This window comes from Protomyctophum parallelum (assembly GCF_964188405.1).
Source record: "Protomyctophum parallelum genome assembly, chromosome: 14".
Classification (NCBI taxonomy): domain Eukaryota; kingdom Metazoa; phylum Chordata; class Actinopteri; order Myctophiformes; family Myctophidae; genus Protomyctophum; species Protomyctophum parallelum.
The window spans coordinates 38,196,607-38,268,695 of NC_139709.1; the positions used below are offsets into that span (position 1 = coordinate 38,196,607).

Sequence of the window (72,089 nt, forward strand, 5' to 3'; positions counted from 1 at the left end):
TACGTAACTCGAGAACCGTTCACCCCGACTTCAAATTCGACACACGTGTTCCACACCACCACAGGGAGTGCAGTGCCCGGTGTCGAGTCTGTCGGACACGGATGTACTAACTGGGTGGGGCATGCATTTCCAACTTGCATCGTTCCAAGTAGGCCAGTGCCCAACGGGCACTGCTCTAGTCATTACTTGCGCGAGCAGAGTGAGCAAGTATTGTGGTCGGCTGGACCAAAAGTGATATGTATGTATGGTATGCATAACTCTAATTGGCTGTTGATGGTGGCGTAATTAAGATATGTTTCAATATTGGGTGGGTAAAAGGTGTATGTAAGAATCGTTGTCCCTTATTGGCTGTTGATGGTCACGTAACTAAGGTAGGCTTCAAGGTAGGTACAAGGTCAATAACGGGTCTAAAGGATTTAGAACAGCAGTTGTAATAGACATTAGTTAGTAGCGGTACTTGCACGCTCCGCTTGCTCTGCAAGGTGTAAGTTGGCACTCGACTGCAGTTCTAGTTACTTGCGCAAGCAGAGCGCACAAGTAATAGTTTTCGACCATGTCGCCGTTTGATGTGTATGCGCTGTGCCATCGTATGACGTAATGACTAATTGTGCTTGATATGGCAGTGGTGTCAGATTACATACATGTATACATAGCATTTCATTACCTTTAATCCTTCCGACACTAAAACATATCGTCATTATGTCACCATCAAAATCCAATTACGGTACACCCTGGCATTGGTCCTTTAATCCACGTCTTTATTACGTCATCATTGAGAGCTAGTTATACCAGTTATACCCTGACGTCATATGCTGCTACGATACATACGCATCAGACGGGGCGCAAAGTAACCACAGTATACCGCTAATCAACTTACAAATTACATATACATATACATAGAGGCATTTCCTTTCCACCTTTCACCTTTCCTTTAATCCACCCGACACTGATCGACATATACATCCCCATCGAAAGCCGATTAATCCACATCTTTATTACGTCATCATTGAGAGCTAGTTATACCAGTTATACCTGACGTCATATGCTGCTACGATACATACGCATCAAACGGTGCGCAGAGGGTTTATACTGCTAATCAACTTACAAATTACATATAGGACACTCTCATTGCATTGCGTCTCGGTGTCCCCTCGACCACGATACCCTTCTTCACAGCACTTTCACAACTCAATTGGACACGTGTGATACTTCTGAATACGGCTCTTTCCACCATTACAGGTAACTACAACTTGAGTGAGCGTGCATGCGTGCGTGTGTGTGATTGCTACATGCGTGTGTGTGTGTGTGTGTGTGTGTGTGTGTGTGATTGGTACACAATTCTGCATTTGTTGTCAATGCTGAACAAACAGCTGCTAATGCTATTATTAATAGCACAACAACTACATGAACAGCTGATAATGCTATTATTAATAGCATAATAACTACAAAAATAAGGGCTGGTAACAATTTTGCTGTTGCCAATTATGTTATTACTAGCATCATGACAATAACACTAAACAATACCAATAGCATTATTACAAGCAACAGAACACGCCGCCATGTCTCATGTCAAACAACTATTGCCACACAATTCTGTATTTATGTTGGCAATGTTGAAGATGATGATGATCAAACACATCACTGTCCTTTGTTTCACATCTGCCCTGGTGTTTCTCCCATTCTGCAGGCTCTACTGGCCAAATCTGTGCAACTTCATGGCACTGCAGCTTCTTTTACTACACATTCACTGTTAACATTATCATTCTTTCCTACAAATTCACTCAGACTCCATTAAAAATACACTGAGAACTACATTTTGAAATGTTGTGACTTTGTCTACCTTTGCTCCCACAATTTCCTTTCTCCGATGTGCGACACGCGCAGCGCTGGGATTCTAGTACTTAACAATACTACTTTTTTACCTCGATACTAGGTACGTAGCAAATAGCTAAACCTAATAATTCAATATTTCAAACGTTCTTTCACCGAGAAGCTGAGATTTGACAGTTTGTAGCAGTCGACAGTACTTGCACGCTCTGCTTGCACACTAGTAGGCCATTTATGGCCTACTTGTGTGCAACAAGCAAGTAGGCATTCGACAGAGTGCAGTTCTAGTTATAATTATAATTACTTGCGCAAGCAGAGAGCGCAAGTACTGCGATCGGCTGGGTATGTACCCATTCTTGGTGACTAAGGTACTTTTCAAGGTTGGTATAAGGTCTAAAGGGTCTAAAGGATTTAGAACAACAGTTGTAGTAGACATTATTATAGCACTCAAAGTAGAGAGGATTTAGACCAGCAGTTGTACCAGGTAGTAGACACTACCAGACACTACTTCAAAGTAGCTTATATAGAGAATCTATAGGGACTCTGAGCAGTAGTCTTACCCAGAAAGCAGAGAGCTCTAGGACTAGGCCATACATGGCCTACTTGTGTGTAAGACGCAAGTTGGCATCCCAAGAGAGTGCATTTCTAGTTTTAGGTTGTTTTAGGCATGTTCCAATCTAAGTAACAAAATAAAATATAGACCCCTTCAGTGAAGTGAGGGGCGCTAATATATTAAAGTCTAACTCATGTTGATTAGGTGATGTAATGGTGATGTAAAACAAACGGTGCAAACACAAACTAATTAAACGCCATTAACAAAGAGACAATATGACGTAAATGGCACATTATGACATTATGGCGTTTACAAAACAAACATTGAACTAAAGACAAACATTAAACCTGTGTATAGGAGGGGCTAGCTGCTGAACAGGCTACTACTCATAAAATACATACATAAAAAACAAGTTGGATTGATTGAATACTTTATTAGTAAAAATGTAAACGGTACAGTCAAACTCTTACAGTAGACTAAATGGACATCAATGAAAAAAGTCCTTGCGGTCTTGTTTCCATTCAGGTCCTGGGTATTCACCTATGGTACATTTCCTCTTCTGACTGCATGACTTGGTTAAAAAGATGTCAGGCTACAGTAAAGGGTAACAGTACTCTTAAATTCAAAAGATTAATTAAAACTGTTTTCAAATTTCTTTTTTTTTTATTGTCCTTCAGGATCGATATTCCGTATGCAGCTATTCGCATAAAGGTCCTTGCAAACTGGGAGCAATAAAACGTGCCTATAGTTAGTTTTCAATGAGACCTGCGTTTTTGCTCTGAGAAGTCGCGGTGCGACAACGCAAGCGTATTTACGTGAGCGTGGTCCTGTGAATTTGTTGCGCGCGTGCTCGTTTCGTGCACACGCGACTCACCAGACCTGGTGAACGGGAAGCTAATTACTATTAAAGTGAAGCCGAAAGTCCGACTGAAAAATTAAGATTCAAATATTACAGTAAAAAATTTCAGACCTGCCAACATGTGTTTTACATGCAGGCCTGCATGTTCACATCAAAGTATGCCAAATTAAACGCTGTTCATATAACGTTCTTTCTGTCACTCCCTCTCGCCGTACGAAACTGTGTGCTATGCCATACATGGGACAGAAAGCTTGTACTAAATTGAGAAAGCACACAATTGTAGTACTCAAAACATTTTCCCAATGTTGGCAAGTCTGAAAGTGTATTGGTAAATTAGGTTATTGCAGCAATAACAGATGCTTGATAAAGATGGACTCATGGATTGGACATTGAGCACTTATTTATAGCATAAGCTCCTCTAAACACAGAATTCACTGCATAGAAAAATGTAGTTCAAACATTCAATGACTTTATCTTATTGTATCTTTTCCCTAGACTTCCTGCACCCCCCTGTGAGTGAAGAGGATGTTTCCTCTGAACAGCTGGAGTGGAGCCCGAGTCTGGACCATGAGGAACCAGAGCCTCCACTGAGTAAAGGGGATCAGGAAGAGTTACTTCAAAGACCACAGGAGGCTGATGGATCAACAATGACATTACTAGAAATGATCTGTGAAGATGATAATGAAAATTCAGAGACGGAGCCTGTTGCCAGCACTTCAACTGAACACATGAAAACACAAGCTGATGTAGAGGACTGTGGACAATCGCAAACAACTAGTGGTGACCAGCTCCAATCGTCTGACTGTTCTGAATCTGATACTGTAGACAGTGATGAGTGGAAGCCCACGGAAGAATCTGACCCTGAAGACGGTGATGAGTGGAAGCCCACGGAAGAATCTGACCCTGAAGACAGTGATGAGTGTGAACCCAGGCAAGATCAGTCCGTTGAAAAGACACTGAAATCACCACACAAGACACTAAATGTGTCCCAGGACCTAACATCATCAAAGCAAACTAACTCCACAAGGATTCACGAAGGAAAGAAAAGCTTTAGCTGTACAGAATGTGGTAAAGGCTTTGATAGAAAAAGTTATTTTAACACACACATGATGATTCATACAGGGGAAAAGCCCCGTATTTGTACGGTTTGTGGCAAAGGATTCCGCGATAGAAGAAATCTTAAAAGACACATGATGACTCATACAGGTGAAAAGCCACATATTTGTAAAGTTTGTGGCAAAGGCTTTGGTCAAATGTGTTCGCTAAATGCTCACATGAGGAGACACATTCGAGAAAAGACATATATTTGTTCAGATTGTGGAAAAGGCTATAGTGACAGGTGTTCTTTAAAAAGACACACAAGGACGCATACCGGCGTAAAACCCTTTAGCTGTATAGTTTGTGGCAGAGCATTTGCTTATAAGCATCATCTAAAAAGACATGCAAGTATTCATAAAGGGGAAAAACTATTTCTTTGTACAATTTGTGGCAAAAGTTTCTGTCGGTTGGATACACTAAAAATACATTTGAGGATTCATACAAAGGAAAAACAAGTGAGGACTCGGAGTCATACAAGAGAAAAGCTCTTTACTTGTACAGTTTGTGGCAAAGGCTTTAAATTTAGTTTATCCTTTAAGAAACACATGGCGGATCATACAAGAGGAAAGCGCTTCATTTGTACAGTTTGTGGGAAAGGATTTAATGCAACGGAACAATTTGAAATTCACATGACGACACATACTGGTGAAAAGCCCTGTATTTGTACAGTTTGTGGCAAAGGCTTTGGTCACATGCGTGGGCTAAATTCTCACATGAAAACACATACAGAAGAAAAACCCTTTATTTGTACACTCTGTGGCAAAGGCTTTATCCGCAAAGCTGATCTTTTGAATAGACACATGGCGACTCATACAGGGGAAAAGACAGATATCTGTATAGTTTGTGGCAAAGGCTTTAGTAATATCGACAATCTAAGACGACACATGAGGACTCATACAGGGGAAAAGCCCTATGTCTGTGCAGTCTGTGGCAAAGCTTTTACTCAAAGTTTTGATATGAAAAGACATATGGTGAGACATACAGGGGGAGAGAACATCTGAAGCTAGTGATAAGTCCTACTCGGAAGAATCCGTTTCTTGAACAGAATAAATGTGTATTGCCCCAACAAAGACTTCTGATTTACTTTGCTTTACTCGATTTCTCAATTTATGGGACAGTTCACGTTATTGAACATTTCAATCCATAAATGTAAATATGGCAGATTTAGCCTGAAGCTAAGTTCCATCTGTGATTAAATTGTCACATATTTGAGATATTAAAATACTTTGACTGCGTAATCTCTGTCTTGATCTTTCCTCTTTCCGTTCAAAGCTGTGTGCTATCCCATACATGGCAGGGCTCCAGACTAACTTTTTTCACCACCGTCCCAGAACCGTCCCAAAATACAATTTGAACCGTCCCGAAGTAAATGTATTGCCCGGGGGCAAAAAAAAGTACAAAAAAGCACCACTCAAATTGGGAAATTAATAACTGTATTCCTATTGTAATAGAAATACAATTAAGCCAAACAAATAATGTACTGTATTGAATACATGCAGACAGTACATTATTTGTTTGGCTTCATGTTTCTTCTGTAGATACACTGATTTAGTCAAAATGCTCCCAGATGAAAAATAGGGCTTGGTTAAAAATGTTAATTGAATTAATCGGAGGCTTTGTAATTAATTAATCTAAATTAATCATATTTTAATCGCATGTCAATATTCGACCTGAGAACAGTGATATTTATTTTCAAATGGATTTTGTTATTTTGGTGTAGCCTACCAGTGAATCAATGAATAGTGACTACAGTAGCTTATAAAACTTTGGTGTAGGCTACTTGATCAAAGACCAACAGATAACGTGCAGCAATGCAGGTATATGAATACTCAAATGTCTATTACATGGTTGGCATGAGAAAACAAATAAAAACAACTTTATTAGGGGGAATACTAAGACGAAGGATGAATAAATAATAATAAATACAATCAATAAAAACTGTGGAATGAGAGCGTTTTGGGGTGTGCATTCCACCGTGTTGGGGCAGCAATATTCCAGAACAATCTGAGCATTAGAAAACATCTGTTGCTTCAGAGGATATATACCAACATATTATTTAATGTCGATGCCAGCTAGCAAGCCTAGCATGGAAGCTAACGTTAAATGTTGCTGTAGTGTAGCCCCATGTCCATATGGAACCTTTCTGTGGCACACAACCATGGTTTTATCCAGGCTTCCAACCGATAGTTTTTCAATCTAAATGTCCCATCCACGGGGCAAAAGCAATATAATTCCTATGATTCCTTTGGGTGAATGTAGTGTGCGTTGTTGTTGTCAACTGTCTGACTCTGACGGCACGGCAAATGATCATGCTGCTCATCGCTGCACACGAAATGCGCATTTTCAGTGTAATAACTCCTCTTGTCCCGAAACCGTCCCGAATGAGATACATTTACGTCCCAAATAGATATTTTACAGTCCCCGGGACGTCGGGACGCCGTTAATCTCGAGCCCTGATACATGGGACAGAAAGGTTGTACTAGATTGAGAAAGCACAATAGTGTGGTACTCAAAAACATTTTCCCAATTGTTGGTAAGTCTAGATTATTGCTGCCAATTACAGATAATATAAGTTGATAATTAAAGTTAAAGACTAATGGATTGGACATTGAGCACTTAGTTATAGCATAAGCTCCTCTAAACACCACAGCTATGAAACAGAATACACTGCATAGAAAATGTAGTTCAAACATTCAATTACTTTCTCTTATGGGTGCTTTTTGATTCCGCCTTTAAATTCGACAAACAAATTAACACCAGTCAAAACCAGTTTTTTCCACCTCCGCTCCATCACCAAAATTAAGCCATTTCTCTCCACACACAACCTCAAAACTGTCATCCATGCACTCATAACATCCCGTCTAGATTATTGCAACTCCCTCTACACCGGAATCGCCCAGTCATCCCTATCCCGTCTCCCAACTGGTGCAAAACGCGGCTGCCAGACTCTTGACTGGCACCAGGAGATGAGAACATATCACCCCTGTCCTTGCCTCTCTCCACTGGTTGCTGGTCCGGTTCAGAATTCAATTCAAAACCCTTCTCTTCACATACAAAGCACTAAACGGACTGGCCCCTCTTACATCTCTGACCTCCTTTCATATTCCTCCTCCATCAGGACCCTCAGGTCAGCAGACAGACGACTCCTAGAAGTCCCAGCGACAAGGAAGAGGCTCAGGGGCGACCGAGCCTTTGCTGTCGCAGCCCCTCTAATTTGGAACAGCATCCCACTCTCTGTTAGATCTGCCCCCTCCACTGAGAGTTTTAAGTCTAGGCTCAAAACGTTCCTCTACTCTCAAGCCTTCCAGTCCCCCTAATACTCTTGCACTTTATAGGATACGTTTTCCATACTGCCTTTTAACTGCTCTCTTGTCTCTTGTCTACTGTACCATAACTATGCATTTTTTTAATTTTTATTGTTTCACTGATGTATTGTATTGTCATTTTTAAATGTGCTATACAAATAAAATTGATTTGATATCGTATCTTTTCCATAGACTTCCTGCACCCCCCTTTGTGTGAAGAGGATGTTTCCTCTGAGCAGCTGGAGAGGAGCCCCAGTCTAGTCCAGGAGGAACCAGAGCCTCCACTGAGTAAAGGGGATCAGGAAGAGCTACTTCAAAGACCAGAGAAGGCTGATGGATCGACAATGACATTACTAGAAATGATCTGTGAAGATGATAATGAAAATTCAGAGACCGAGCCTGTTGCCAGCACTTCAACTGAACACATGAAAACACAAGCTAATTTAGAGGACTGTGGACAATCACAAACAACTAGTGGTGAACAGCTCCAATCGTCTGACTGTTCTGAATCTGATACGGTAGACAGTGATGAGTGGGAGCCCACGGAAGAATCTGACCCTGAAGACAGTGATGAGTGGGAGCCCACGGAAGAATCTGACGCTGAAGACCGTGATGAGTGGGAACCCAGGCAAGATCGGTCCGTTGAAAAAACATCATCAAAGCAAACTAACTCCATGAGGATTCACGAAGGAAAGAAAAGCTTTAGCTGTACAGAATGTGGTAAAGTCTTTGATAGAAAAAGTTATTTTAACACACACATGATGATTCATACAGTGGAAAAGCCCCTTATTTGTACAGTTTGTGGCAAAGGATTCCGCGATAGAAAAAATCTTAAAAGTCACATGATGACTCATACAGGTGAAAAGCCACATATTTGTAAAGTTTGTGGCAAAGGCTTTGGTCAAATGGGTGCGCTAAATGCTCACATGAGGAGACACACTGGAGAAAAGACATATACTTGTTCAGATTGTGGAAAAAGCTATAGTGACGGGAGTGCTTTAAAAAGACACATGATGACGCATACAGGTGAAAAACCCTTTAGCTGTATAGTTTGTGGCAGAGCATTTAATAATAAGGATCATCTAAAAAGACATGTGAGGATTCATACAGGAGAAAAAACATTTATCTGTACAGTTTGTGGTAAAGGATTAAGTCGGATGGATCAGTTCAAAAGACACATGTTGATTCATACAAAGGAAAAACAAGTGAGTCATACAAGAGAAAAGCCCTTTACTTGTACAGTTTGTGGCAAAGGCTTTACTCTTAGTTTATACTTAAACAGACACATGGCTGGTCATACAGGGGTAAAGCGCTTTATTTGTACAGTTTGTGGAAAAGGATTTAATGCAACTGGTGAATTTAAACTTCACTTGACAACACATACTGGTGAAAAGCCCTGTATTTGTACAGTTTGTGGCAAAGGCTTTGGTCACGTGCATGGGTTAAAGGGTCACATGATGATTCATACAGGGGAAAAACACTTTATTTGTACAGTTTGTGGCAAAGGCTTTAATCGCAAATATGATCTTTTGAACAGACACATGCTGATTCATACAGGGGAAAAGACAAATATTTGCATAGTTTGTGGCAAAGGCTTTAGTGCTATTTATAAATTAAGACAACACATGAGGACTCACACAGGGGAAAAGCCCTACGTCTGTGCAGTCTGTGGCAAAGCCTTTACTCAAAGTGGTGATATGAAAAGACATATGGGGAGACATACAGGGGGAGAGAACATCTGAAGGTGATAATTCCTACTCGGACAAATCAATGTATTGAACAGCAAAAATGTTTTATTGCCCCAATAAAGACTTCTGATTTACTTTGCTTTACTTTCTGGGACAGTTTACATTATTAAACATTTCAGTCCATAAACATGATTTCATGTAAATATACCAGATTTAGCTAGAAGGTAATCTGTAATCAAATTGTCACATATTTGAGACAATTTAAGTTGTGGTGTGCTACTGCCGCTCCTTCGCCCTGAGGGCCCCATTAGGTCATATGACTCAGTAATGTAAATAGGTTTTCAATGTAATGAGTCCCGGGATGCAGGGATGGTCTTCTAGATGAGTCCCAGGGACATTCCCACTTAAACAACGTTATGAGTCATATTTTTTACAAATTGCAGCATTAACTCCCATTTCATTTTATATGGTTATAATGTGGTTATATCCATGTAGAAAACAGGAGAAATTATTATAACCAAATCTAGCAAAATTAATTAGAATAAAATAAATGCTCTACATATTTCATATTATTTTGGCTATATGAAATTTAAAATAATTCTGCCAGTTAATAAATCTGTATGTTTTCATTTTACATTACACAAAAAAAACAAAAAAAAAACTATAAAAAAAAAAAAACTAATGCTGCAAAACTAACCTGGAGATTAAGTAGAAGCAGTCATGGAGGAGGTAGGCTGTGCACTCATCATTAGCAGATGATTTGGGTTTAGGTTTAGAAAATGGGTTTGCTAATATTTTCTGTTGTCCTGCAGTTGGCTTTGGCACTTTTTTACGGGGGCATTTTAATTTGTGTGGCACCGTTCCACAACATACAACAGTGTCAGCGTTTGTTACACAATGTGTGTTTCCCATTCAATCGGGTCTACTCTGCTTGTCATGCTCAAAAATGTTCCCGTCTTTCTGTCAGAGGCAGCGCCGTTTAGATGAGTGTTGCGACAACTCTGCTCACTGTTTATTCATTGGGCTGCATGAGTCACTGAACGGTATGTTGTCGTCACTCTCTCTCTAAATGGCTCTGGTGTCCAGGCTGCGCTCTGCTTACCGCATGTCACCGCTCAGCGCTCGTCTCTGAGCAAGATGGCAGTGCCCGTCAGACTTATTATTACAAACTAGTGGTTCTACAACGATTCCTACATGGATTTCATTGTTTATAACATAGGATAAGGTTGGATGTGGCCATGGAAAATGTCTGTGGATTATTGTTTTACAGCAATTCTTTTTTCACAATTTATTTTTTCACGTGCATTATTACTGTACATGCTGAGTACAGTAGTGCATCCCGTGGACGCAGAGGTTGTTAGTGTAATGCATCCCATAACTATAAACTGCGCTTTGGGACGTAAAACGCACCCTATTTTAATCTCTGTAATTTAAAACTAATTTCCTGCCTTTGACGTGTTTTGATGTTTTCTGGATACAGACTAGCCTTGCTTCCGCTACGGTGAGCGATTTCAATCCGACTTCCATCTCACAATCTGCAAACTTGTATAGGCCTATCTGTGAATTACACTGGATACAGCCTCGCTAGGGGTCTAGCTGCAGTATTCAATTATAATTTTAGGTGCAGACTAGTAAAAACAGACCACTTCTCCAGCTTTGATGGCGCAAGTTATTAGTAGTAGGACTGTAAGCCCACTTTTAATTGCACTCACATATGACCACTAAAGTATCACAAGGACTTATTTAGTTCAATTTTCTGCATTCCTCACTAACACCACAACTAACTGCGACCAAGCTCTGATTCTGAGCGATGTGAATGTTCACGTATGCTGCCCTACTAAACCCCTTGTTATTGGTTTGATACATTTAATTTAATATTTTAATCTCACACTTTTGAACACTAGTCCCACACATAGGCTGGGCCATAGATATTGTTTTATCTGTTGAACTCAAGATACCCATGTACCTGTCTAAATACTTCTTTAATGTCAACTAAGTCCACACCCAAACACCAGCTAGAGGGAGTTCAACAAACCATGTGCAACCCAGAGTCGGCAATTCGAACAAGGGACTGTGCTGTAATCCATGTTCACAGCACAACAATCCAACAAAACAAACGCCCTCTAAATAAAATTATTGTGACTGAAGGTCGCAGTTAACTATGGAATTGCGCATTTATAACGGTTTTATCGCGCATTTCCCGTCAGTGTGTCACACCCCAGGTGAGAGGGCATGTGACATTACGTGGCATCATCAGGGATGGAGCATGTGATATCAGGGATGGAGATCCCATCCCTGATGTCATCAATATTAAGCCCATATATGGAGATTATGTTACGCACCTTCGTCTAAGGTGAAGGTAAACAACATAATGTGAGAGGAGACAGGGTTGAAAAAGAACTTTAGTTTATTGTTGTAGCTCTTTTCTTTGTCCACAGAGACAATGGATTCAAATTAATTGTGCTTGTCAGCTTTTCAGTTCACAAATAAGTATTGGCTTCAGGGTGCGGTTTACATAGCAAAAGTATCTATCTAGAAAATAAAGGTTTACCCCTAACTCAATCCCTAACCAAGAACAAAAATACAATACTAAACCCTAACTAACCTAACTAACAGAATTACAATAAGGAGAAAAACAAAAAGGGACCTAACACCCTTACAAAAGGACAGAAACAAAGATAGAATAATAATAATAACAAACTAGGGTTTTACTCTTAAAGGGAACAAACAGATTACAAAAGGAGCTAAGACAAAACTTACAGAACAGAACGGAATCGAAGTCAAAGAAACTAAAACAAACGAAAGGGCAGGCAAAGGGTGGAGGACCAGAGGGACCGAGTCTCTGCTGCAAACTGCTGTCGTCCTCTCCAGAGCAAAAGTTCAACTGAGCTTTTATAGGCAACAGCCAACTAGGCACAGCCAACTGGGATTAGGGTGTGGGCGAAGACACCCAATCAGGAAGGAGGGGCAGGTCCGAACATGGACCTGTCAATCTCACAGGCAAGTCTGCATTCAATCATTCACTGCCAGCCATCAGCCTTTCTCACTCTCCAACATACTCCATTCAGCTCCATTCAATACCTTACATGAAACACAGAAACAAATTATAATACAAGCCATCCACAGAAGACCAACATTTCCATACTATAAATATTATTCACAGCTCAACTAATTATCATCATAACAATTAACCATCACAACATCAATAACAAATACTCAGAAGGACCATGGTCCGTAACAAGATCACTGATGTCATCAATATTGGCCAGCATCTGACCTCAAACCCTTAGATCTCCATATATGGAGCTAGCCTGTTCTGACATTCCATATGTTGATCCTCCCCACCCGTCCTTCCTCTTCGATGTTCCCTTTTGACTGATACCTGTCTATTTAAACTCTAGACTGGCCTGTCGCAAAGTTCTTAGTGCAGCTGCGCCCGGCAGCCGGCGAAAACTAGAGTTCATAACAGGCCCGAAAATTAAGATCTTAAGATCCATGCCAAAGCGACAGCGCTCGGCTAGTAGTCTGCTGTCACCCAGGCGGATACGTGCACGTGACCTCGTCCTTTAGGCCGAGGTCACTTCTCGCCCTCATAAACCCTATATTTGGAGACGCACGTCTTTGATCTGTGACGCACCGTTCCTAATCTCTCATTCTCTCAGTGGATAAGAGGAAATAAAGCAAAGAATTTATAAAGGAGGTATGGACACAGCATTGAGCATGTGTGAGAGACTCAATGAAGTGAATGTATGACTCATGTGGCTATTCCATCTATATCCATTCCAAACACTGTCTATGCAAAACAAAACATTTTAATATACGTAGATACAGTATACGATCTCGGTTGGAGCCACTATGGCAAAATGAACTATAAAACCTACAAATGGTCTCCTAAGTAGGTATGGTTTGCTTCTCCAGCGATAGATTGCTGGTGACAGAATCCCAAATGCAGTGAACATATAGAACATACCAGAATATAGTCATACATACAGTCTAAGGTTCCATTTAGAATTGAAATACATTTACCTATTAGCTCAACACCAACACTTGTTTGTTGATATACAGCAAGTTCTGAAAGGCTGAGTGGACTATTTTCAAGATGATATTACTTTTAGTGACATGCTTTACATTCCTCTGAATGTGTTGGAACTTTGATTTATGAACTAAATATCCTGTAGTTCTAAGCCCGAAGGTCACCTTCATTTAATTTCCTGATACAAACAGTTTCAACCAAAAAATCATATTTTGTTCATTTAACTTGAATACAACTCAAGAATAGCTGCGATGTTTACCACTATGCCACCCAATCGCCTACAATGCAATATAGGCCTACATATTTAGGCAATACAAACATCTCCTTTCACTAGTTAAAACAGACATATTTCTACGCTGCGTCTGTGGTTGATGGATGACTGACTTTAGACAGATCAGCAAACGACACCGTCGCTGATCCTCTCCCTGCAGGTTTGGCCTGTGACTCGTGAGGCTTCCAGCCAATCATGTAGAGGATCTCAAACGTAGCGGGAACAGAGCCATCCTTGTTTCCATAAAGCTCTTTGTAAACAGCGGCGGCAGCTAGGACAGTGTCTCTGCACAACATGGAGCGTCGGTTCCAAGCACAGTTACTCTCCCCCATCCCTTGCAGGTCCGTCATGACCTCAAAGATTCCGGGATAGTGGACCTGTATGTCATCGACGTCAACAGTGAGCATGTTGAAGCCGGCCCGGCCCAGCAGCATGCCCACGTCGGCGACTGCGACGTATGGGGACACGTGAGGGGAGAAGCCCCCCTCCCGCTCTGTCTCGGCCAGCTGCAGGGAGCAGCGTAGCTCGTGCAGCGTGTCTCCTCCCGCCATTGCCCCGATGAACACACCGTCGGGCTTCAGCACTTGATGGACCTGCCTCAGAGCTCCTGGTAGGTTGTTGGTCCAGTGCAGGCTCAGGCTGCTCACAACCAAGTCAAACGTGTTGTCTTCGAAGGGTAGGAGGAGCTCCTCGTCAGCAAGAACACACTGGATGGGAACCTCACACGGCCTACTCTGTTTCAACGCGTTTTCTGACATATCTGTTAGGATGAGACGCTGCACGATATCCTTGCCCAGATGCTCTGCAATGTGGCTTTTCCCGCATCCAACGTCCAACGCCAAAGGAAAGGTCTTCGCTATGTCATGCACTCTGTCTGCCACTCGACTGCCAACCTCGTCTCTCAGATAGTCGTATATGTGGCTGTCCTGTAGAGATGAAGCCCATTCTTTCTGCTTCCTCTTCATGGTTCTGTCAAACACGTTCATGGGACCCCTGCCGGACATCTGTCTGCGAGGGGACATGTGGAAAGAGTTCAGTATCCGAGGACACATCTGCAAAGCTCTACGACACACACAGCTTCTACTTAATAAGCATTGAGCCGGTACAATATTCATGATCATACTTTTAATTAAGTAAACAAAAATGTGGGTACAAAAGGTACACTGACAACAGGAACACCAGGTAGGCCTATGTTCATTATAGTGCTTGGAGGCCAGACTGCAGCCATGTGGAACTCCATATTTGGGCAAGAATGACATACTTATGTCATATTGATGATGTCAGTGTGGAACTCTATGGGTGCATTTGGATATACACTGAGCACACGGCAATACAGATTAATATGTTGGCACTGGACGCACTCCCGGTGCACATATCCAAACGTGCCCAAAATTCACAGGGGCAGGTTATACATACAATGTTTTCCCTATCCGATCTGTAATGAGGACACAGACGTATCAGCGTCGCAAGAGAAATCCACGGTAAGATGACACATATGGTTGGTAAAATGTTATATTAACTCTTTCAACGCTAGGTGGTGGTAGATGCGGTAGGTAGCAGGTTCCAATCGAATTTGCAACATGAGAAGAAGAGGCCTTGTTCTTTTGGCTGAAAGTAAAACTCAAGCCCCCGGCCTGAGTTGTAGCCCCAACAAGGCCTACTAGCGATGCGATCAGTGTTTTGATTAGTGGGAGGTTGAATTCATGTTTTATTAGGCGCCGATCATGCCTATTTCATCTCATAATGAGCCATATAATGTCAATAAAGACTTTGGCTGTTTCTTACGTGGACGCACGCTCGATTAACGCCAATTAATCATATCTCGTTATCTCGGGCATGGCGACCTGTGCAAAGGTAGATTCATCTTGTTATCTCGGGCATGGCATGCCATTGAGGTTGGGTCTTTAATGCGTTATAACTACATTTATAATGCATTATAATACACTCCTCTACTTCAAAGCCAAAGGTGCCGACGCAAATTTCATCAGCAACAAGGAGTGATGAGGAAAAGAAAGTCCTCAAGCCTGAGTGGTGGGCAAGATGCAAAAATGTGCCAAGAGGCCTGTGTGTGTGTGTGTGTGTGTGTGTGTGCCTACCCACCCTTAATTCCATCTGTGGCTGTGTGTGAGCGCTCTCTCTCTCTTCCTTCACTGCCTCTCTTCTCTCTCCCTCCCTGTCTTTCTCCACCTTTCTCATATCAGTCACACTCCTTAATCACTCTGTGCCACTCTGTGTGCTTGTGTTTTTGAGGCAATTAATTCTCCCCTATTTTGGGGCAAATGCCAAATAAATTATACATATTTGCACCAAGTGATTTGGTCATTTAGCTTAATCTTTATTTTCAAAGTAGATCAGCCATTTTTAATGAGACAGAGGGAAACAGGACTGGTCCGACTCCTATATGTGGCCGGTTGGAATTGAGCCTCAGGGGCCACCATAGTGACAGTCCACTTCCTCATTGACAATCAGGTGACTATTTAAAGGCCCTATCATCTGTCAAATATCAGATGTTTGGTGAACACTGCTGAGGGTCTCGAGACCTGGTTCTGCTGCTGGGTATTTATAGTAACATGTCTCAGGACTGTTTTAATCATGATCATTCTGCATCTAAGTGTATCTATTATCATTCAGGTTGATGTTAATTCATTATGAAGCTAAATGTATCTGTCATCATTCAGGTTGATAAGTCATGTGCCCTAGCTGTAGGCTACTGACCTCTTTCATGTGGCAGGAGGGAATGTGTGAGCACACATGGACATTTCAAGGTATATAGTATACAATCAATTTGTTACAATTATTTATTTTGTTTATATTTATATTGTGTACTAAATGTATGTTCCCACTCCTTTAGATCTAGCCACTGCTGCTTTGTTTATGTTAATTTTATATTTGATACTGATTATTTGAGCATTTATTTTACTGTGTGAATTCAAGTTTTGTCTCTTTGTTTCCCCCCAATATTGAGCCAGTATTTGTAGTTTTGACTTTCTTTGTTCCACTAATACATTAATGTATTTGGGGGAAGTTCATGTCTCATTGTGCGTACTTGTTTGTGGGGAACCCAATTTACAGAGTAGGCTATTCACTTATCCATTCTATTCCTTGATACCTCAAGGGGGCGTAGTCATGCAATTTTAATGTTTATGAACAAATGCCTTGCCGAGTTGCCGCACCTGTCCTGGTTACATAATAGTAGAGTTTTGGGGACACTGAACTGTCCTGGTACAAGCCACCCTGATATGGGCCATGAATGGTACGCTATACGTTTTTCCCTTTTTACAATAATGATTTCACATTTGTTTTGTATATTTGTTGTTTTGTATATTTGTAGGCCTACGTCTAAATATTCTGATGAATTGAAACTAGTGTGAGTTGTGCTTTTGTTTGAAATGTAGGCCTGCCGCCTACCTATTCTGCATACAATCAAACAAACAACCAAACCAGTGAGGAGATCATAGTTGTTTGGTTGACTATTTTGATTACGTTGGTGGCCATGAATGCATTTTATCAGATATCAAAGATTTGACTCCAGTCTAGGCTCCGAGTGTGTGTATAGTTACAGTTACGCCAGGGCTGCACTGGGCGCGTTGGGGCGCGTTGCGTCACGCGTGCGTGCGTCAAAAAACGAACCGGTTCAATTTTATGGTGACGGAGACGCGACGCAGACGCGACGCAGACGCGCCCAGTGGAGCCCTGGCGTCACACACCTCCTCTCCACCAGGCGGCAAAATGCGGTGGCGTGCCCAGATCTCAGTGCGAGATGCTCACTTTAACCAGCTTCCTTGACTTTAACACGGAAGTGTGCGTGTTTTCTTCGCCGTGAGAAACAGCGCGCGGTGTGAAACACTCATGTCTGATCCTCATGAAGGAGGACGTACAATGTGTCAAATAGAGACTGTACGGCTGTCGATAAATGAACACCTGACGTCGGTGGGAGAGGAGTTATTGTGTCTTTTGGAAAAACAGCGTGGTGTTGATGAATGTTGTGTGAAGCTCGTCAGAGTGTTTGTCAGTGAGCGTCTCAGTTTGGCTGCAGAGATCATATTCAACCTCTTCCAGAGAGAGATAGAGACACTAGAAACTCTGCTGGAGAGACAAAACAAACAGCTGGACCTAATTTTACAGCCACACATCAAACTACACAGAACAGGTTGGTTGAGCTGCATTATTTGAACCACTGTGATATTAGGTCTTGTCTTCATATTTCATAACCCAAGATGTGACCACTCAATATCGTCGTCTACTCAGTTAACAGTCTTTGTATTAAATATTTCAATCAATCAAACCAGAAACCACGTGTGCCACGGGTCAGGCTATACATTTGCTAGTACAGCGTTTAGCACGGCTGCATTCCGCGTTGTTTAATAGGCATTTTTATCCGAGCTCCCCGGATATTTTGCATTGATTCACAAGTTTGTGAAACGACGAGTGATTCGGAGTCACGTTAGGTGGCTCCGGCTGTTGCTGTGTTGCAACTAAGTCCCTGAACTACACGTTTAGCGGTTCTCTCATCTAAACGGGGTCCTTGAGCAACATTTAAATGAAGAACATTTAAATAAACACAATCTTGCATTGGGGTCCCTGGCACTGTGCCAGTGGCACATATTTTCATTTCTGTTACATTTGGTCATTTTGAGTTATTTTATTTGTGTCAATACCTGACAAGTGACAAATACCATTGATGTTGATAAGATACAATGCATTTGCATGCATGTGTGACTTTAATATGGTCCGAAATTACATTATGATAGGTAGGAGATGTAGTTGGCCCTTGGGTGTTTTCATATTTTCTAATTTTGTCCCCCTTGGAAAAAAGGCATTTCATTATGCACGGTAGTAGGGCTCATTTAAATTGAACCCTTTTAAATAATTGATGTGTGTTTGTGTGTGAGAGAAGAGGTTATCCCTGGACATGCAGAGAGGAGCCCACATCTGGTCAAGGAGGAACCACAACCTCTGCAGATTAAAGAGGAAGAGGAGGCTGATGTGTCAACAATACATCCGGAGGAGAGGTGCAGAACTCTTTTAGGTAAAATAAAAAAGACTTAAAGATGGAGTGCCACAAATGTATTTTTCCTGTTTTGTGACAGTACTTCATTAGACACCCTGGGTCGATCTTTGTGCAATGGTGTATTCCCTTTTAGTACAGTCGCTGGAGGGGGGGTCTCCTGCACCCCCCAGAAATTTCTATTCAGTGTTTTCTTATTGGAAGAAATGTGCTGAAAATGATGAGCTATGATAAAAAGTTGTCAAAATGTCCCACCTACCTCAAAACCCCCTTTTTGGTATATGGCTCTGGCAAAATTGTGTAAAGGCAAATATTAATTCACTAAAATTACATAAATAGACATGGTAGTCTGAAATTGCTCATGAAGTATCTTGACACATAGGGGTAAGTAGCAGAACAGGATTTGGGGGGTTGCTACCATTATATTCTTAAATATGACCCACATCATCCTCAAAAACACAAAAGAATAGTGTGTCCGCTTGACTAATGACAAAGATGGTTATTTTCCAACACATTATGGTGAGTATCACTGCCTCACTTGTATATAGAAAGCTTCCCATATCCCTAAGCTTCAATTTGAGCCCAAGATAACCTTTCTATCTTGTAAATTACTCTTTCTGTAGCCAAGATTCTGAACTTACCTCAAATCGGTGAAAATTGTATATTTAGTCAGTATCAGCTATACATTTGGAATAAATGAATGAATGACTGAGTTTGAACTGACTCCACATCATGGAATATTTCTTACTTGAATAAGCTATGTTAAAAAGTTAGCAAAGTGTCCCATCTACCATTTTTATGCAAATGAGTGCCTCCATTATCAAAATAATCGATTTTCACTATATCTCAGCCAATATTGCACTTAAATGAACAAATAAGGTGTCTAGACCTATGTTTTGAGGGTCAAGGATCTCAGTGAAACTATTTTTAAAGTGACCACATGTGCCCGTGGCATGCTGGTGTACAAATCAGTGCCGATTAAATATCTATCTCGTCGGCTTCTTGTCCATGCTCTCCAGACAGTGTCAAGGAGATCAACCAGTGAGGTTGGTTGGACTGCACCGCAGGACACACTGGATTAAAAAACTCAACCACCCCTGTCCTTCATCATAGGGTTTGGTTTTTCCAAAAAAGCTTCATCAGCTCGCTTGGTGGTTCTCTTCAGAGCAGAGTAGCATGGAGAAAGACGAGCCAGGTCAACTTTAGATTTAGAAATGAGTTTGTCATCTTCCCCCACCACTCTTTCACTGAAGACTCACAATTCAAATAGCTCTATAGCTCTAGCCAAGCCATGTGGCTCATAGGGCAGGAACCTAACAAGTACACTCCCTGGCATGACTAGTATGTACCAAAGGGACCCTTTGGTATATACTATACCTCAAATCGGTGAAAATTGTATATTCAGTCAGTATCAGCTATACATTTTGAATGAATAACTGAGTTTGAACTGACTCCACATTATGGAATATTTCTTACTTGAATAAGCTACGTTATAAAGTTGGCAAAGTGTCCAATCTACAATTTTTATGCAAATGAGTGTCACCATTATCAAGACAATCGATTTTCACTATATCTATATCGCACTTAAATGAACAAATAAGGTGTCTAGACCAGGGGGGCAGTCAGCCAGATATTTCGTGAAGCCTCATTTGAAATCGGTAGTTCATATAATGGCCTGTTGTGGCGCTGGACTGGACCCAAAAAGCCCCATAGCTCCATAGAGGCCCATGTATTTTGGCCCAACTTCACCTAGACTGTATTACCTTAATAAACATGGTCATGAATACTTTCTTCTTCCAGTCACTAGTTTAAAGTCTCATTTCTAATGTCATAATATTCTTTTTGGAAAATTATGGTCCCATTAATTAAAAAAAATGACCATAAAGTCGCGTATGTTCTGAGGGGCGTGGCTACCGTTACAGTCTATGATCGGGATTCCCCTCCCACTCAAGAGTCTTCTCCTCCCACTCGAGTCAAAATAAAAACCAACGGAGAAGAAGGGGGGAAGTCCCGCCTCGTTGTCTGGGCAGCCAATGACCAGCTGGTCCAAAACGGATCTAGAAAGATGGCGACTTACATCAGGAATTAGCATATTATTACAGGCTTCATTTTACGTTCATGTTAGACCCGGGGAACGCTTTGTCCATATTTTTTACAGTCTATGGTCTAGACCTATGTTTTGAGGGTCTCAGACAGTTAACCTATTCTTAACCACATGTGCAAATCAGTGCCGCCATTACAATAAAGTCACATTTATACGTAAGACATACCAATATTGCATATAACATCTAGACAGGTGCTGTGTTTTTAAGCAAGCTTTATAATTTAGAATATAGCCTACTGTAGAACATCACAAACTAAAAACATCCTTAGTATGAACAATAGTATACGGCAGTATACACACTAGACTATATGCAGTACAAAATTCAAACAGTCACACAATCCTGTAACAGTATTCCATCCTATTCCTGTACACACTCAAAGGCAAAAATGTAAGCAACAGTGTACAAACAGTGACCACCCTAGCCTGCACCATAAAGGACAATATGCACAGTCACATGAATCAGTCATCGTGTTCATAGAACTCATCAGTATTCTTTGTCTGCTTGTCCATGGTCTCCAATGACAAGGATTTTCAACCATCTCTGCCCTTCATATGGTTTTGGTTTTTACACAATAGCTTCATCAGCTATCAGGCAACACGATGGTTCTCTTCAGAGCAGAGTAGCATGGAGGAAGACGAGCCAGGTCAACTTTAGATTTAAGAAGTGAGTTTGTCATTCGCCCCCCCCACCATTGTCCGCAGCAACTTGGCACGGGTGACGTCCACTGGGGCAGCGGTGGCTCAGGGGTAGAGTGGCTGGATGGTAACCGCAAGGTTGCCAGTTCAAACCCGGGCTCCCCCAGAGTTGGTGTCGAAGTGTCCTTGAGCAAGACACTGAACCCCTAACGGCTCCTGGTGTGCAGTTTGGTGCCTTACATGGTTTCCGCTGCCATCAGTGTATGAATGTGTGTGAATGTAATGCACAATCTATGTAAAGCGCCTTGGATAAAAGCTCTTTATAAATCCACCATTTACCATACTGAAGACTCGCAACTCAGTCCATACAGCAGACAGATTAATTGCTCTAACTATACTAATTAAGGATCTGTTCTATATAGTGTAGCACAAGGCACATTTCAAGGACCCCCATAACCCTTACAGTTCCATTTGTACATTCAGAGTTGTACACCCGTAAGGGGCCCTGGATATCAACAGCTCAGTGGCCTTGTGGTCAGAGCATTTGCCTTGAGCCTGGGAGGTCGGGGTTCGATCCCCGGCCGGGTCATACCAGAGACTCTGAAAAATGGAACCCAGTACCTCCCTGCTTGTCCCTGCTTGGTACTCAGTATCAAGGGGTAAGTCCCTGCTACATACTAGTGTCATGTCCAGGGGGTGTACTTGTACATCAAGCTGCCTCCTACTACAGAAACGGGAGATAGACTCCTGCCCTATGGGCCTCATGGCTCCGCAAGGCTTACAGGTTCATTTGGTTCAATTTTTTACACTCTAGAGTTACACACCCGTAAGAGGCCCTGGATATCATCAACAGCTCAGTGGCCTTGTAGTTAGAGCGTCCACCCTGAGACTGGATGGTCAGGGGTTCGATCCCCAGCTGGGTAATACCAAAGGGTCCCTGCGACATACTAGTCATGCCAGGGAGTGTACTTGTTAGGCTCCTGCCCGATGAGCCACATGGCTTGGCTATTTGAATTGTGAGTCTTCAGTGAAAGAGTGGTGGGGGAAGATGACCAACTCATTTCTAAATCTAAAGTTGACCTGGCTCGTCTTGCTCCATGCTACTCTGTCTGCTCTGAAGAGAACCACCGTGTTGCCTTATACAAGCGAGCTGATGAAGCTTTTTTGGAAAAACCAAAACCCTATGATGAAGGACAGGGGTGGTTGAGTTTTTTAATCCAGTGTGTCCTGCGGTGCAGTCCTACCAACCTCACTGGTTGATCTCCTTGACCATGTCTGGAGAGCATGGACAAGAAGCCGACGAGATAGATATTTAATCAGCACTGATTTGTACACCAGCATGCCACGGGCACATGTGGTCACTTTAAAAATAGTTTCACTGAGATCCTTGAACCTCAAAACATAGGTCTAGACACCTTATTTGTTCATTTAAGTGCAATATTGGCTGAGATATAGTGAAAATCGATTATTTTGATAATGGAGGCACTCATTTGCATAAAAATGGTAACTGGGACACTTTGCAAACTTTTTAACATAGCTTATTCAAGGCCCAGGCCGTAGCGTAACGGTCTGGGCACCGGACTGGTAATCCAGTCGCAGTGTGCCGCGGGTTCGACTCCCGGACCCGACACGGCCTTTACTGCATGTCATCCCCCCATCTCTCTCCCGTTTCCTGTCAGCCTACTGTCTGTCCCTTCAAAAATCAATAAAAGGCGTAAGCCGCAAAAAAAAAATATCTTAAAAAAAAAAAAAAACATAGCTTATTCAAGTAAGAAATATTCCATGATGTGGAGTCAGTTCAAACTCAGTCATTCATTCATTTATTCCAAATGTATAGCTGATACTGACTAAATATACAATTTTCACCGATTTGAGTTCAGAGTTTTGGCTACAGAAAGCGTAATTTACAAGATAGAAAGGTTATCTTGGGCTCAAATTGAAGCTTAGGGATATGGGAAGTTTTCTATATACAAGTGAGGCAGGGATATTCACCATAATGTGTTGTAAAATAACCATCTTTGTTGTTATTAGTCAAGCGGACACCATATTCTTTTGTGTTTTTACATTATATTTAAGAATATAATGGTAGCAACCCCCCAAATCCTGTTCTGCTACTTACTGCTAGACTACCATGTCTATTTATGTAATTTTAGTGAATTAATATTTGCCTTTACACAATTTCGCCAGAGCCATATATACCAAAAAGGGGGTTTTGAGGTAGGTGGGACATTTTGACAACTTTTTATCATAGCTCATCATTTTCAGCACATTTTTTCCAATAAGAAAACACTGATTAGAAGTATATTTCCGGGGGGTGCAGGAGACCCCCCCCCCCTCCAGCGACTAGACTATTTGTATTTAGGGTTTCTTCCTGTAGGCTGAACCCTTGACAGTCAAATGGGACAATGAAATAAACACTGGTCCAGCTTGCTACATTCACTGCTTTGTATTCATGTAACTTCCGGTGGGAGATTTGGCTCCCATGAAAGTGTCATGCCCCCCCCCACCACCACAGTGGGCTTTAGGGCAGCCGAGGAACGACAATGGGGTTGTTTTGATCTGCGGGATGTAAGAACAGAACATAACCTTCCAAACACTGGATTTTGGAAAGTAGTTATAAGCTTGCGCGTGCGTGCGTGCACGTAAGATCCATAGGCTGAATAAAAGCAAACATTGCTGGATTAAATTAAATTAAAGAAAGACAAGTTCCCTCGTTTTGGCACAGGCGGGTCGTGGAGAGAACGAGGTCCCGCATTCTTTGTGTTAACCCAATCCATGCCAACCTCGATATCGTGTAAAGCTATTAAAACCATTTTAGGCAAACACGAGAGCGCCTCCTGTGCTTTTGAAAATTACGTCATGTGGCAGCCAAGACTATGAACTTTTGAATGTTTGTTCAGAGCACTTATGACGTAAATCATTTGTCCGCCAAGTCTATGGACTGTAATGTTTGTTCAGAGTACTATGACGTAAATCGTTTGCCAGCAAAGTCTATGGACTTTTTATTCTCTCTCCCTCTCTCTCTCTCTCTCTCTCTCTCTCTCTCTCTCTCTCAGAATGCTCTACTAGTATGACGGTACAGCACATGGTGGTCAAACCTAAGAAGCGTGGCCGTGGCCGTCCCAGAAAGTATCCCGTCTTATTGCCCTCCCCTGCGGTGGTGAAGTGTAAACATGGCCGTCCGAGAAAGCGTATATTTAGTATGCGTAAGCGTAAATGTAATAGTCCTGTGCCATCCCCTCTGCCAGAAGAACCGGATGAAGAGGAGGAGAGAGCAGGAAGAGGTGAGGAAAGAGAAGAGCAGATGGTAGGAGAGGACGAAGAGAGAATAGGAATACTGTATGATAGCAATCCCATTGACTTGCATTGCACAGCAAATTAGGGCTGTCAATTAACCTCTATAATCCCATTCGAATTCCATTGCTTTATTTTTCATATTCTATAATTTACATTAATTTTAGCTTATTATATAGCCTACCTGTACAGTTTCTTATGCACGTTCTGTCCAGTAGATGGCCCCCCATCCAAACACCAAAGCTATTATTTCAACATGATTGTCATGGCACTGTTGTGTTGGCAACTTGGCACAGATTAATATCTATAATGCTCTTCACTAGTGCAGTGAATTTAAGAGTAGACTTAATGAAATTATTAAACAGTATAAGTATTCAGTCTTATGTACTGTACACATGCACAAACAATAATACATTAGGCTGATTATGTTCAGGCTGTAGCCGCTGTACTTTATTGAAATATGTGGCTCACGCAAGCAACATCTGGGTTTTATCACTTTGATGTAACCTTGGGCTGCACATTTGATGCAACTTTTGGATAACAGATTACTGTGGACTGCAAATTGAGTGATGAATTGCTGTGTCTTTGCCTGGTTCTGTTAGCTTTGTTAGAAAGTCAGGAAGACTGGAAGACACTGTATCACCTGATTGTAGACTTCTAATCTAGCTCAAGCTATTATGACATCCCTCTCTGCTCTCCGCTCCAACTCACTCTTCTGAGCCTATAAAACCTTCCTCCGCTGCTCTTCTTTCTAGCTGCTGTATACTTTCCCTTTGTTTCTGTTCTTCTTCTTATCTTATACTCAATTTCCTTTGTGCCAACCTCTACTGCTGCCTCCATCCAGCCACAGATGCTGTTTCATTTTCTTATAGGCATTATTTTTAAGACTGCAATAATAATAAATCCTGTCGTCGTCGTCGTCGTCCCCCACCCTCTCTCTATCAATTAAATTCAAAAGAGCATTTACATTGCCAAAGCAGAAGTGGAACGAGACAATCAAAATAAAACGATGCATTTACAAATAAATATTGGATATAAATAGGAGTTAAATAAAGGAGAGCTGTGTTACATTAACACTTGGGTAATACTATCTTGTGAAACTATAAAAAGATTATGCATTTTCTGTCAGAGATAGTTATACATCCATATAAGAGACGTTAGCTTTATACAACAACAGCTTACAACACATTAGCTTTATTGCAACATCTCTCTCTCTCTCTCTCAGATGTATCCAGTATGCCGGTACAGCCTAAGAAGCGTGGCCGTCCCAGAAAGTATCCTGCCTCAGTTTGTCTGCCCTCCCCTGCGGTACAGTCTGTAGTGATTGAACCTAGGAAGCGGTATCGTAGACAAAGCCAAACATGGTATGATGCCATTCCAACATTGCATCCAGGTGACAATGGAACACTTTACTTTTTAATTTACAATGTGTGTGTGTGTGTGTGTGTGTGACACATACACCCAAAACAACAGAGACCCACCTACATGTGTCACATTAGGCACTGTTGTGTTGGCAACTTGGCACAGATTAATATCTATAATGCTTTTCACTAGTGCAGTGAATTTAAGAGTAGACTTAATGAAATTATTAAACAGTATAAGTATTCAGTCTTATGTACTGTACACATGCACAAACAATAATACATTAGGCTGATTATGTTCAGGCTGTAGCCGCTGTACTTTATTGAAATATGTGGCTCACGCAAGCAACATCTGGGTTTTATCACTTTGATGTAACCTTGGGCTGCACATTTGATGCAACTTTTGGATAACAGATTACTGTGGACTGCAAATTGAGTGATGAATTGCTGTGTCTGCCTGGTTCTGTTAGCTTTGTTAGAAAGTCAGGAAGACTGGAAGACACTGTATCACCTGATTGTAGACTTCTAATCTAGCTCAAGCTATTATGACATCCCTCTCTGCTCTCCGCTCCAACTCACTCTTCTGAGCCTATAAAACCTTCCTCTGCTGCTCTTCTTTCTAGCTGCTGTATACTTTCCCTTTGTTTCTGTTCTTCTTCTTATCTTATACTCAATTTCCTTTGTGCCAACCTCTACTGCTGCCTCCATCCAGCCACAGATGCTGTTTCATTTTCTTATAGGCATTATTTTTAAGACTGCAATAATAATAAATCCTGTCGTCGTCGTCCCCCCCCCACCCTCTCTCTATCAATTAAATTCAAAGGAGCATTTACATTGCCAAAGCAGAAGTGGAACGAGACAATCAAAATAAAACGATGCATTTACAAATAAATATTGGATATAAATAGGAGTTAAATAAAGGAGAGCTGTGTTACATTAACACTTGGGTAATACTATCTTGTGAAACTATAAAAAGATTGTGCATTTTCTGTCAGAGATAGTTATACATCCATATAGGAGACGCTTTATACAACAACAGCTTACAACACATTAGCTTTATTGCAACATCTCTCTCTCTCTCAGATGTATCCAGTATGCCGGTACAGCCTAAGAAGCGTGGCCGTCCCAGAAAGTATCCTGCCTCAGTTTGTCTGCCCTCCCCTGCGGTACAGTCTGTAGTGATTGAACCTAGGAAGCGGTATCGTAGACAAAGCCAAACATGGTATGATGCCATTCCAACATTGCATCCAGGTGACAATGGAACACTTTACTTTTTAATTTACAATGTGTGTGTGTGTGTGTGTGTGTGTGTGTGACACATACACCCAAAACAACAGAGACCCACCTACATGTGTCACATTAGGGATGATGTACTTTTCACCATAGGCCTTGTTGGCTCCCATCCAAACACAATGCTTATAGTTGTGACCTTCAAGTTCAATTTGTCTGGCTTGACTGTGAGACTAAAACTTACTTTATCTGCTGGGGCTATGGAGCTGGACCATCACATGACTGGGTAAATGGAGCCGGACCATCGCATGACAGGGTAAACGGAGCCGGACCATCGCATGACGGGGGAAACGCTGTGGGTCATGCAGCCAGCACATCTCTTTACTGGGACGAAGCAGCCGGAAACATCGCTAACCTAACACACCAACATGGAGCAGACCAACCACTCTACTGCAGCGATGCAGGCAGCCCATCACTCTTCGAGTACAACACAGCTGGCCCACCACACTATGGAAGCAACACCGCTGGTCCATCACCCTATGCAGGCCATTCAACCGGCCCATCACCCTATGGGTAGGCGTGCCACAATTAGTACATAATTGCATGATTACAATTATTTGAGAAATCTACAAGCTCACAACGCAATGCGTTATGATTTTATAGATCCACATTTTTGTATTTTGTCTTGGCCATAGTACATTATACTTTTTTTAGGCCACTTTTACATGGCAATGTTCTCCAAAGACAACAGCAAAGTCCCGTTGTGTTCTCACTTTTTATTCAGCGTTTACACGGAGACACAACAGTGATTGCCAGGTGGCTAGGTCGCGGTGACTCATGCATACTGAAGTATACATGCGTACGGGTCCATTTGGTGTCATTTTACTCTCTCGAGTTAAATTATTGTTAAACATCTGCATTACTTAATTTAGTCTACACAATTAGTTTTTTATCAACGTTTCAATACAGCATGGAATTGTGGACATATTAACCGACAACAAAATATTCTTTAGTCTCGGGCCTAAGAGAGGCTAAATGTCATCAAATGGTGGTCTGTGTCTCAAAAACAGTAAATAATGGGCCATGATATGAAAAGGGTTGATAACCACTGATCTAAATTATACTTTATTTTGCCGTTTTCTAAGGGTCAAATCTGCTATGGGCAAGAAATACAAACAGTAATGCGTGTGTTCAATGTCAAACATGTCATGATAGTGACAGTCCTACCTATGGTCACAACACCACTGGTTCATCATCACCTTACAGAGTCCATGCAGCCGGCCCATCGCCATATGGGGGCTATGTGGCTGGTCCACCACCCAATCTAGCCGGCTCACCACCACCTGACGGCGCGAACACAGCCAGCTCGCCACACTACTGGAGAGAATCGGACAGCTCATCATCCGATGAGGGCAACGTCCCACCAGCGACTGCATGGAAACCATGCGATGGATGTAAGGAGGAGGTTGAGAAAATGTTGCGTGAGAAGAGAAGGGTCGATCTAGTCCTCTCGAGAATTGGCAAGTAATTTCTTTTGCATGTTCTATTGCTTTGTTTACCTAGTGATAGGGCCTTGAACACATAATTATGAATGCGCTATTTCCCTCTCTCAGACCCAGGCCAGCTAAGAGAGTTTAGGAATCTCATTGACTTCATTGGAGAGAGACATCGTGAGCAGTACACCACCCGCGAACAGGACACCACCCCCGAGCAGGACACCACCTACAAGCAGGACGCCACCATCCTGTCTGCACCATCAGGCCAGCAGGAGCTGTTTCCTGACAGCGGCTTGTTTGTCTCGTCGTTCCGCCTCGCTGCCATGCAGCATGCATCAAAACAAGACTCAATGCGTCTGTTTCATTTGCTGTTTGACTGTTTTTTCACTGAGGCGGAGTGTGAGAACGCAGTCGCTTTTGGTCGCCATGGCAGGATCCCGGAAGGAAAGAGGGTCCTTCAACGGAAGAAGGTCAACGGAATTCTAAGTAAGTTGTCTCAAAATTAGGCTACTTCATTACTTTAAAACTGTCTCCCCTCCCCCGCCCCCCCCCACCCCCCCCCCCCCTTAAATAAAATGTTTAAATATCTATATTCTGATAAAAATCAACAAACAGAAAATACATTTACAGGCCAGGATAGTGGGGATAGCAATTTCATCAGGACAGACAAAATTGTAGTAATATTATGTTATCTAGATCGTGTTATTTGTCAAAATCACAGTACTAGTTTTGAATGCTTTTGTCTTGCAGCCTATGTCCTGAGATGTGCGAGCTTGCCTGGTTGGAAAGCAATCGACGAAAGCAAGCTCAAGAAAGCCTTCATTAACAAATGTAGGGTCAGAGGAGGAGCTAAGCCGTAGGCCACTGTCACAATGTAATGATGCCTCACCTACAGTATATGGACTGCTTTCTCGTCGTCCTCTCACTTTGACCGCCTTTCTTTGCATTCTCGAAACATCTGAGTCAACTGATACAGTACTGTTTAAACGGAGTGAGAAATGCTTTCAAGTAAACTAGGCCTTCACTAAGCCCCACCCACTCCACTCTGCGATGACAAGCTGTCATTCTCACCCATTGAGATGCAATAATCTGTGATTTCAGTAGCAAGAGCTTCAAAATGTCTTCTAAATCTTGTCAACCAGGCCTGCAGTAGGCTACTGGACAAATGTGCATGGCATTATTTCTGGAAATTCAAGGAATTGTTAGAGGGAGAAACGGTATCCAACTCAATCATCTTACGACCGTCCAACAGGAGTTTTTATGTAATGCACGGTAAGACTACGGTGATTAGTATTATTGCCATCACCTGGGTGGGTCAGTCGTTTAACTTTCCCACAGCCATGCAAAATAACACTGACGGTTGCTAAACTATTTGGATTGGCATTGGACAATTGCTTTTGTGTTGGTTTAGCAAATGGCTAATTGTTTAAAAAAAATGGTTAAAGGCTAATGTCTATAATTTTGTAGGTAACATGTAGTTTAAGCAGAACTTAAGTCAGATGTGTATAGGGTGAACAGGAAAGGTGACCACACTGTGCCCTGGGTTGAGTTTGCATGTTCTCCCTGTGTCCCCTAGGGTAGGTACCCTCACAAAAAACATGCAGTAATCCTGGTCACTAAACTGCCTCCCCCTGGCCAGCCGGGGCGCCTGATGTAGGGGAAAGGAACTGGTTGGAATAACGTGTTCCTTCCACGCGCTACGTCCAACCAGGGAAACTCCCCCCTGTCAGGTGTAAAGGAGCAACTTGGACACTCGGGCATGAAGGAAGCATGAGTTCAAGTCCGTTGCTCTCCCCTTGTCCCCCATATGGGGACTAGGTTGGTGGAGGGTGTGTAGAGCCCAGGATCACATTAGATGATTGACACGGGTGAAAAATGCGTTACAAAATCGTGGGATAAAAGCAGACACCCTAAGATCATTCATTACTTTTACAAGTGCTGTTTCTGTGCTGTGACCTTTCCTAAAGCCAGATTGGAATGTGTAGATATGTGCATTATTGTTCTGTAGAAATACATCCAATTGATGGGAGATGCATTTTTCTAAAACCTTGCCCAGAAAGGGTAGATTTGAAATGGGTCGATAGTTACCCAAAACAGAGGGATCAAGATTGTTTCTTGAGTAGGGGCCTAACTACGGCAGTCTTCAGTGAGTCTGGGAAGACGCCTGATTGTAGAGAGCTGTTTACAATTTTTAGGATATCTCCAATCACACTGATAGGTTGAAAAGTGGTCCTTTATTTTGTTTTCACATTGAAAATTTGGCTTCCAGACACACCCAATCATAAGCATTCCAACGTGTTTGTAATGGTCAAATAACATAACAGACACGCCATTGACAATAACAAGTGATTGTTGAAGTAATGAATACAAGAAACTACACAATTGTTTTGTTGCTACCTTTATTGAATATGATTTGGCCCTATTATGCGTGTCTTAAGTACTAGGTCTTAGTATTGGCCATTCCAGACCTGGTACTTAAGACAATAGGGCCCAATGGGTCATATTTTATGACTTTTTATGATGACTTCAATTGACAAAGTTATTCAGCAGCATCCTTTCCCTGTAAAAAAAAAAAAAAGAATATACTATTAGATATTGTTAGTTATATGTTAGTTAAAGATAATCATCTTAATAAACCTTTGCATTGCACATGTATGTATTTACCTTGGAGTCACGACTTTTAGCTCTCATCTTGTTGACCTGGGATTCAGCAATGTCAGCACGCTCCTCTGCCTCCTCTAGCTCATGTTGAACCTTTCTGCACTTGGTCAAGTGAGCGTTGGCAGCTTCCTCCTATAATATGATAGAGATGGTTTAAAGCTTCAAATTATGTGAAAAGAGCCCTAACCACACCAAAGGGTCTCCATGCAACTCCTTAGGTCCAAACGGTTGCAAGCAGTTGCATGGTGACCCTTTGGTGTGGTTTGGGCCATTGAATTCCATGTGTTGAATCACTTGGGACGAAGTGCGTCAACGTGCAACAGGACATCGCACTGCTGGGACAACCTTAAAACCGTCTAGACCCTTTGGTGTGGTTAGGGCTTTAGAGGGAATACAATCTATTGCTTTCCGTAGTCCATTTGGGAAACGTTCTACCATTATGCCTGAAACACACTGCCTGCAGCATCTGTGCATTGCTGTGGAACAGGTTGCCCTTTTCAGAACCTGTGTTGTAGAGCTTCTGCGTGTGTGCGGTGCAGTGCTGCTGTGTGTGTGTTTCATACTGCAGAAGTATGGCAAGCTTGTGCAAGCATGTGCTGATCTGGGAAAGCAGCAAGATGGACACTGAAAAATACTCTGCATTACATAACTGATTCCTATTATTCCTTTAGTTATTCCATTATTAGTAAAACTATGACAACACTAATCCCATGGCGACCACAACTAAAGATAATCTTTGTCTTACCGCTTCCTCAGAATGCCTCTTGTAGCCCTTGACCTTCATCTGTAGCTTGTCCACCAGATCCTGAAGCCTGGCAAGATTCTTCTTGTCCTCTTCAGTCTGAAGTGACAGTGAATTTATTATGTTAGTTGTATGCAATCTGTTCATTTTGTCAGAGGCATATTGGTTATTAGAGTGAACATGATATACGTTACCTGGTATGTCAGCTCCTTCACTCTCCTCTCGTACTTGCGGACACCTTTAACTGCATCTACTCCACCTCTCTGTGCAGATTCAACCTCTGCCTCCAGCTCACGAACCTTCACAGTTGAATTATTCATTATCAGGTTATTTCTTCTTGTATCATAAATTGTCTAGTACTGTAGCCTGTGTTAAAGTAAATTACATCTTACCCTAGACTCCAGTTTCTGGAGCTGCTTCTTGCCTCCCTTCATAGCCAGGTTCTCAGCCTCATCCAGACGGTGCTGCAGGTCCTTCACTGTGACCTCCAGGTTCTTCTTCATCCTCTCCAGGTGAGAGCTGGTGTCCTGCTCCTTCTTCAGCTCCTCGGCCATCATAGCAGCCTGGAAAGTAATTTGTGTATTATATGTTAATATGGTTGACATTTTTGAATTTCAATCCTGAAAGGTAATAGTTTTGGACATATGAGGTTACCACTTGACATAGACGTTATGAAGCATGACATGAAGATATCTAATAGATAAGGTTGTTTGTTAATATGAATGACATGAGGATATAGCATATGCTAATAGTATAGTCTAGATAAGGGTATGGCATCCTAACTTACATCAGTGATGGCCTTCTTTGCCTTGTCTTCAGCATTCCTTGCTTCTTGAATACTGTCGTCCACTTCACCTTGGACTAGGGTCAGGTCAGCCTCAAGCTTCTTCTTGGAGTTCAAAAGGCTTGTGTTCTAAAATCAACATTCAGTTATTAACTATAAATTACTGGTGAATATTCTTTTATTCTACATATTGAAAGTTTGTATTAACTTACCTGCAGTGGTGTGAAGGAACTAAGTACATTTACTATTTTCAGTCATTTTGCTTTCTGCACTACACAATTATTTGAAAATGTACTAGTTTTCAAAACTTACTAGTTTACTAGAGTTACTACTTACTTTTTTATTATTATTTTTATTACAAAACAACTTCAGACCTACCATATACTTTGGCAATTTGAAAATAGCTGCTCTACTTAAGCTCACAACACATTTTATACTTCTGCATAATTGTATTTATACTTTTGGTACTTTGGTAAGTATATTCTGATACCAATTATTTGGTACTTTTACGCAAGTAAATGTTTAATAATTTTGTATTGATACTTTTAATTAAGTAAAATGGAGTACTTCTTCCATCAGTGCTTACCTGAGAGTGCAACAGTGCACCGCGTTCACTGGCATCCACCAGCTCCTGTTCAGCCACTTTGCGGCCTCTCTCTGTCTGTTCCAGAGCCACTCTCAGCTCTTCAATCTCTGCCACCATGAGGCCGTTCCTACGCTCCACCAGGGCCGCTTGTTCCTTCAGGTCTTCTTGAGCTCTGAGAGCATCATCAAGGTGCAGTTGAGCATCCTAAAAATAAACACATTTGAGGTGGTCATGTCGAGAAAAACATCATAATGAGCAGTTCCTCTGTTTGGATATGTGCCTATAACTACTATGTCCTGCACCTTAAGCTGTCCCTGGATGTTCCTCAGTTGCTTCTGGGCCTCAGAAGCCTGGCGGTTGGCGTGGCTCAGCTGAACCTCCATCTCGTTCAGGTCTCCCTCCATCTTCTTCTTGATCCTCAGGGCATCATTTCTGCTCCTGACCTCAGAGTCCAGAGTGCTCTGCATGGAGTCCATCACCCTCTGGCTGTTCCTTTTGATCTGCTCCATCTCTTCATCCTTCTCTGCCAGCTTCCTGTCCACCTCACCCTTGATCTGGTTGAGTTCCAGCTGGACACGAAGAATCTTGGACTCCTCATGCTCCAGAGTACCCTAAAATGTAACGCAGGATCAAAAGGTAGAACGGACCTATGCATGTAATATGTATTACTCCATTTTTTAAATCTCATTGGAACAATTGTACAAGCTAATAGTCTTACCTCGGCTTCCTCAAGGGCGGTCTGGATCTCTGCCTTCTCTGTCTCCACCTGCTTCTTGTTCTTCTCCAGCTCATGGATGTTCTTTCCAGTCTCACCGATCTGTTCAGTCAGGTCTGAGATCTCCTCTGCAAGTGATTTAAAATAAAGGTTCAATTAGAAAAGATATATATTTTGCATTTGAAAAAACAAAATAAATAAATGGGTGTAGCCTAATCCAGAATCAATCTTGAACTTGAGAAATGTAAAGGCATATTTATATTTACTTTGAATATTAAACACACATGAAGCCTTCCCATTAAACACACATGAACTTTGAGATAAACATATTAAAATGAGGACCCATTTTGACGGAGCCTTGGCTCAAAACAAGTTGGCAAAAACCATTGAAGCAAAAACTTATATTGAATGTATGTAGAGAAAGACTCACGTTGCAGGTTCTTGTTCTCACGCTTCATGGTCTCCAGTTGGTCAAGAGACTCCTCGTAGGAGTTCTTCATCTTAAACAACTCAGTGCTGAGAGAGCGAGCCTCTTTCTGTGCTCCTTCCAACTCTGCCTGTCCCTCTTCATATTTCTGCTTCCATTCTGCCAGGATCTGCACAGCATTTGTAATAACATGTGTAATTTACCTCACTTTATGGAGGCTAAAATTATTATGATTCAAAATAATCGGGATTCACTTGTAATTCCGACAGCCCATTAGTCCGACAACGTGGCTTTGCGTGAGGTTAGGGACAGGGCTAGTAATGGGGCGAGTCGGACCAACGCGTTGTCAAAATAAGGCACCGTCGGATTAATATGCCGTAATAATGACGCTGATACAAAGGATCAACTGTATGTCAAAGCACCTTATCAAAGTTCCTCTGTTTCTTGTCAAGGTTGGCAGCCAAACCATTGGCCCTCTCCACATCAATCATGAGGTCTTCCACTTCACCCTGGAGTCTCTGTTTGGTCTTCTCCAGAGAGGCGCACTTGGAATTCACAGCCTCAATTTGTTCCTCAGCATCCTGAAGACGCTGGGCGAGCTTCTTCCTGTTTATCAGTGTTGAATGGAATCAAATCATTGTGGGTTGAGTGTGTGTGTATATGTATATATATATATTAAAACCGTCTTAAAAGTCCTTAAATTGACACTTCACTAGTTCACTGTCATGTGGAAGTACGTTTTAGCGTTAACTCCTTGCAACCGTTTGGACCCAAGGAGTTGCATTGGTGTGGTTAGGGCTAAAACCTCTGACTTACTTAGCTTCCTCCAGCTCCTCGGTGCGTTGGACAGCATCAGTCTCATACTTGCTCCTCCACTGACACACCTCAGCATTGGCCTTGGACATTCCACGCTGCAGCTCCGCCTTTGCCTCTTGCTCCTCTTCAAACTGCTCTCTCAGAAGGTCACAGTCATGGCGAGCTGATTGCACAGCATGGGCAAGAGCATTCTTTGCCTGTCAAAATAAAATTGCCAAAATGTCAACTGAATATGATACAAAGAATAATCCAAGGACTATTTGTATGTCTAAATAAGAAATCCTCCTCACCTTGACCTCCTCTTCAACGTGTCTCTTCAACTCCTCAATCTGTTGGGTGAAGGCCTGCTTGCCTCTGGTGAGCTGTGAGACAAGCGCTTCCTTCTCCTCCATTTGACGAGTAAACTCACCTAGTTAGAAAGTGAAATATTGTTCAAAAATGTTCTATCTTTCTTTGATACATATTTGTAAAATGCCTGGGATAACTGTTACTCAAACCTTCATCTCTAAATATGGAATTATGTGAGGTACCTTTTGATAAACCATGTCAAAGTCAAGTATACTTTACAAAGCACATTTACCATTTTCTGTCAACAGTCGTGCTCTCTGAGCTCCAACATCATTAATCTGACGAACATTCTCATCATTCTTGGACTTGATTTCACTAAGTTGGTCCTCAAGGGTGCGGCACATCTTCTCAAGATTTCCCTGTTGATTAACAATAGACATGGTCATGGTCAATTAACTGTGACCAACATTTATTATGCCATGTTCCTTTTTACAGTATTCTAATTGACAAGTACTTTGTAAATGAACACTACAATAGGAGCCGGAAGTGGGATTATCACTGGCCATTTAGAGATATTTTCCTCATTTTTCTTTAGTATTATCTCAAGAACTATCCACAGACATTCTATTACCTTTGCCTTAGCAACAGCTTCCATGTTGCTGGACAGGTCATCGATCTCCATCTTGTATTCACTTTTCTCCTTTTCAAGTTTCTGCTTGACACGCTGGAGGTTGTCGATCTGCTCGCCCAGCTCTGCGACGCTGTCGGCCTGTTTCTTACGGAGAGCAGAAGCGGTGGCCTCGTGCTGCAGCGTGGACTCTTCGAGGTCACGACGAAGCTTCTGGAACTCAGCCTCGCGCTTCTTGTTCATCTCCATCTGAGCAGCGGTCGCTCCGCCGGCCTCCTCCAGCCTCTCGCTGATCTCCTCCAGTTCCCTGGAGAGATCGGCTCGCTGCTTCTCAACCTTGGCACGAGCAGCACGCTCCGCCTCAATCTCTTCCTCCAGTTCTTCAATACGAGCCTTTTCAAATTAATTATATTTATTTCAATCATCATTTACTCTTATTAGAAGATGTATCCACATCACCACCCACCAGGCAAACCAGGCATACTTGAAATGGTGGGCGTGTCCACACAAACGACATTTTAACAAATAGCCTACTGTACACTTATTTTTTTTGAAAAATAATCTTCCTCCTTATATAATAATACCTGATCATGTTTTAGCGTGGGGAAAAAATCACAGCACTCCATCTTTAAACTTTAGATTTGAAAGGAATTAAATACCTGGAGTTCTTTGATCTTCTTCTGCAGCTGAGCCCCCATAGATTGTTCATCTTCAATCTTACTAAGAAGCTGGCTTACTTCAAATTCCTTCCTGTTTTGATAAATGATAATGAATGTATTTAAATAGCACATTTTGAGACATACCGTAGTCAAAGTGCTTTACAGAACATGATACATGCATCATATTTTAGTGTCATTCTGCGGGTGGTTTTCATATTGTTGATATTATTTGTTTCTCCTTCTTAATAATATTTTCCACATTACTTTTTTATCTTTTCGTCTGACTGCTGCTTGTCATTTTCCAGGTCCATGATGGATTCCTGGGCCAGTTTCAGATCACCCTCAAGCTTTCTCTTGGCTCTCTCCAGGTCCATGCGGAGCTTCTTCTCTTGCTCCAGAGACCCCTCCAGCTGCACAATGATTCATTATTTGTACACCATTGTTCAGTGAAACAATAAACGAACATCCCGATACACTTTTGTAAAACTCACGTCGTCAACTTGCTGCTCCAGCTTGGTCTTGGCCTTGGTCATAGTGTTGACTTTGTCCTCCTCTGCCTGCAGGTCATCCAGGGTCTGCTGGTGGGCCTCCTGGAGCGCCTTCTTCTCCTTGGTCAGCTTAGCAAGACCCTCGTCCACAGAGGCCATCTCCTCGGTCAGGTTCTTCACCTGATATGCAGTAAGCAGAACAAGCAAGAGCAGGAATGGATCAGTGCTTTACAAAGTGGATTCCAGGGACTAGGGTGTATAATCTTTACTTTAGAGTAGAATCGATAGTATATAGATTATAGAAACGTGCCACTGAAAACAAGGTATACAGTAGATTCTATACCTTGTTTTCAGTGGCATGTTTCTCCTTCTCCACTTTGGCCAAGGTGAGCTCCAGGTCATCAATGTCCTTCTTAAGCTCAGAACATTCATCCTCCAGCTTCCTCTTCTTGGCAGTCAGTTCAGCATTGATCTCCTCCTCGTCCTCCAGTCTCTCAGTCGTCTCTTTGAGCTTCGCCTCCAACTGGATCTTACTTTTAATAAGACCTTCACATCTCTCCTCTGCATCATTCAGAGCCTCGTCTCCCTGGTTGTCAATGAAGAAGAAAAAAACATAAGGGAGCAAACATTTGTTCTGGTCGAAATATACTTTTGCAGTTGCCTGTTGGGGGAGCACAGACTTTTTTTTAAAGATTTGTTTTTGGGGCAGTAGTCAGACAGGAAAGGGGGAGAGAGATGGGGAGTGACTTGCGGCAAAGGCCGTCAGGCTCGGGAGTTGAACCCGCGGCACACCGTACGGCTGGTTTGGCAGCCTAGGTGCCCAGACGGTTGAGCTAACCGTTCGGGCCAGAGCACAGACTTTTAGGGATCTGAGGGAGTTAAAATGTACTTACTGATGCTGCTGCATGTGCAAGGTTATTTTTCTCCTGCACCAGAGCCACCAGCTTCTCCTCTAGTTCCTTCTTCTTGGCCAAGGCAGTAGCCAGGTCAATCTTCATCTTCTCGTAATTTTCCTTCATGTTCATCAGCTCCTTCTCAGTCTCAGCACTCTGCAGGAGAGGCTTGATCTTGTAGTACAGCTTCATCCATGGCCAGTGTTTCACATTGCAGAATGCGCGCACGTTGAACTGGATGGTGAAAATGGCATCTCTGAGGGAACACAGTTGCAGTCATGATTGATTTTGGTCACAGTATAAATTAAAACCAGGATATACACATACAAGCCACACCAATGTGGTCCTGCAACATAAATAAAAATAGCTAAATAAAATTACATGGCACCAATAAATTGCATATAGTCGAATAAAATTACATAGCACCAATAAATTACATAGTCACATGAAGTCACACAATTCAAAACCACTGAAAACCTAAAATCCCCAGCACAGCCTGTGTAACAGTATTTTCAAGCTGTTGTATAGGAGAGTTTAGAATGAGACTGCTTGACATACAGCTCATTCCAGACAATAATATCTGTGAATATAAAATAACACTTTCCACAACCTTGACTTTTGGTATTTCATAATGTTTGGTTCGCCCCTAGTTTCATACTCGTGTACAATCAACTTAGCATTACTTTTTGTGGATTGTGAACCCCCAGCTGCAGATCGAGGGTTTCCTTGCAGGTTGTTATAGCTGCTTTTATAATGTTATTATGTTCGTTATTATTGCTGTTGGTATTATTGTCCCCCTGACAAGGCAGATGGCGGCAGGCAATAGAGCCTGGTTCTGCTCGAGCTTTCTTCCCTCGTTTATATACGCTATGAAGCTTTTATTATAGTGAATTGACACTATAAAAATGTGTGTTGAACAGCAATGAAAATTGTACTAAATATTGAATAAAGTGTGTTTTCAAAGTACCTTCTTGCCATCATCTGGACAAACTCCCGCCTCATGAGGAAACCTCGTGTGAGAGCCTGAGTCATTGTGACCAGAGCAAACAGCTTTTCATCTCGCATCTCCTCCAGTGTTCCCAGCAGACCAGCTTTGAAGAACACCTGAATACAGTGTTACAAACACTGTAACAACACTGTACAACAAACACTAACAACTGAATACAATGTTACCAACACTGTAATATAACAACTGTAAACATAAACCTTTATAGTCCTCTGTCCATAATGTTAAGCAAGATTACCTTCGTGTGTCCAAACTTATACTCATCAACAGGGACATCAATGGACCCAAGCAGCTTCTCAGAGGCTTTCTTGTTGTCCATGAACGCACCATCGGGACATGCGCTGGCATTCAGTACTTTGTACCTGTTTTGTGGAAGTTCATGGTCATTTTGCATACTTCTTGTTAAATAGAGGTGGAACTAAAAGCTGCTGGAAAAAGGAATGGATACCTCTGCTTGAAGTCGGCATAAGGGATTCTGCTGGGATAGCCCTTTCTACAGATTCTGATGCCCTCCAGAACACCGTTACACCTCAGCTGGTGGATGACCAGGAAGTTCTCCATCAGGCCTGTAAAGATTATTATTATTATTATTAGGACACAATAGTGGCCAATGTTGCATTAAATGACCACCTCACAATCCTTGTTTAAATGTGTATGGTCTGTTTCAAATATTTGTATTGATTTTCAAAAAAGGACAGGTAAATGGTGCATTTATATAGCGCCTTTATCAAAGGCGCTTTACATAGATTGTGCATTACATTCACCCATTCACACACACATTCATACACCGATTGCAGTGGAAGCCATGCAAGGTACCAACCAGCACATCAGGAGCAATTTGGGGTTCAGTGTCTTGCCCAAGGACACTTTGACATGTAGACAGGAGGAGCCTGGATTCGAACCGCCGACCCATGGATCATTGGACGACCTGCTCTACCTCTTGACTGGCCACAGTCGCCAAGCCAAATAAGTATTTGAAGAAAAAAAAGAAAAACCCCTGATAACACGCACCCCACCACCTCAGCCATATATATTCCTTATTCAATTACCAAAAATCAGAAAACCTTTTCCAAATCCAGGCTTAGCACTACAAGGTCTACACTACAACCTTCCCCATGTTTCTTCACTTGTCCGATCCAGAAGAGTGCAGTTTGTCGGCCACTGCTACAGAGTTGACAATGAGGTTATATCTTCTCTGGAGTCCTGCTTCAGGGCAGACCAGAGGTAGAAAGCTGTCGTTCCCTGATGTCATCGCTAGGGACACATGCTTCAGTAGACAGGAACTGGGGGTGGCAATGAAGGACCGGTGCTTCAGTAGGCAGGAACTGGGGGTGGCAATGAAGGACCGGGAAGTCTGGCGTAGCATTGTGGAATCCATGATCTCGACCGCGGTCGAAAAATGATGATGATGACTAGGTCTTAATTAGGGCCTCTAGGAGAGCGTATTACATTGAAATGGCGCGAAATGTTTATGTTCTGTGTTTACCTGGAGTCTTGGACTCGTTGGGAATCAGGCAACGCACAAAGTGTGGATGAGTGCTTCTCAAGTTGGTCATCAGCACCCCCAAGTTCGCCTATTGAGAATTAGATTTACAAACAATTAGTAGTAAGAAGTGATACAATATTGTACTTTTTTCCTCCACTACAATTATTTGAAATCTTTACTGGTTACTTTGCAGATTTAGATTTTTCTGAAACATTCATTAACCACTTAGGCCCAATTTAAAACTTCAGCCATTTGATCTACAAGCTCATATGTGATACAGTCAGAAATTGTTTAATTCCAACATGACATGTTGTGCCTATTTATTACATGGATATAATGTTGATAATAATAATGCCTCATTTTTAGAGGAATATAATGTTGATAATGAATAAATATTCTTACCCTGAAAGCACTAGACACAGTCTGCATGGAACCACCCTTCTTCTTTCCTCCCTTCTTTGTGTTATCTGTTTATATGTGTTAGAATCATTAGTTATACAGAATGAAAATGCTTCCCTTATAGATTCGGAGTGTCTAGTATTAATAAACATACCTTCAGGCTCAGGTGGGGATACAACATTATATTATATTTTATTATATGATTTAGCATACCTTCAGTGGGGATACAACACATATTAATAAACATACCTTCAGGCTCAGGTGGGGGATATAACACAGAGAGCAGTTTAACTGAAGACTTCTGGTACAATTGCACCACAGAGTCGTTCAACGGGTCTTTATTCTTCTCCAGCCAGCCTGTGATACTGTAATCCACAGTTCCAGCGTAGTGGACCAGGGAGAAGTGGGCCTCACCCTTGCCTTTGGCAGGCTTGGGCTTCTCAAAGGCTTTACACTTTCCAAGATGCGTGCCCATCAACTTGTCAATGAACGTTTTGTCTGAAGCCTTTGGGAACATGCACTCCTCTTCAAGGATGGAGAAGATGCCCAAGGGCTTTGTGGAGCAGACACAAGAAACAAGTCACCAAAGGCAAAAACATAATGTCCATTAAAGCACAAAATAAAAATAATTATACCTTCTCTTTTTTTTTATTATCTTTTATCCCACAATTTTGTAACCCATTTTTCCACCCCTGTGTCAATGTTCTAATGTGATCCTGGGCTCTACACACCCGACGCCAACCTGTTGAGAGCAACGGACTTGAACTCATGCTTCCTTCATGCATGAGTGTCCAAGTCGCTCCTTTACACCTGACGGGGGAGTTTCCCTAGTTGGACGTAGCGTGTGGAAGGAACGCACTATTCCAACCAGTTCCTTTCCCCTTCATCAGGCGCCTCGGCTGGCCAGGGGGAGGCAGTTTAGAGACCAGGATTACTGCATGTTTTTTTGTGAGGGTACCTACCCTAGGGGACACGGGGAGAACATGCAAACTCCACACAGAAAGGCCCTTTCGCCAACCCTGCCTCGGGTATGGCCACTGATGACGCAGAGGAGGGAACACGCCCACAGCGTCCCCAGCGGGAATCGAACCCAGGACCTTCTAGCAGGCGACAACACTACCAACTGTGCCACCGTGCCCCCATAATTATACCTTCTCAATGAGCTCAATGCAGACAGCCAAGTCCATGATAATATATTAATATAATATAATAAGAATTGTATACCTTCTCAATGAGCTCAATGCAGACAGCCAGGTCCATGCCGAAGTCAATAGTATCCCAGGGTATGCCTTCTTTTTTGTATTCCTCTTGTTCCAGAACAAACATGGTGTGATTGAAAAACTGTTGCAGTTTCTCATTGGTGAAGTTGATGCACAGCTGCTCCAGGGTGTTGAACTGTGAGTGGAAATATCATTAGCCTGCAGTTTCTTAAAATCTCTGTGACAAAAATGCATTGTATCCCACTTAAAACAAGTCCAATACCACTTAAAACAATTAAGTTCATGCTTACATCAAAGATTTCAAAACCAGCAATGTCCAGCACACCAATGTAGTAGTTTCTCTGCTGCTTGGTGTCCAGCATCTCGTTGATCCTAATGACCATCCACAAGAACTCCTTCTCATATATGGACTTGGCCAAGGCACCGACAGAGTTCATTACCTAAGGAAATAGTTATTTGTAGCGTTATTAGTATGGGCGTGTGAATTACACAATTTACATTTTAGGCACTAAACATAGCAATTTACAATAAGCAATGAAAAAAGCCAAATGTCATTGGAATTTTGTCCTCAGCCTAACATGTGCGTGCAGAATTTCATGGAAATTGCACACTCTTGAAACATTTTGTACAAAACGGAGCACTCTTGCAAACTTTGGAAGTCAATCATAGCCAGACAAAACCTGTAGGAGTAATACGAAAAAAATGTTTTGCAAAAGTCAACCTCCTGGTGGCACTATAACAGGCCAAATGCCAATCTTAAAAGAATAGCTGCAGAGGATCTGCACTGGCATCCATGGAGTGTGCATGCACGGTTTCACTGTGAATGTCCCAGTGGTGCTAGTCTGCTAGAGATTAGCTGCTCATGCACAGACGGATGGACAGGGTGCAAAACATAGTCTCTGCCGCGCCTTAGGCCTGGCTGAGACAATGTTGGAGGATCATTTTAATTGCAGAAGATACGTGGCAGCCTTAAATGTGTTGATTTTTAGCAATATAAACAAAATTCCCAAAGAAAAACTAGAATTGTAATCAATGGCTCTGAAATTTGCCAGGTTCCACATACTACATTATTGGGTGTCATTATAGATGAACATTTAAATTGGAAACAACATATTGATACTGTATGTACAGTATGAAGTCTATGAAGATGCTGCCCATTTGTTCTTCCTTCATGTCATTTAACACAGCTTAATTTTCCCTCATATTAATTACTTTAATATTGTCTGGGCTGCTACATATTCTTCAACATATCTCACTAAATTACTGATCATTCAAAAAAGGTTACTGAGAATGATTTCACATTCAAATAGGTATGAGCCATCGCTCTTTATTAAATATTCACTATTACCCATTGACAAAGTAAACATTGTTCAGACCTGCTTATTTATGTTTAAATTAAAAAAATGCAAACTAAACATTCCCTCTTCTTTTCAAATTTTTTTCCGTGCTACTTCTGACATTCACTCCTATACCCCACAAGGCAAAGAGATGATTTTGAATTACCCTATTGTCGCACTTCCAAACATCAATCATTCATCAAATTTAGAGGCCCTCATCTATGGAATTCCCTAGATGCTACACTTAAATCCTCACTATCCTTGCCAATATTCAAGAAACATCTAAAGAAATATCTTATTTCTTCCTCTGTAGATTACATGATTTACTTCTGTGTGTTTGTTGTTGTATTGTTTATTTCCCCTTTTTGTGCAGTCTCTTTTAGACTTTTGTAATGTTCTTGGTGATGAACTTTTAATCTGCTTTATCAATGACCTCTTCCATACAGGAAAGGATTCCAAATAAGCCAGCTGGCTTCTTCCTTTCCTTGCATTGTATTTTTGTTCTTTGATATGTATTGTCTATTTTTTATGTTATATTTTTATGTGCAAAATAAATAAACCTAAAAACCTAAAACCTTAAATCAGATCATGGAAATAATGGAATTTACTCACCTGTGGCACAGTTTGGCCCTTTGTGACGTACTCGTTTCCGACTTTTACTCTGGGGTAGCAATATGCCTTAAGCATATCTGCTGAGTTTACGCCCAACAGGTAGCCAATCTTGTCAGCCACTGAAATCATGATACAATTTGTACATTTACAATTTAGGCAATTAGCACATGCTCGTAATCCAGAGAGTGACTTACACTCTTACAATAAGCAAGGTAACACAAGGTAATATGTCAAATGCATAAGATGGTAATCTAGGATCATAGTTTAGATCAGTCTTTGGTTAGACAGTCATTATTCCGACATCGACAACCTATCTCTACCCCAATAAAATTTCCTCAAGGGCCATATTTTGACTAGCGTACCAGGCTCGAGGTCTTGCCCTGAAAATTATTTTTCAGGGCAAGACCCCATTTGAAAAGGATGCCCAGTTGGACATGCATAGGCTACTGACCCCCATGTAATGCCATTTATATCTGGGACCCTCCAAAAAAGAAAATGGCCCGCGGGCCGCCTATTGGGGAACCCTGCTCTACCCTAACCTAAACATAACCGCAAGCACAGGAGCAGCGCAGTTCGAGCGGTAGTCCAACCATTGTTTCCGCAAGTTGGTCTGTTGGCGGCTCTAATCTTACGCATCCCATTAAACCAAATAACTACCGTCTAAACATTATGAAAATAAATATTGGAAATAGCTTAGTTCACTCAGAATATAGATAAGTCACAATAATGAAAAGTAACTGCAATACTTATGACAAAGAGTGCATTATTTTCCTTAATTCCTTAATTGAAGATGCCGTGATCCTAACCCGACATGCGTTGCCAACTTGCCAGTTAGGTAAAATCACCTGTGGCTTCCCTGTGAGGTTATTGTCCCGATCCCATCACGTGATCTGAAATTGAGACCGATCACGTCATTTTCTACTAATTAGAATCTGATTGGGAGCAAAAAACATGAATATTATATCCATATCATTAGACTGGATATTGTCTGTGATTTTGGATATTGTTCTATAAAAAATATAAATCTCAGATCAGGAAAAATCGGTATCGGCAGACACTCAAAATCAAATGATCGGAATCGGACCCTAGTTAGGGTTAGGGTGTTGGATTAATGCGGAAACATGGCTGACGCCGGTGCCTGAAAATGCACTCGCTTTCTCTCACAGCTCACCCTCCGTGATAATGACAAGTAAGACGCACAAATGCGGGAAGCGAACGCAGCTTGTAAATTGCAATAACAACAATTAGAATAAATTACGTACTTTTTTTCTTTTTTTATGTTTTCTTTTTTTAAGTTTCCTTTTTCTTTTGTGTGTGTGTGTGTGTGTGTGTGTGTGTATGATACAGCTGCGCCCTCTGGTGGCGGGCGGGTGGTGTCACAGCGTGACACACGCACGCACAGACAGACAGACAGACAGTTTTGCCTAGCTTCCATAGTAAGCTGCTCATTGCATTCGCAATAAATAATAATAATAGTAAAGATGCAGCTCACCATCCGTGCTGTCTGGCTCCGCCTGTTCCTCACGTTGCTTCTGTTTGAACGTCAGGACCCCATGATGCATCACTGCACCGGTTAACTTGTAGATTAACTGTTTCTCCTCACTGGTGAAGCCCAGGATGTCAATAGCTTCCTGATGTCAATAAGATGTGTTCAAAATATTGAGATTAAGCATTACATTAACAGACATCCCTTAAAACTGGGTACAACTCAACAGTAAACCAACATACAGTAATTGTGTGTGTGTGTGTGTATATATATATATATATATATATATATATATATATATATATATATATATATGCACATTTCTAAAGCCTATACAAAAGATAATTAAGACCATTACGGTGTCAGTAATACACTATACTATACAACTTTACAAACATTTGGCCAAATTGTCCTATGAAAAATGTACAAATTCTGAAAACATGTAGCTATTTTCACAATACTGTGCCGCAACATCAAAATGTGTGAGACCTGGGCGCATCTGTGTCATTTTAGCTCTTATCCACTTTACTTTAGCTATTGAAAAATAGCAGATGGCCTAGCAGATCTACGAGCTTGTAGGTCTGCTTTAAAAAAAAGTATCGTGAACATGTGTGCAAAAAGTTTTTAAATCAAATCTTTGCTTTGTCCCTGGAACAAAATATGATTTCGGGAGTCCTTGACATGAAAAAGTTTGAGAACCACTGATATGACATAGAAACATACGCTTTTCAGAAAAGGATTTAGAAGACATTTTGTAGATTCGGGTATCAGGTCTTAACGGGTTAGAAAGTAAAATAGTATAAATAGTTAAATAGTAACTGACGTCGGTGGCGTCCAACTCGGCATTGTCGTCAATGCTGGCCACAACGATCACACCCATGCTGATCAGCGGGAAGTCGTAGGGGTTGCTGCTGATCAGACACATTTCTGAAAATGGATTAAACAAAGGGTGAACCTTTGTTTTCATTCATTCATGTTTGTTCTTCTCACTGAATCATCAGTACCAATTTAACAATCATCATCATACTATAATCATACTATCATCATCATCATCATCATACTATCATACTATAATCATCATCATACTATCCTACTATCATCATCATCATACTATAATTCTAACAATGAATGAATGTCAGAAACACCGGCGTATCTCCTCATTGCCTGCACCAATCGCTCCCACTTTTCATATAGGCATTGACCATAATAATATGGAGGTCTTAACAAAGCCATTTCAATAAGATTAATAATGAATTTATTAGTGAATAAAAACCTGTTTATTTGTCCGTGGTCTATCTCCGACCGAGCCACACTATTAGCACACATCTCTCCATGCCAAAAAAAATCTGCACGCTCCCAGAATCCAGCTAGGCTACATTTTACCGACGCAACTGTCATATTTACTGTACAGATATTGTTTTTACATCACCACACGATCCCACGGGCAAAGTTGCTGTGACGTCATAATCGTCACACTTCTCCACCAGCACAGAGGCACCTACCCTTTTTCACACCGCCCCCAGGCAGGCATCTGACCACACGGGGAAAACAACTCATACTACAGCTATTCCCAGGGCTCGACAGTGCGACTAGGTACTCGCATTTGCGACTAAAAATATCACCGTGCGAGTTGTAAAATTAGATTTGTAGCACAGGTGCGACTACAGGATTTGACCATTCAATCGTGATAAAGACAAGTCTCTGTCTACAGCAAGTGCACATTCTATTGTCGCGGTTCTATACCTAAATTTATATTTCTGAACGGCGGTGTCGTTCGCTAAAAAGAGCAGAGCTACAAGCTAACAACGTGTCGAGGCTCAATGCTGTGTTCATTTGAAGATCTGTCCCTTTGCCCCTCCCTGTGTTGCTGCTCAGTTCTCTTCTCTGTAGACAGAAGGACTTGCTATAGGACCCCGACACGTTGAAACGGTTGAATACTAAAGTTATTTAGAAAGTTTGTAATGTTAAAACATCACTTGATATAACTTTTAACCAAACGTGGGTGAAACAGCGTGCAGCCGCGCACGTAAAGAGTGCACGTGCGCACGCACATGGAGTGGACGGATTGATTGATATACCAAAACAACCCTTGCTTAGCACCTCGCTAAAAGCGTGTGCGCAGGCTACTCTAAGGTGGGCACCCACTGTCGTTATAGGAACCTTGCCTGGCTGGATATATTAGTCAGTGCCTAGCCTCGGTACCAGGCTTTCATTTTTGTTGGTGCAAAAATGGAAAGCCTGGAGGAACGCATTGGCCGCATAATCTAAAAGTGGGAGTCAACCCTTCCGGGTGGGCGTCACTCCAAATGATGTGACGTAGGGGGAGAGGAGGGGCCGGGGGTGACGGACAGATCGATGAGATCCAATCAGGGCGTGCGCAAATCTGAGCCGCGACCCGCCCCTCTAGACCAGAAACCTAACACGTTAGCTCAGGCTAGTCAGTGCCTAGCTCAGGTCCATAACTCTAAATGCAACGCTTCTGAACTGAAGCAGTCAACGCCAAGGAGAATGTTACATTACTAATTCACCAGCAAGATAAAAACGGATAGTCTTTCTGTCCATCCATTCATAAAATTAATTGACTATCTATCTATCTATCTATCTATCTATCTATCTATCTATCTATCTATCTATCTATCTATCTATCTATCTATCTATCTATCTATCTATCTATCTATCTGCATACCAAACTAATAGTCTATCAGTATAAAAACAAATTGATAGATTATATAAAAAATATGATATCCAGATTAATATCAATATTGTGATCATTTCTGAAAAGATATTGTGATATAATATTTTGTCATATTGCCTGCCCCTACCTCATATCACTTTATTAAAGAAAAATCACACCTGTGTGAAGTGAGGGGCACTCTTATCATCATACATCATGATTTAATTTACGTCATATTTAGTAGAATTTTGACCTAATTTCGTTATCGCTTGGACACCCAGCAACATATCCATATCCACTTTTGTGCCCAACCCAACTTCTCAAGACCATCTGTAAACAATTCCCCACACTGAACATAATTTGCTGTTCATATATTCAGAACGGGTAGATGGCACCCCTCTGATTCTACTGGGCGACTTCAACCTTCCTACCGCAGAGAAGTATCTTCCCGTTACATCCCTTCTGGCCTCATTTGACCTCTCCCTATCTCCCTCCCCCCCACTCACAAGGCTGGTAATGTTTTGGACCTTGTGTTCTCCAGAGCCTGCTCTCCCTCCACACTCTCTGTTACCCCCTTAATTAGGTCTGACCACCACTTCATAACCTTCTCCCTCTCTCTCTCCACCCTCCCGCCTAAACCTATTAACCCTCCGAACGTCACCTCCCGACGCAATCTCAAGTCCCTAAACCCCTCCTCCCTCTCATCCTCTATTCTCTCCTCTCTACCCTCCCTGGAGTCCTTCCTCTCCCTCTCACCTGACACTGCAACCTCATCCTTTCTCTCCTCTATCTCATCTGCGTTCGACCAACACTGCCCGCTCTCATCCAGGCCAGCTCGCTCATGTCCACCGGCTCCCTGGCTATCTGAAACTCTCAGATCTGAACGAACACCTCTAAGGGCAGCCGAAAGAAAGTGGCACAAAACAAAGCTACCAGATGACCTTTCCCACTTTCACTCACTCCTCTCTGCCTTCGCCCACTCACTAACCACTGCTAAAACCTCTTTCTACCACACCAAAATCCAATCCTGTACTTCTAACCCAAGGAAGCTCTTCTCCACTTTCTCCTCCCTCCTTAAACCCCCTCCCCCCACTCAACCTTCATCCCTCACTGCTGATGTTTTTGTCAACTACTTCGAGAAGAAGGTTGATGATATCAGCAGCTCCTTTCCTCCCCTCCCACATAAAGCGGCATCTGACTCAACCAACACTAACCCCATCATACCATGCATGTCCTCCTTCTCTCCTCTTTCCCCAGACGAGGTTCTACAACTAGTAACATCCTCTAGACCTACAACTTGTCCTCTTGACCCTGTCCCGTCTCCAATCTTCCAGACCATCGCACCTGATCTGCTCCCCTTCATCACCTCCATCATCAACACCTCAGTAACCTCAGGCTGCGTCCCATCTGCCCTCAAGTCAGCCAGAGTAACACCACTCCTCAAGAAACCAACCCTTGACCCCTCAGATGTCAAGAACTACAGACTGGTATCACTCCTTTCATTTATTTCTAAAACCATTGAACGTGTTGTCTCCAACCAGCTCTCTCTCCATCTCTCACAGAACAATCTGCTGGATCCCAACCAGTCCGGATTCAAGAAGGCCCACTCCACAGAAACTGCCCTGCTGGCAGTCACAGAAACACTACATGCTGCCCAAGCTGCTTCCCACTCTGCAGTACTGATTCTCCTAGACCTATCGGCAGCATTTGACACAGTGAACCACCAGCTGCTCCTAGACACCCTAGCGGATCTAGGCATCGGTGGAACGGCACTAAAGTGGTTCTCCTACCTCACCGACCGGACCTACCAGGTTTCCTGGAAAGGTCTGTTATCATCCCCCCGAACCCTCCAAACTGGGGTCCCACAGGGATCTGTACTTGGTCCTCTCCTTTTCTCACTGTACACTAAATCCCTTGGCACTATCATCTCTGCTCACAATATATCCTATCACTGCTACGCCGATGACACACAACTTTTTCTATCCTTTCCCCCCTCTGCCACTCAGGTGGAAGAGCGCATCACTGCATGCCTGGCTGACATCTCACAGTGGATGTCCTCCAATCACCTCAAGCTGAACCCAGACAAGACTGAGCTTCTCTTCTTCCCAGCTAAGTCCTGCCCTATGCGGGAGCTAACTATCTCCGTAGACAACACCCTGGTAACGTCTGTCCAAACAGCCAGGAACCTCGATGTTGTCCTGGACAGTCAGCTCTCGTTCAAAGCTCACATCACAGCTGTCACTCGATCCTGTAGGTTCACACTCTATAATATACGACGAATTAGACCGTTCCTCACCCAGGAATCAGCCCAGCTCCTAATCCAGACAACAGTCTTGTCAAAACTCGACTATTGTAACTCCCTCCTTACTGGCCTACCAGCATGTGCACTTAAGCCTCTCCAGCTGATCCAAAATGCCGCAGCTCGCTTGGTCTTCAACCAGCCAGAATTCTCACATGTCTCCCCCCTGCTCCGCTCCCTCCACTGGCTCCCGGTCGCTGCCCGCACAGAATACAAAACTCTGATGCTGGCATTCAAGGCAACCAAAGGTATGGCTCCCCCATATCTTGCAAGTATGATTGAACCCTACAACCCTCCCGCGCACTCAGATCAGCCAACGCAGGGAAGCTGGAAGTACCCTCACTAAAAACGCCGGGACAACGCTCCACACGTCCCAAACTCTTCTCCCTTCTGGCTCCAAAACTGTGGAATGCACTTCCCATTGCAGTCAGAACTGCAGCATCACTCCCAATCTTCCGCCGTAGTCTGAAAACCCACCTTTTTAGACTCCATCATGGCCCATAGCACTTACCCTACCCCCTTAGATAGCATTTCTGTAGACTTAGATAGCATCTGATACAGACTTATAGCATGTTATGTAGACGGCACTATAATTGCATTGTATATAGTCATAGCACGCCATAGTACATATGTATAGCATAGTAGTATATATATATATAGTTTATATGTATAGTCTCATAATATAGATATTCCACTGTTACTTTCTTAGCTTACGCATGTTTCATGATAAATGTTTTTATGTGATGTATTTCCCATGCTTTTGTTCTTGATTATTGTAAATCGCTCTGGATTAAGAGCGTCTGCTAAATGCCTAAATTGTAAATTGTAAATTGACTAGTATTAATAATAACCAATTACCAATAATCTCAGGTTTGTGGTTGGTCATCATCTGGAAAAATATGTGGTAACCTCTCTCTGCGCAAAGCTGGTAGGTTACTCTGGACTTCTCCAGCAGATCTAGAGTATATGGGTTGAACATAACTCATAATAGTATTATTAATAATAATAATAATATTAATAATAATTATGATCTATATGGGATGTGCATAACTATTATTATTATTATTATTATTATTTATATTGGTTGTACGGAACTCAAAATGTAATCCTCAAATTAATGCATACACATAATTTATTATCTGTGGACCTCATACTTACATGTCTCAATATCAGCACTGGACAGTTTACCGATTGTGTTGAAATGGATTCTGATGAATTTACCCTGTTTGATATAGCACAATTTGTTGCAACCCTCTACATTGTGGAATTATTGCGGGTATTCTCATAAAATGCCATTATTTACACTTACAAAGCGAGAGGAGTTGTCATTCCTCACAGTCTTGGCATTACCATAGGCCTCCAGCAAGGGATTGGCTGCAATAATCTGATCCTCCAGTGACCCCTGCATTTTTTAGACATCGCCCAATTTAAAACTTGGTTAGAATGATTTTAAAATGAATTGCTACATTTCATATAAATGCTTTATGTTCAAAAACATGTATTTGTTAAAAACCTGCACATTATACCTGGATTTTGCCACTACTGCCTGCGGGTTTCTCTCCAGTAGAAGAAGCAGCTGTTGCAAAGTACTGGATGACACGTTTGGTGTTCACAGTCTTCCCGGCCCCGGATTCTCCACTGGTTATAAATGCATACATTCAGAGAAATGCAATTAGTGAATTTGTATACAACGTAGGACAGACATTTCAGGGATGCCACAAAAGCTATAGCTGTCGTTGCCCATCAGTTTGGCCTTGTGCCCCTCAAAAAATGTCATGCCCTGAAGCCACAGTGGCCTATAATTCCCCAGCTGACTGTACCACTTTCTCCATGTCTCTTTCTTGTCATGTAGACACCAGTGTCTTTTGTTGAGATTCTAAATTCTTAGCTTCCCTGATTCCCCATCTTTAAACCAATCCAGTGACTTTGGTGCAGGGCTGAGCATGGATCAGATTGTAAATGCCATTATTTATTTCACTGCAGATAGTCTACATATAATCAAAATCCGTAACACTTACATTAAATTAATTATTTCAATGGACTAAAATCGTTTTATTTGATGGCCTTCCTGCCCTGGCATTTGACCTTAAGTGGCCTTGCCCCTAAAATGACAAAATTCCAGGCCTGGTACAATATTATTTTTTAATGCCTAGTAATGGGTAACGTACGTGATCAGGACAGACTGGTTCTCTCTATCTGTAAAAAAGTAAAACAAATATTTAGTCTTGGATACAGCATAAAACAATTATAGTTAAATATTGTTTACGTTGTCCTGACTAGTACGTACCCATCAGCATGAACTGATAGGCGTTGTCAGAGACAGAGAAGATGTGGGGTGGAGCCTCAATACGCTTCTTGCCTCTGTAGGCATTTACAACCTCCTGGTCGTACACTGGGAGCCACTTATAGGGGTTCACAGTTGCACAGAACAAGCCAGAGTAGGTCTGCAGGGGAGAAGAGAGAGAACATTAACATCATACAACACATAGACATACTGTAGACATTAAAAGGTGGCCGACATATTGAGCTCCAAAATGGCGAAGGCACAGCACGCTGCCACTCAAAGTGACTACTGGCCTAGCACGTCTTTTCTGAAATTGTCAGAAAGATTCATCACTTCCTCCTCAGTAACATCGCTTCCTCCTCAGTGACATCACTTCGAAGTCCTGGAAAAGATGTGCTGTGATTGGCCAGTAGTCACATTGATTGGCAGCTGCCCGCCATTTTGGAGCTCAATATGGCAGCCGCCATAAGATACATGTCCCCCACACACACACACACACACACACACACACACACACACACACACACACACACACACACACACAAACACAACTAATGAACAAGTTAACATCAGAACCATGAGTTTGTTTGAATTTGTTATTCTATGCCATGGTTTTCACTTGATGTTATCATTGCATTTTTTCATCATATTTTTCTTTCTCTGCCATCGAGAGGTGCAATACTGTACTGCTCTGTGTGTAGAAAAGCTTACATAGATCATCCATGCTGCATAACGCTCTTTGAGGTTATACAGGACAGTGGCTTCACTGAGGTGGGTCATCATGGCCATGTCCTCAATTTTGTCATACTTGGGAGGGTTCATAGGGGTGACATCATCTTCCTTTACAGTTTTTTCCTAAAAATAAAAACAACTTCAGAATGTCTTTCGATTACAGTTGTACTGTGTCGCTATTTAAATTGAGATCCACCTCCACCTACGTACCTCCTTTGTGTCATTCACTTCCACAGTGACTTTGCCACCATCCTTCTTTATAATTTTACACTTGAGGTACAGCTCCTTAACGTCGGCCACATATGCTGCAGTTTTGGCATCAAAGGGCGCCGATTGTGATTCCATTCTCTCCCTCTCTGGTTTACGGAGGTAAATGGCGGCCTTGCCGTACTGCTCCATCTCTGCGTCCGTACTCATGGTGGCGACTTTCTGTAGACGGACAAATAGATGGTGTTGATGCTTTTGCTGACTTGAGATCTGTTTGTAGCTTAGTGTAAGTTTAATAGAAAAAATATGAACACTCACTTTTCCCCTCTACCAGTAGCTGTGGAACCTTGTGCTACCCTCAAGTCTGAAATAAACACATTGGGAGGACATTAACATGAGTTGAACGATTTAATACAATTTATAATCATGAACTAAATTAGCTTATGTGAATCATAATGTCCGTTCTTGCCACACATCATAAGACATTGTATATTATTACCTGCATTGCATTTAAATTAAATTATGCTTGCCCATTAAGTTATCTTCATTTTTTTGTTCATTTGCTTATTCCTAACTTCATCAAGTTATTTTTGTCATTACAGCCATGTTTATTTTTTGTTTGTTTGTTTGTTTTTCTTTCTTTTTTTCTTTTTTTTTAAATACTGAAGCAGTGCTAGATTAACTGTTTTCCTTCTTTTGAATACACTTTAAGGTTACATGAATTAAGGTTACATTCAGAGGTAAAACATATTGCTACTTTAAAATAATAATAACTCTAGTAGAAGTACATGATTTAGTATGATTTAAACAATCATTACATAATTGACATATCTAAATAGAAATGAATGAACAAAATCAAGTTCCAATCTGGCCAAAAAACATATTATCATTAATACAATTACAAACAATCAATCATTTTAGTCTGTAGCCTACAATATAACAACTACAGTATGCTGTCCACTCATTATTCTGTTTGTGTAACCTTGGGCCATGTATGTAGCTATGTGGCACTATGTACGGAGCCATGTTAAAGATTAATAGCCAGCATGTCTAATAGATTTATATCACTATGATTAGCTAACGTCTCTAAAACATTTATATGATGTCATATAAATGTGACTATGAAGGACAGATGAAGTCTCACTCACCAATGCAACTCTGAACTCCTCAGCAATGGGTCCCTGGCTGTCTCAGCATGCTTATATCAGTTGTTAATTGCATGCTATGCAGAAAGTAAAAGTAGGAATGGCCTTCAAATGTCCTTTCCTTCATATTGACATTGCAATAGCATCCTTATAGCCAAATCATTCCATGATACTTGATAGCCAGTGCTTCTTAGATATGTGGTTTATGTACATGCCAGTGGCTATGGTAGATAAAAATAGCATAATTGGCTGGCATCACAGCATGTTTTGCCAAATAAATTATTGTAATATTGAGTGAGGAAAATAAATAAGTAAATGCAATCAAATAGTGTACTTGAGTCTAATTGTCATTGTACTTGAGTATTTCCCTGCAGAAGGGGATTCACATATTTTACTTAAATAAAAGTATCAATAACACAATGTAGAAATACTTGTAGATCTATTGTCCAAGGATTTTAATACATACATTGTGAAATGGGACCTTCTGCATAATGAATACCTTTGGTACTTTAAGTATATTTTGATGCCAATACTTTTGGACTTTTATTCAAGCACATTTTGAATACCGAACTTGTACTTGTAAAATACTTTATTCCTACAATAGGTCATTGATACTTGGAACAAACACTTTCTACAATAGGGTATTGACATTTACTTACGTAAAACCAAACTGGTACTTCTTCCATCACTGAGAACTATTATATTAGATTGATTTGCATGAAATGCAATAAAGTGTCTAAATAAATAAATAGTACAATCACTGATCAACTCTATAACATTATAATGTACAGTACATTTACTTTAGTACTGCATACTAAAGTAAAATGTTCAGGTGTCTTTTTTGTCTTATTCACCATTTTCAATTTTCCCTTTATACTCCATCTCAGAGGCAAATATTGTACTTTTACTACACAATAATAATTTGACAACTTTATTACTAGGTACTTTGCATTTGGATTATTATTACATAACATACATTCACCACTTCAGCAGATCCACAGATAAATATTGTGAAAATAGCTGATACACAAGCTCACAATGCCTCACGTTATTGTCTCTTTCATATCATTTGACAATTTGGCCAATGTTTGACCAGTTTCTTTTTTAGTTTGTTGATTACGTTTGACACAGTTTCCGTTTTATTTATTGTTTAGGTAGTAATAAAGTCTTAAAAGTCCTTAATTGTCAATGCACTGTCACCTGGGGACCCCCCAAAAAACATGTGGGGATCTCTCCGGGGGTCCCGACAGGTTGAGATCCACTGAATTAGACAGCTGTGGACAAAACCAGAGGATGTAAAAGTAACATTGCAGGTTCCAGATCCGGTCTGTGTGCTTGAACGTGTTAATGTTTGCAAATTACAGAGCCAGTAAAGTGGGCTCCTTTAGACCAGATCTGAGCACCGATATACCACCCTATGGTGCATTATGGTCCGGGAGTGGATGCTAATTCCCGGGAGACTTCCAGAGGCGGGATATCAGCAGTATAGTTGATGCACGGCTATTTACCTGTTACCTGTTACACTGAATCTCAAACAAAGCAAGATATTTATTGATTAATTGATTTAATACTGTATTAGTCAGAAATGTAGACAGCACGTATACAGGATAATACAAATTAGTCCTGGGGATTGTTTGCATTGTGGCCCTATGTACTGTATCACACAGTTGAAGGCAACAGGCAATTGGCTTCGTCCTTATAGTCATTAGCACCGATTCGGCTTCTCTTCTTGCAGTGTGTTAAATTGTTTACGTGATTCATTACCATTTAAGAAGTACATTTTCCATGAATGTACTTTACGGTAGATGTTTCAAAAAATCTGGTAACACTTAATCCCATGAAGCTCATTTCTACAATGCATATATGCTAATAACAATGTATAATAGGGCATGCAAACCTCGCACCTTTGGTATTCGGGGCATGCGCCATTTTCAAGGTGATAAGTCACTATACCTGGCCAACGGATAGGCAGCAGAATAGCAGAACAACAGCTAGTGCATCAAGCCAACAATGTTACGAGCAAGCTTCAAAAACATTTGAAAGTGTATTTTATTTGAAAACAAGGCACATTTATATGTTACTGTACAAGGAACACGCCCTAATATTTATTATATAAAACTAGTCGCTACAGCTAGAGCATAACCTCATTGTCTGTTATGCTGTATGCAGGAGAAAAAAAGCAGCAGGTTCAACCATCATAGCACATGGATTCTGAGATGTGCACACCATAGGCTACCGTAAGATCTTAATGACAACCAATATAACATTTTAACTCTTCTGTGTAAAATATGTATAAAAGAGTCAAAGACTGAACTCTCTTACAAGTGAATTCACATGAATGTATATGACCATCATGACTTCCAGTGCTGTATTTAACCTTTTGATCACTTTTGCAAAGTAATTAGTACATTTACTCAAGTAAACTATACAATGGTGCTTAAAATGCACAGTACAATGAGGCACTTTTACTTTAATTTGTGTTACTTCTACTACAATTACAGAATGATAGCTTTAGTTACGTGTTACGTTGCAGGTTGTATATTTTTTATTCAAAACATAGATTGATCACTTAATACTTTGGCTATTTGTAAAAAGCTCATCTACATTGTGTTGTGAGTTTGTAGATCTTCTGTTTTCTTGGGAGCTCTTTTTGTTCTTTTTTTAAAGCTTGACGATATTTGGAAAATATGAGTACTTTTACCTATTGGTAATTTGGTACTGGTATATTTTAATGACAATAACGCCCTTCACCCCATACCGCCTCTCACCCACCACCCCACCTCATGACTTGACAGTACTGCACTATCGATTTAGCCATAAAACTATTTAAAGTCTAATAATAAGACACATCAAGGAACTGTAAATGATACTTCCAACATTCACCCCTTACTTGGTATGACGTGAATGAGGTGAACTTGCTTCTTGGTAATGTCAGCCAATAAAAAGGTGTCCCACATAATGTTATTTTCATCCCTTGTACTCATGCACATTTCATTTCAGCATTACGCCTGTCAGTGTGAAATGATTAATTAACAGACTATATTTATTGCACACTCAGCCTCTCTCACACAGCTGATATCCAATATTGTCATATCTTGCCTATCAAATCAAGCAGATACAAAAATTGCCTAAACACAAGAAGCTTTCATGAATACACTATTGTCAGGCATAACCTCTGACTGTACTGTACTGTTAATTGTGTTAAAGTATTCAATCAATCAAAAAGGGCTGAGCACAAGCTTTACTCATATACTGTACGTTCATAGGTTCGGTGTCACGGGGCAACCCGTGCCCTATATACAAAGACACAAACTACTTTCTATAACATGCAAAGACTATTTTAAAATGGTGTGGTGGAATTGAAATGATCACGGATTGGTTATTTGTCTCTCCTGCACTGCTGGTGGCATTTCCCTTGATGAGGAAGGGCCCAAGTGCTATGCAGGAGAGGGGTGTTTCTTATGCTGTCTTTAGTGTCTTATAATTGTCATTGAGTTTCATGCTGATCTATACTTTACTTGTTTAATTGTAAGTAACGCATTCCCAACACTGGGGTTAACATACAGTATATTAATATGGACCCTATAAACAATTTAAGATAGGTATGGCTTTTTGTAATTATGAAATCTTGTCTGGCTCATGCCTGCAGTCTATGTATTTGTTTTAAGGCATGGTTGACATGACTGGCTGGCCCCGATAAATGTCATCCTATAATAAAACGGCTCAAATAATGTTATTGTAATCCCTTGTAGTCTACTCATCACATTTCATTTCAGCATTACATGTCAGCATGAAATGATTAATTACACTCAGCCCCTCTCACACAGCTGATACAGTCCAAGATTGTCACAGCTAGCTTGCATATCAATTGGGTCAATAAATAACTAAATCAACCAAAAGGGGCTCAGTGTTTATAATTTATATTCGTCAATAAATTCTTGAACACAAACAATACATGCACAAACTTGGGAAACTCAACAAGTGTTTCAGGATACAGATCAAGGATACAGGAAGCATTAATTGTCTCCTCCATATTTGGTGGTGACAATTATCACCTGCACACAGCACAGAAATAAGCCAAGGTTAGGTCTTTGTGTGATCATTCATTCCTGCAATTTGCAGGCCTCTTACTTTTTTGCGGCACAGGAGGTTTCTCTGTGATTTCATAATTAGTTCCCCATATGAAGTTTACCCACATCTTATTCATTTTTGTTACATATTTTCTTGGGGGTAGCTAGAAAAATGAGTGTTGATATTAAATAATGTCTGTAATTCCACTTTGGACCTGTACGAGGCATTTAGAATATATATCTATTTAATTTTGCAACTTTGTCATTCTCTTCTCCCATTTGTTCTCTCCAAAACAGTTTTCCTTACATAGGCCTGGCCTATACACACACCCAAAATGTTTATTTCATCTTTGACTATAACATTTACTTTCCTCTACTCCCATTCCAAACTTCTTGATTCTTCTGTTTTGTATTGGTTCAATTTAGCTCCTCTTCATACAGTTCAAAATGTTTATTTACCACATCCATTTCATTTTGGTTTATTATTATAATGGATATATCGTCTGCATAAGCCAAGGCCACTACGGTCTGGCCTGTGCTAGTGGTTGTTCCCTGTATATTTACATCTCTATTTATTCTCTTTAAAAGTGGATTAATAGAGGATATACAAGGCTGCACTAGCCGGACAGCCCTGCTTAACCCTCTTCTCTATTTCAAAAGGATCTGTAAGGATTCAGTTGACATTGATTTGAACAGTAGATCTTGCCTACAACAATTTAACAAACTATTTATCAAACTATTTTGGATGCTATATTTTTCCATCACCATCGACAGATAGTCACGGGAGATGTAATCAAAAGCCTTTTTTTGGTCAAGTATATATAGTATGGCCTATAATATAAAAGTCTTTCTCAGTGGTTGAAGTTATATTGTCATAGATGTTTATTAGTCATAGTCTTAGATGTATATTAGAAACAAGTGCCAGTTGTCTAACATTTCACAGCCCTTATAAGGGTTGCATTATCTACTCTTTGACCATTGTCCAAGATTACCCTCAGGACAGCTGCCATTTTATGGCCCTAGCTCCCTCTACGCAGGCATGCACCCACACATACACATACTCACGCACGCACGCACACACGCACGTACACACGCGCACACACACACACACACACACACACACACACACATACACACGCACACGCACACGCACACGCACACACACACACACACACACACACACACACACACACACACACACACACACACACACACACACACACACACACACACACACACACACACACACACACACACACACACACACATTTATAAGCATTCATATTTGCTTGCATCAGCATTAGTACATGCACATGAATCCACACACAAATAGACATGTTACAGACCAACTAGGGATTGACATGGAAGAGCATCATTTTAAAAATAGCACATCAGGGAACCTCCCCTGTTCTTTTGTGTATAGAGCTGGTGCCTGTGATGACCCGTGGAGCAGCTGTTTTTCCCGACAAGTTCATTTTGTCTATTGTTTGGCTTTTTGTTTTAACAATAAAATACTTGGAGAAATTATTTTTGCCTGGTTTTCCCATACTTTTCTTCCAGACAGGTTTGCTATATCTCAAAGTAGCCTACTGTACTGTACGTTACCGCACTGAAATCATCAAGACTTCAAGCCGCTGGAATTCTACAGCTCTGTATGAAAATGAAATTGAACTTTCAAGTGGCGGTCAGCTATCTTCATCATACAGTTATTCAATGCAGTTTATTTTATGCACATTTTGTAATCTGTAAAAAATGTAACCGGTAGGCCTACCGTTCACCTTAGATGACCAGAGTTAGAGTTGGCTTATTGCTCCCTTTTGTCTGTGTGTACAATTTAATTTAATTAAATATCACATGTGTGTACAGTATATAGAAAGTTTAGAAACACAACACAAGGGGAATTATCTCAAATGGTAGAGCGCTCACTTATCATGGGAGAGGTATCACGATCACTGCCTGTATTCTCCAAGGAGCTTATATAAAGCAGGCTAATCTCATTGACATGAGCTATTAATTACCCCTGCTCTGATAATGGGTTAACACATAACTTGCTCACAGCAATACAATCTGTCCTAGGCTACTGCATGTAATATGTGTCACAGTATGTGGCTCTGTGTTGCCATACTGTGGCTGTGTGTGGGCGTCGGCTTTCCTCCCAGCTTCCAGCCTGGGCACACCTGTGTGTGGTCACCTCATCGCACTCAATTGACACACTTGCCGGCCATCAACTCTTCAGCCCTGACAGTATGTAAACCCTGGTCTTCACTCCACTCATCGCCAGATCATTGTACAACCTTTCATGGTAGTAGCTTGTCTCTAAACCAGTGTTTACGTCCTAGTTAGTGAAGTTATAGTTTAGTAGTATTCCAAGTCTTAGTTCATAGTATTCCTAGTGTTTTGCTCCTGTGTGTTTCCTGCAACTCAAGCTCTTCTCCTCTCCTCCAGAACCCAGCTCTCCTGTTCATCCGCCTGCTTGTTGTCTGCCTGCCGCCTGCCCTGCCTGCTCTTCTCAGCATTCATGTTTTGTGTATGCTACCTTCCCATTCACTTATTGTGAATAAATACCTTAACTTGGTTCCTGTGTTTGGCTCTGCTTTTGGGTTCAACTTTCTGCATACCATGACAATATGACAGTGGTTATCACACATCTTAGTTTCAAGGACCTATAAGAGTCCATTCCAGTGGTCACCAACATGTCCGTACACAGACAAAATGTGTCCGTGGCAAAGACTTTGTCATGTCACATTAGGAGTCCACTAGTTAGTAGTCTAGTGGTTCTCAAATGTTTCATTTGACCTGTAAGGGTCCATATGGTTCCATTTGTACACTCTCAGAGTTACAGACCTGTTATGGTCATTCAGGGCTATCTATTCATGCCAACATGGCGATGACCCCTGGTCCATTCGCAATGCTTCAAATACAAAGTAACCGTGAGGGTCCCTCGACCCCACTTTGAGAACCAGTATAATGTTTTCAATGTAGTCTATGTTTGTAAGCAAATCTGTAGCACATAAAAACCTGCAGTTTGAGTGGTAGAAATGTGATCCCATATGTAGGGGATTTGGGTTGAATCCTGGATAAAACATACATCTTATGGATTTCAGCTTTAGCCTACAACCTGTTGACTTCAACCTGTACTTCAGTTTCTTTAAATGTTACAAAATCATCATCTCTGTAGAGTAAAATATACAGTATACAGCAGCTATTGAGCAAGGGGAATTAACTCAAATGGCAGAGCGCTCACTTAGCATGCGAGAGGTATAGCAGGATTGATGCCCGTATTCTCCAAGGAGATCGAGGAACACCTTCTTAAACTATAGTCCTACATACTTACACCTAGCAACCCCATTCTAGCCTACTTGGGTTCATCTTATGGTGGACATGTTTGCCTGAAAAGGAATCTTTGAAATGTTTCATAGTTTTAGAAATATAGTGCTTTCAAATTTGAGACATTTACAATGGGGCTCAATGGCAGACATTGGCACGTCAAAAAAGCACTTTCACCTAGAAACTCCATTCACACTTTTTATTATTCAGCTTACTGTGGAGACACATGCTGGAACTTTTTACTTTGAAATGTTTTGTAGTTTCAGAGTTATTTAACTTAAATGCCCAATGCATTCTCTATGGCAATTGTTGAGTTAATTGCAACTCCACTTTATCTATTCTTCCTTTGAACCATGATAAACCTCAATCAATCAAGACCACCCAAAAGTATTCACCCAAAAGTATTTCTCTCTGGGGAAACCAGAGAGGAAGAGACCTTAAAGAATTTCACACAGGAATACCACGTAAGCAGTCAGATCTTTAGTCAAGTCTTCAGGTTCAAGCGTTGTTACAAGAATTGTCAAGGAAGTAGGAGAGAGAATTCTCCGTACTGTAAGTGTTCTGAACCTAGTTACATCATTTTGCACAAACATATATACTGGAAAACATGTCAGATGTAGCCGGTCAGATCTGAGCCTCAAGGGCCACCATAGGGAGGGCTGCACTATCCTCTTCCTGGTTTTCAATCAGTGTTACTATTTAAAGGCCTTGTAGTCTACCAAACAATAGTCTGCTTGGTGGTTACATGGCTGTGGGTCCTGAGACCTGAGTCATACACTTATGCTGGTTTAATGCTGTTGCCAGGGTGAGTAAGGTGTTTCATGCCTATTGGTTTAATGATGTTTATACTATCTGATAATTGTAAATAACTCTGCTGTTATAATTCAGGTTGATCATACCAAACCATTGCTGTGGCGAGAGGGAGTGTTAAGAACAGACAACTGAAGGTACGCAAACAGACATTGTTGTTTAAGCCTACTTTGTGTTTGTTGGTGTAACTTAAAGTGTTTGTTTTGATTTCATCCTGTAGATTGCCACTGCTGCTTTGTTTAGTTGGAGTTCATACATTGATTTTATTGCTTTTAGTGTTTTGATCCTTTTCTGTTTTCTTTGAGCTGTTTCATTTGTTTGACTTGTTGTTTCCCCCCCCACATGGTGGCGAGTGTTTCATCTGGATGCCGAGGAGAGCCAAATTGGTGAATTGGCTGACTGGCCGTATGGGTTGCTACCAGTAGGATCTCACGTTTAGCCCACGACTAAGGTTTGGCTGTGACTGCACCTCTTTTCACGGTGTCGTTTCCTGTTTTTTCCTACATGCTGTGTGCTGTGCTGTGCTGTGCGTGTGGTTAGTTAATTTATTAGTTTCTTAGTCTTTAATCGGTTATTGTGTTTTCTAGCTGTTTAGCTCCCGCTTATTAGCTGTTTAACTATTTTGCCTATTGGCCCCACTGGCTCCAAATGTGACATCGTTTCCCCTTTTTATCAATAGTGTTGGACCTGTTTATTGGTTTTAGTATGCCTGGTTTTAAAAGATTGTTCGCCTTATATTTCGGATATGATAATAAATGTTTTGTATTCATCTTCTTAAATGTTTAATAAATTTCCGTTTTGTGGAACAAGTCTCAAGTCCTTATAAACAAACTTGCATTTTGTGGGGAACCCAGTTTACTGGTCTAGTTAAGTCCTTGAACTATTTCAAGGTGGCGTAGTCATACAAAGTAAATCCTTTGGTACACTTGGTTACACATAGATACAGAATTCAGCTGTCACATTGCAATAGGTCGAGAGGTGGTTATCAGAGTACAGTGTCATGAGCGTCCGATCGTCTGAATCCTGTTTTTGACTTTAATCACGTCCCGTGATTAGGATTCTGTTGTTGACTCTTTATCTCATGGGGTGAGAGGGTGTTTTTATCCTCATCTTTAGGGCAAAGTTGTTTGTCAGGTCGTACTCCATTTTTCAATCTGGAGTGGGCGACAGCTGATAATAGAATTAATACAATGCAAATATTGATATAACATCACTGGGTGACAGGGCAATCCTGTACACCAGGGGTACTCAACTGGCGGACCGCGGTCCGCGGGCGGACCGCGGACCACCTCTTTGTGGACCACCCAAAAAAAAAATGGTTAATAATATAACATCAGATGGTTCATTTCTCATGTGAAATTGCTGCAAAGGCCCCCAAAATGTCCCCCAAGGGCCTCCAAAATTCTGGCGCGTGCTAAGCGCGCACGCAGTGTGGCCTGCCAGGGCGTATAACTCCCGGCCTGATTTGGAGTTCCACTCCTGGCCTGCACTCTGCACCCCATTATTGGTTGGGTGGAAGGGGATCTGATTTGTATAAGCTTGGCTTGACCATACTAAACGGGCATAGAGCCCCGCTCTCCGAAGGACGCTGCGCATGGGACCGGACCTCAGTCTTATTGAGAAAAAAATTGTGGACCTTCATTTCTAGTTGAGGACCCCTGCTGTACACCAAATACAAGGTATTTTTTAACATGGTAATAAGATGTGAAAATAAAATACCAAAGAAAATATTCATCAGCAATAGCACAAACTTTGGCATGCTACTAGTCCTACATTCTTAAACCTAGCAACCCCATTTTAGCCTACTTACTGGCTCAGTGTGTTAGAACGCTGCCACATGATCGGGAGATGGTGAGTTCAAACCCCACTTATATCTTTACTTTCAAGACCAATTTCAGAAGAACAAAACAAACAAAAGTAGTGTGATAATTGTCTGGAACCACTGGCTCAGTGTGTTAGAACACTGCCACATGATCAGCAGATGGTGAGTTCAAACCCCACTCAAGTCTTTACTTTCAAGACCAATTTCAGAAGAACAAAACAAACAAAAAAGCAGTGTGAATTGTCTGGAACCACTGGCTCAGTGTGTTAGAACGCTGCCACATGATCGGGAGATGGAGAATTCAAACCCCACTCAAGTTCAAACAAAAAAATAAAGGGGCCAATCCCACCCCAGTCTTTACTGTGACACTTTGCATTCCACACTAACGTCAAGTAGCACAGAAAAGCTGTGTTGTAGGAACCAGCAGTTAGCTCAGTGTGATGAGTGGCTGTGCTTGTGATCCACAGGTCCAGGGTTCAAATCCCACATTAGTCATGTGGCTCTGTGACACTTTGCTTTGCACACTGACTTTCAGAAGGACAACTTTAAAGCAGCAAAGAAATTCCCCATGATTGTGTGCCTCAGTGCAAGTCAAATGTTATCCGTAGTATACCTATAGTAGAAGTGTGCCGGTTAAAACCAGGTTCAAATCACAGACAGTAGATAATTGATATCCATAGATCACCGACACTGTCCATATCCATATCCTATAGAAGTATGCCGGCCACATACTCCTAGTAGGATGCTGAGTAGGTAGGAGTGTGTGCAGTTAAGAGCCCTGGTGGATAAATCAGATAATAAATACCTAGTAGAAGTCTGCCAGTTCAAACCCAACATAGGATGGTGCTGGTTCAAATCACCATCACCTAGAGTAGGTATGACTGTGTGCCGTTAAGTGGCCCGGTGGATAAATCAGATAATATCCATAGAATACTTAGTGGGATGACAGGAGGAGAGTAGGCGAGGGGGGGTCAGGCAGGAGGAGAGTAGGTGAGGGGACCCCAGGCAGGAAGAGAGTAGGCGAGGTGGCCCCAGACAGGAGGAGAGTAGGCGAGGGGGGGTCAGGCAGGAGGAGAGTAGGTGAGGTGGCCCCAGGCAGGAGGAGAGTAGGCGAGGGGGGGTCAGGCAGGAGGAGAGTAGGTGAGGGGGCCCCAGGCACGAGGAGAGTAGGCGAAGTAGCCCCAGGCAGGAGGAGAGTATAGGCGAGGGGGGGTCAGGCAGGAGGAGAGTAGGCGAGGGGGCCCCATGCAGGAGGAGAGTAGGCGAGGGGGGGTCAGGCAGGAGGAGAGTAGGCGAGGGGGCCCCATGCAGGAGGAGAGTAGGCGAGGGGGGGTCAGGCAGGAGGAGAGTAGGCGAGGGGGCCCCAGAATGCGTTTTTATCTTTCTTACCTTTCTTTGTAGTTGTTACGTCCCCACCAAAGAGGTTCAGGTGTTTTTTTGTGCAAAAACTCCTTATTGGCTATTTTCCCTACCATAAGCCCTCAATGAATTGCATTGCATTGAATGGGAATTGAATGGGGCTATGGGGTGTTATGCTAGATCGCTTATTTCCATCGAAAGAAGTAGTAAAGTGTGCCGCTTGGGATATTATTTACATTATGAAGAGAGGATATATACAAAGAAATTATAATTTTGAGCGATGGAAATAAGCGAATTAGCACAACACCCCATAGCCCCATTCAATTCCCATTCAATTCAATGCAATTCATTTAGGGCTTATGGTAGGGGAAATAGCCAATAAGGAGCTTTTGCACAAAATAACACCTGGACCTCTTTGGTGGGGACGTAACAACTACAAAGAAAGGTAAGAAAGCCTTTTAGTATGGAATTCTCCTTTTTTAATTTTTTTCAAATCCTCAAAAATGATGAAAAACGGCGTGCTATATAGTATGCCGTACGATATTGGCAATAGCCCATGGTCCAAAATGATGAAAAACGAGGTTTAAAAAAATAAAAATAAAAAAAACTATAGCACGCCGTTTTTCATCATTTTTGAGGATTTGAAAAAAATAAAAAAAACGATGGGCTATAACCCATCGTTTTTTTAATTTTTTAATTTGCATTGCATTCTCTATGGCAATAGCACAAACTTTGGCATGCTACTAGTCCTACAACCCATCGTTTTTTTCATTTTTTTCAAATCCTCAAAAATGATGAAAAACGGCGTGCTATAGTAGGCCTATGCCGTACAATATGGGCTATAGCCCATGGTCCAAAATGATGAAAAACGAGGATAATTTCTATTTCTTTAATTCAAAAAACGATGGGCTATAACCCATCGTTTTTTTCATTTTTTCATTTTTTTCAAATCCTCAAAAATGATGAAAAACGGCGTGCTTTAGTATGCCGTACGATATGGGCTATAGCCGATGGTCCAAAATGATGAAAAACGAGGATAAAAAAAAAATCGAAAATAAAAAAAAAGATGGGCTATAACCCATCGTTTTTTTTATTTTTTTCATTTTTTTCAAATCCTCAAAAATGATGAAAAACGGCGTGCTATAGTATGCCGTACAATATGGGCTATAGCCCATGGTCCAAAATGATGAAAAACGAGGATTTATTTTTAATTCAAAAAACGATGGGCTATAACCCATCGTTTTTTTTCATTTTTTCATTTTTTTCAAATCCTCAAAAATGATGAAAAACGGCGTGCTTTAGTATGCCGTACGATATGGGCTATAGCCCATATCCTCGCGGTGTATAGCGGTGTATGAGAATGGGTGTTGCGGAGGATGAGAGATTCCTCTCATCCTCCGCAACACCCATTCTCATACACCCCAATGCATTCTCTATGGCAATAGCACAAACTTTGGCATGCTACTAGTCCTACATACTTACACCTAGCAACCCCATTCTAGCCTACTTAGGTTCATCTTATGGTGGACATGTTTGCCTGAAAAGGAATCTTTGAAATGTTTCATAGTTTTAGAAATATAGTGCTTTCAAATTTACAATGGGGCTCAATGGCAAAAATGATGAAAAACGGCGTGCTATAGTATGCCGTACGATATGGTCCAAAATGATGAAAAACGAGGATAAAAAAAATCAAAATTTCAAAAAACGATGGGCTATAACCCATCGTTTTTCTCTTTTTTCATTTTTTTTTCAAAACCTCAAAAATGATGAAAAACGGCGTGCTATAGTATGCCGTACGATATGGGCAATAGCCCATGGTCCAAAATGATGAAAAACGAGGATTAAAAAAAAAATCTAAAATAAAATAAAAGATGGGCTATAACCCATCGTTTTTTTCATTTTTTCATTTTTTTCAAATCCTCAAAAATGATGAAAAACGGCGTGCTATAGTATGCCGTACAATATGGGCTATAGCCCATGGTCCAAAATGATGAAAAACGAGGATTTTCTTCTTTTTAAATTCAAAAAACGATGGGCTATAACCCATCGTTTTTTTTTCATTTTTTCGTTTTTTTCAAATCCTCAAAAATGATGAAAAACGGCGTGCTTTAGTATGCCGTACGATATGGGCTATAGCCCATATCCTCGCGGTGTATAGCGGTGTATGAGAATGGGTGTTGCGGAGGATGAGAGATTCCTCTCATCCTCCGCAACACCCATTCTCATACATCCCAATGCATTCTCTATGGCAATAGCACAAACTTTGGCATGCTACTAGTCCTACATACTTACACCTAGCAACCCCATTCTAGCCTACTTAGGTTCATCTTACGGTGGACATGTTTGCCTGAAAAGGAATCTTTGAAATGTTTCATAGTTTTAGAAATATAGTGCTTTCAAATTTTAGACATTTAACATGGGGCTCAATGGCAGCTCTATAGGCACGTCCAAAGTCACTTTCACCTAGAAACTCCATTCACACTTTTTATTATTCGGCTTACTGTGGAGACACATGCTGGAACTTTTTTTTATTTTTATGTTTTGTAGTTTATGAGTTATTGTGGGCTCGCCACAGCGAGCACACACTAGTTACTCTCAGTTTATATTTATTTATTCCAATTTCCGCCACTTTTTTTGGCACCCTACTACTTCCACATACTTTATGCTAGAAATGTAGTTCAAACTTCAAACTGTTCAGCTCTTTGCAGTTATTATTGCTCCAATTAGAATTTTTACAAAGTTTTATACTTTTTATACTTTTTAACTTTTTAACTTTTTTTTACATTCTTTATAGTGAGAGTCGATGGAAGAAAGGTCCCATTTTTCACAGTTAACTTTTTTGAGCTCTTATTACTCCGTCATACTTTCACTTTGAAACTTCATTCAAACTTTATAATGTTCATCTATCTTTGAACTTTCATTGGTGAAAAAGTTGTTTTGAAAAAGTTTATACTTTTTAAAATATTTAACTTTATTTATAGTTTTTTCCTCCCATTGACAATGTATGGGATTTATCTCTAAATCAACCTCACTTTTGCAGCCTCATTACTCTGGCATACTTTGTCGTAGAAACGTGATTTAAACTTTAGAAAGCTCACACGACTCTGGACTTTTTCGTGGTTCAAACCGTATTCGAATACGTTAAACGGTTTTTCCGAAATCGCAGTTCAATCGCAGGCCGTTTCGCCTAATTAGTGCCAACTTAGAGTGCGGGCTTTTTTCACTAGAGTGCGTAGAACAGAAAATCTTTCCTTGAAAATTTACCAAACAAATTGCCGTCCCGGCCAAAATATTCACTTCACACGCATGTCCTTTGGTCATTTTGTAGCCACACATGTCCTCTTTCACACAATGTGACCACCAAAACACAGAGACATACAGAATGTGAACTACGGCCTTTTAAGTGACACAAATACAGTCAATCTGCTCATTGACCTCCATTGTAAAATCCTTACGAGGAAATTATCGCGATGACAATTCTTAACTCGCTCTTATAACCACATTTTCGATCGTACCAACACCACAATCGCACATGGTGTACCTCAATATCTCAGGCCACTCACAGCGAAAGAATTATTTGCATTCGACTTTTACTTTTTGCGATAGAGCAATTTGTTCGGGCATAGTTTCCCCCCATTCAGAACCATTGTAAAATAAGAGATCAAGTTGCGCGCCACTTGTTTGTCTTTTACACTTCCACAGCTGAGACATATAAGGGCTTAATTACAGGGCTGAAATTAAAGTTACAAGATCTCAATGAGTTGCTCTGCGATACCTTGTGGGCTTGTAGGTCTGCTATTTGTGCAATTGGATGGCCTTTACACAGATAGATCAGATAGAGATGAAAAAGTATTTTCAAAAAAGTCTTTTCAAAAAAGTATTTTCAAAAGTATTTTCAAAAAAGTATTTTCAAAAAAGTATTTTCAAAAAAGTATTTTCAAAAAAGTATTTTCAAAAAATATTTTCAAAAAAATTAAAAAAAATTAAAAAATTAAAAAAATGAAAAAAATTAAAAAAAATGAAAAAAAATTAAAAAAATGAAAAAAAAAGAAAAAAATGAAAAAAAATGAAAAAATTGAAAAAAATTAAAAAAATTGAAAAAAATGAAAAAAAATGAAAAAAATGAAAACTTAAAAAAATGTTTTTTCTTTTTTACTTAAAAAGAAAAAACTTCAATTTTTTAGATATATTTTTTTTTTTTTACATTTAAAGAAAAACTTTAAAAACACTTCTACAACTTCCACATACTTTATTCTGCTTAAACTATAGTTTTTACACATTTTCATACTTTTTTTAACTTTTACTTCAGCTTTAATGCATTTTCTACTTTTCTTTACAATATGCTACAGTCCCGAAATTTTGATTATAGATTTAGAACACCAATGGTAACACCATTACTCGGGTCCCGGAGTTTCAAACTTGACACGGCAATAACTTTATACAAAGCATTTTACGCGAGCCCACGCAGTTTCTACAGGAACTGCTTTCTAGTTTAACTTAAACGCCCAATGCATTCTCTATGGCAATAGCACAAACTTTGGCATGCTACTAGTCCTACATACTTACACCTAGCAACCCCATTCTAGCCTACTTAGGTTCATCTTACGGTGGACATGTTTGCCTGAAAAGGAATCTTTGAAATGTTTCATAGTTTTAGAAATATAGTGCTTTCAAATTTACAATGGGGCTCAATGGCAAAAATGATGAAAAACGGCGTGCTATAGTATGCCGTACGATATGGTCCAAAATGATGAAAAACGAGGATAATGATTTTTTTCAAATCCTCAAAAATGATGAAAAACTGCGTGCTATAGTATGCCGTACAATATGGGCTATAGCCCATGGTCCAAAATGATGAAAAACGAGGATTTTCTTTTTTTTAATTCAAAAAACGATGGGCTATAACCCATCGTTTTTTTCATTTTTTCGTTTTTTTCAAATCCTAAAAAATGATGAAAAACGGCGTGCTTTAGTATGCCGTACGATATGGGCTATAGCCCATATCCTCGCGGTGTATAGCGGTGTATGAGAATGGGTGTTGCGGAGCATGAGAGATTCCTCTCATCCTCCGCAACACCCATTCTCATACACCCCAATGCATTCTCTATGGCAATAGCACAAACTTTGGCATGCTACTAGTCCTACATACTTACACCTAGCAACCCCATTCTAGCCTACTTAGGTTCATCTTACGGTGGACATGTTTGCCTGAAAAGGAATCTTTGAAATGTTTCATAGTTTTAGAAATATAGTGCTTTCAAATTTACAATGGGGCTCAATGGCAAAAATGATGAAAAACGGCGTGCTATAGTATGCCGTACGATATGGTCCAAAATGATGAAAAACGAGGATAAAAAAAAAATC

At 41.2% G+C, this 72,089-nt stretch overlaps 3 protein-coding genes and 1 long non-coding RNA gene across 4 annotated transcripts; 2 read left to right on the top strand and 2 right to left on the bottom strand.

Moving 5' to 3' along the window:
* Positions 1 to 13,714: 13,714 nt before the first annotated feature.
* Positions 13,715 to 14,686, bottom strand: LOC310871301 (arginine-hydroxylase NDUFAF5, mitochondrial-like; the record flags this gene model as incomplete). The annotated part of the gene is made up of 1 exon (XM_083782786.1): positions 13,715 to 14,686. The coding sequence occupies one exon, from the start codon at positions 14,684 to 14,686 to the stop codon at positions 13,715 to 13,717; it is 972 nt and encodes a 323-aa protein (XP_083638912.1).
* A 2,897-nt stretch (positions 14,687 to 17,583) lies between these two features.
* On the top strand, positions 17,584 to 26,063 carry LOC310870880. The gene is made up of 4 exons (XR_014570275.1): positions 17,584 to 17,784; positions 18,532 to 18,663; positions 24,439 to 24,666; positions 25,902 to 26,063. It is a non-coding gene; the product is annotated as an uncharacterized lncRNA (long non-coding RNA).
* Positions 26,064 to 27,131: 1,068 nt separating this feature from the next.
* Positions 27,132 to 30,232, top strand: LOC310871303 (uncharacterized protein; the record flags this gene model as incomplete). The annotated part of the gene is made up of 5 exons (XM_083782789.1): positions 27,132 to 27,288; positions 27,534 to 27,840; positions 28,534 to 28,787; positions 28,881 to 29,249; positions 29,514 to 30,232. The coding sequence occupies 5 exons, from the start codon at positions 27,132 to 27,134 to the stop codon at positions 29,621 to 29,623; spliced, it is 1,197 nt and encodes a 398-aa protein (XP_083638915.1). The 3' UTR covers positions 29,624 to 30,232.
* Positions 30,233 to 31,145: 913 nt separating this feature from the next.
* On the bottom strand, positions 31,146 to 55,450 carry LOC310870873 (myosin heavy chain, fast skeletal muscle-like). Its single transcript, XM_083782223.1, has 41 exons — positions 55,341 to 55,450; positions 54,511 to 54,556; positions 54,196 to 54,414; positions 53,965 to 54,108; positions 53,257 to 53,413; positions 53,138 to 53,165; positions 52,496 to 52,607; positions 52,279 to 52,371; positions 52,128 to 52,191; positions 51,828 to 51,926; positions 46,820 to 46,923; positions 46,003 to 46,141; positions 44,511 to 44,629; positions 42,852 to 43,001; positions 42,566 to 42,736; positions 41,591 to 41,894; positions 41,345 to 41,409; positions 40,943 to 41,030; positions 39,905 to 40,022; positions 39,695 to 39,818; positions 39,418 to 39,554; positions 38,451 to 38,706; positions 37,901 to 38,143; positions 37,561 to 37,737; positions 37,334 to 37,479; positions 37,070 to 37,160; positions 36,414 to 36,803; positions 36,075 to 36,201; positions 35,785 to 35,903; positions 35,495 to 35,691; positions 35,101 to 35,284; positions 34,682 to 34,847; positions 34,255 to 34,379; positions 33,839 to 34,147; positions 33,537 to 33,740; positions 32,954 to 33,079; positions 32,559 to 32,729; positions 32,361 to 32,465; positions 32,170 to 32,265; positions 31,428 to 31,556; positions 31,146 to 31,323 (listed from the first exon to the last, which is right to left on the bottom strand). Exons 3-41 carry the CDS (start codon positions 54,400 to 54,402, stop codon positions 31,303 to 31,305), a joined length of 5,805 nt encoding a protein of 1,934 aa, XP_083638349.1. The 5' UTR covers positions 54,403 to 54,414; positions 54,511 to 54,556; positions 55,341 to 55,450; the 3' UTR covers positions 31,146 to 31,302.
* Positions 55,451 to 72,089: the final 16,639 nt, after the last annotated feature.

What these genes read in the sequence shown, in the direction of transcription:
- LOC310870873 (XM_083782223.1), bottom strand. Translation starts at nt 54,402, where the DNA reads ATGAGTACGGACGCAGAGATGGAGCAGTACGGCAAGGCCGCCATTTAC. An exon ending in CAGTGCTGATATTGAGACAT is followed by an intron (nt 51,927 to 52,127) that starts GTAAGTATGAGG and finishes CATATACTCTAG; the next exon opens with ATCTGCTGGAGAAGTCCAGA. An exon ending in CAAAGAAGGCCATCACTGAT is followed by an intron (nt 32,730 to 32,953) that starts GTAAGTTAGGAT and finishes ATTACTTTCCAG; the next exon opens with GCTGCTATGATGGCCGAGGA.